Source organism: Dipteris shenzhenensis, chromosome 22 (assembly GCF_047967505.1).
Source record: "Dipteris shenzhenensis isolate YYH24624 ecotype China chromosome 22, Dip_SZ_1.0, whole genome shotgun sequence".
Classification (NCBI taxonomy): Eukaryota; Viridiplantae; Streptophyta; class Polypodiopsida; order Gleicheniales; family Dipteridaceae; genus Dipteris; species Dipteris shenzhenensis.
The window spans coordinates 28,985,960-29,046,907 of NC_141617.1; the positions used below are offsets into that span (position 1 = coordinate 28,985,960).

The following is a 60,948-nucleotide window of genomic DNA, read 5'->3' on the forward strand; positions in this document are numbered from 1 at the left end:
TTAGCCACATTTGGCTCATCATTTCCAAGAATAGATGATCCATCATCTACCCTTGATTGTGTACTTGTGGGAGGACCTGGTCGCACCATTTACTGCACATTTGGTGCATGGACAGCTTGTTGTCTCTATGCGAGTGGATTCACATCCTGGAAAGTGATTCTCCCCATTTCCACATCCCTCATAGGTGTCTTATGCATCTTATTCTCATTGAAGACCACATCATGGCTTCATATGATCTTCTTTGCTTCTACATCCAGAGAGACGATAGCCCATCTCTCCACTTTCACTCATAACCCACAAAGAAGCATTTCCTAGACTTAGGATCTAGGTTCTTCTGAAACTCTTTTGGCACATGTGCATATGCCTCACACCCAAATATACACAAATGAAAGTAAGAGGGCTTCTTGCCACTCCATGCCTCTTCAAGAATACCAACATCCAAACTCTTACTAGGTGATCTTTTGATCACAAGCCCCACAGTCTTCATTGCCTTAGCCCAAAAACCACCAGAAAGACTTGCATTTGAAAGCATACATTGCAACCTTTCCTGAATGGTGCGGTTCATCTGTTTTGCAACTGGATTTTTCTCTGAAGTACGAGGGGACATGAGCTCCCTCTTGATTCCACGTGTATCACAGAAATGTTGAAAGTCATGCGAGAGATACTCTTCACCATTGTCAGTCCATATGCATTTAAGCGTTTTATTTGATTGATTTTCAGCAAAAGCCAGCCATTTCTGAAATACGTGGAAAACATCACTCTTCCAAGATATAGCATAAGCCCACACTTTCCTAGTTGCATCATCAATGAATGTCACATAGTATTCAGCCCCGCCTAATGACCGTGTAGGCATGGGACCACATATGTCTAAATGCACCAAATCAAGCTTTTTAAGCTCTTTCTTTCCCCTTCTTTTATGGGTTGATTTAGTCTACTTCCAATAGAGACAATGCTCAAAAAATTGAAAGTCAAAAAAACTCAAATGCGGTACATAACCCAAATAGCATAGGAGTTTCATTCCATTGTGGCTCATGTGCCCCAACCAGCAATGCCACAAAGAAGTCCTTGGCTGCTCGTTTATTGCAACCACATGATCAGACACCCCTGATACATGTAAGAGATACAATGTCCCACACTTGGAACCTCTTGCCAAAACCATAGAGCCCTTCTGAATTTTCCAACTCTGAAATCCAAAGTCTGAAAACCAGCATCATCTAGCTAACCCGCTGAAATGAGAATCTTGGTCAACTTAGGCACACGTCTCACATTTTTCAAAACAAATGCAGACCCATTTGCAAAAGAAAACTTTATCACGTGCTCCCACTATGCACATACATAGTTATTTCCAAGATACACACAACCTGTCTTTCCACTGTCATAAGTGGAGAACCATTCCCTATGGGGAGTAACATGGAATGAAGCACCAAAATCCAAAATCCAATCCTAGGAATATGCATCATCTGAAGTTGTTAATTCACTTTTCCTTTGTCCTCCCTTGGACTCTCTTCCTTCTTATTTGCACCCCAATTTGCATTCTTTTTCTTGTCCTTTTGCTCTCTTTTCAACTCTTAGCAATCCCTTCTCATGTGTCCCTTCTTGCCACAATGGTAACACTTAATGTTTTGTGCCCTGAATTTGCTACGAGACTTCCCTCTTTCTTGGGACTTTCCCCTGAACTATGATCTTCCCCATTGCACATTTAAGGATGCATCCTTCTTGTTGCCATCCATAGACTTCTGTCTAATCTCCTCGGCCAACAAGCTACCCACAACATCATCAAACTTTAGTACTCCACCAGTGAAGAGTTACTACTAGTTGTACGAAAGGTATCCCATGAGGATAGCAATGAACACAAGAGGAATATTGCCTTAGTCTCCGCATCAAAATTCATCCTCTAAGCCTGAACTTGGCTGAAATGATATTGAATTCATTCCAGTGAGAAGCAATGGAGACCCCTTCCTTCATTTGCAGCTCAAACAACCTCTTCATGAGGTAAACTTTATTAGAGGCAGTTTCCTTCTCATAAGTGGCACATAATTTCTTCCACAAATCTTTTGTAGTCTGCTCATTTACTACTGTGAAAAAAACTGACTCTGCAAGATGAACGTCCATCAATAAAGCATCCCACAAGGCAATCTGGGCCTATCAGCGCATCCAACAAGGATCGCAATGCCTCCAAAAGCATCCATTCTAACCCAATGCAAACCGCGAATGAGCGCACATAGCTTAAACTGCAACTAGAGTGATCTGCATAAGGTATATCCAAAAAATCTCAGCCTCACGGCAATGACCGCTAGTGAAAATAGAACCTGAGATGCCTCAAAACATGAGTGTCACTGCACAATCGAACTCAGCAAGAAAATCTACAAATATCTCTCTTCTGCTGGAACTCCGAAATCCCAACCAATGGATGCAAAACAGGGAGTCAACCCTTGCAGTTTACCAGCAATTTAAAAATGTTAGGTAACTTAGACCTTAGCCAAAATGCCACGTGGCACCTATGTAGAAATCTGAAGAAATCTGCAATAGAGAAGAAAAACGTTGACACAGAGATCTATAATGCTGAGAATCCTTCGCCGAATCGCGCAAGACTTTGCAGATAGCAGTTTTGGCCCATCCCTGATCCATCGAAACAGATAGATCTGGCAATGGTGGTCTGTGCAAGCGATCCAAACCACGAGCATCCGAAATGTAAGAACGGATCCAAATTTCAAAATGCTTGATCTGATTGGTTTTTCCTACTTCTTCTCCTTCTCCCAAGGTTGGAATTGCTTTGGAAGCGGAGGACAGAGTAATGAGCTCACAAAGTGATTTCATAGCAGGGGATGCCAGATTCACGGGATGAGCCTCAAATCGCCCTTTTGCTTCAAATAACTTTCACAATGCTCAATAGAGTCCACATCCAGCTAATGGTCACACCCACGAGGTTTTGCAATGAGAAATTGGCTCACCTAGAATAAAAAATTGTCATAGGCTCCAAAACCACCCAAATTTTCTTTTTTTTGCTTCAAAAACCACTCAAAGCTTAGAAAAACCACCCCAGAGACTTCCTAAAACCACCAACAGGATTCCACAAGGTTCAAATACCACCTAAAAGCTCAAACAAGCACCCATAGGCTTGCTCCGTCCTCCCGAGAAGCTGCAGCAACAAACTTCGGTCTCTAGGCACACACACGGGCTCAGCTAGACCACCCGTGCTCTGATACCAATTGAGAGATCTCAAAAACTAAAGAATGGTGAGAGGGAGGGAGAGACAGATGAGAGAGCCACACAAGTTTTGGTGGGTGCAGAACACCCTAATCTTCTTTGTCAATCATTTATATATGTATTTGAGCATTGTACATAACTGGGGTTAAGGTACAGTGACCTTTAACCCCCACAATATGTTGGCATCTATTGCCAAACACCACAATTCTGGTGGAATCCATATACAGCAACACGATAACTGCAAGAGAGAGCATCTTCTACATGAGAGGGAACCTTCTGCAAGCCATAAGCTCACCCACCCAAACTCAGGCACAAGGGTAGTTAGTCAACTCAAGAGACAGGGGAAAAGATTGTCGATATTTGGCAATCCTACTAGGGATAGATGTGTTGAAAAAGTGTCAAGTGGTAACCGATCGGATTGAGAATGGCATTTATACGAATGAGTGCATAGATTTTCATAGTAGCAACTTATGTTGACTCAAGAAAAGGCTTCAATAGCTACTTGGTTTAGTCGGATGTTACAATTGATTTCTCTCAGGACAGTCTAAGGACTTCAACATCTGTAGACCTCTCTAACAACTAGTATTTGGATTGAGAATTGTTCTCAAGAAATCCTTCATATCATTCAGGTGAAATGAAATGTATGATACATGCTCGGTGAGGAGAGAAAGGTATGTGGCAAGAAGGGAAAACTTTCTTTGCAGAGATTAACAAGGTTAATAGAATTTGGAAGACCAGGAAGCTACCATGTATTTTGAGCTAGTAGGGGACGAGTAATGGAATTATGAGGAGTCGTCAGAAGGCCACCTACATAGACAAGCTTGAGATAGACAATGACCTGGCTATGTGTAGAGAGTACCGAACCGACACTAGAAGTGAACCAGTTCCCAATTAGCATCTGAGGTGACTTGCACCTTTAATAGAGAAGTGACTTCCAGGTTCTGGAAAGAGGATTTCGAGCAATCATCTATAAAAAGTCTCAATTCTAGGAAGTCTAATAGATTCAGACATAGACCAAATATGAGCACGATCCTTCAAGTTCACAACACAATACTGGTTTAGAAGCTAGGCATACTTCAAGCCTAGAGTGACAATGGAGATCTACACATGTGTCAGAGGTAGAAGTGCAAGAGACTAAACACAGTCACAACCAAGCTTTTGACCAAGAATCAAGGTGCACTCACAAGAGCAAGATCTCACGACATAAGTTATCATCGGGATAGAGAACACCCTATCCTATCCCACCATCCAAAGTTCAAGCAACAAGTCTTGTATTAGTATTGGGGTGTGGCCATACACATCATCAATGATCTAGGCTAGCACTTCCAAATATTTTCATAGCTAGAAGGCTCAAGTGTCAAAGCTGCCACCTATTGGGGGACACCACCATGAGCACATCCATACAAGCAAATGTTTCCATAGGACTAATGACAATAACGACAAGGTACCTAAAGGACCCAAGTTGGATGCTATTGAAGTAAAGCAAACCACACTAATTAAGGTCAAGTTCCAAGATTTTTAAGGAACTAAGTATGAAGGTCCTTATAGTCATTTGTAGAGTTTCATGTAAGTTTGAATATTAATGGTGCTATGACAAAGAGGAATACATGAACTATTTCCCATGTATACTCACCAAGATGGCCCAATGTTGGTTCAACCAATTTCCAATTGATTACTTCAAAGATTGGAAACAAATGTTCGAGGCTTTTCTAAAAATGTTCAAACAAGAAATTAATGAATAATATGTACACCAAAGCTTAGTGACTTGAGTCAGAAGCAGCATGAGTTCATACATAACTTTTTACTCGGAGTGCCACCTTTGAGTAACCATCTTAGCACACTTCTAGAGGATAAGTCATTGCGATCATGGTTAATCATGAGCTGCACTCAGATCAACCTCAGATCTCTACAAAGAGTCGATTTGATAAAAACATATGAAGCATTACTGAACTAAGTTGTTGCATTGGAGAAAATTCCTCCAGCGAAGAAAAAGACCAAAAAGAAGGCTGACGTGAGTCATGATGAGGATGCTTTGACTAAGCCTGACAAAATTAAGTCAACACTGAAGAAGGCTTTGAAAAAAATGGGATTTAGAGAAAAGCTAAGTCAAGAAGAGAAATGGTGCAACAAATGTTCCAACAAGGGACATACAAAGGACGATTGCAAAACCAAATATTGTGGGACTTGTTCCAAATATGGACGAGATGAGTCTGGTTGCTAGTATGCCTAAAAGAATTTGCCTAAGGTTAATTAGGTTGAACCTGATTCAAAGACCAAGGAGGCGTGATCACCGAAACTTGGGCAAGGTAAAGGTAAGGGCAAGAATAGTAAGAACAAAAATCAAGGTCCTTCACAAATTGGATGTTATTTCTGTAATGGTAATCATACCAAGGAAAAATCATACCAAGGCAAGGGTAAATCAAGGTCCTTCATTGGTAATCATACCAAGGTAGAATGTCCACATTGGCAAGAACATTAGAAAACCACAATCATCGAAATCAAATTTAAAGATGGTCAAGTAACTTTGCCAATAAACAAAACCAACATCAACCCTAAGACAACAAAGTTCAACAACAAGTTCTTATTTCTCAATACTCAAATGCAATTTTCAACAATAATGAGGGCATTTGGTAGTTTGACTCGAGTGCAAGCAATCATATGTCTCATGAGCAAGAATGGTTTTGATAAATGCATCCAAATAAGAATGCAAAAGGAAATATAATCATGGTGATGATACCCCACATAAGATTGAAGGAATTGATAATTTTTCTCTTCATAGTGATGAAGAAGTTTCAAAAAGCATAGAAGATGCTTTCTTTGTTTCGTCAAAAATCTCTTACTAGCTAGTTAAATAGATAAATGAGACATGGACTAGTAAATTAACATGTTCTCTTGTACAATCTAAGAATTATAGAATCCAAACAAAATTTGAAAATTTTAGAATAATGTTGAAATTCTCTTTACTATTCCTACTCAAAGAGCTGTGATAGCTTCTATCCAAATCGATTCTTATTTGAACATACTATAGCACAAAAGGTTTCAATTTCAAAATCTTTGTTTCACTCAAGCAAAGAAACATGATTAAAGGCCTTCTATAGGTAGTTTCAAAAACATGTATGTAAATCATGCTATACATGGGAAAGAAACACCATCAATGTTTTTTCATTTCATGCATTCTGACATTTGGGATTATGTCTCAAATTTATCCTTCAGTGATGCTTTACAATTCCTCACTTTCATTGATGAATACTCTAGAAAGACATGGATCTACTCTCTCACGCAAAAATCAAGTGCACTCAACGCATTCACAAGGTGGAAAGTTTTAAGAGAAAAGTAAACTAGAAATTACATAAAGGTCCTTTGATGTGTGAATGGAGGAGAGTATAAGTCAAATGAGCTCAACAAGTTATGCAAATATCATGGAATAAAAGATAGTTCACTTTTAGATATACTCCTCAACAAAATGGAGTTACTAAAAGAATGAATAAAGTCATAGAATTATCAAATAAATGCATGATGGATGATAAAGAAAGTCTCCATCCATATTGAGCAAAAGCATGTGGAACTACAATTTATTTAATGAATTGAAGTCGAATTACAACCTTGAGGAATGTCAATCATAAAGAAGCTTTTACATGTGTAAAGCCTCCAGTTGACCATCTGAGAGTGTTTGGATCGCTTGCATATGTACACAATCCAGATGAACTTTGTAACAAAATAACTAGATATCTATTAATGTTCCCTCATAGGATATCTATTAAATGTTCCCTCATAGGTATAGTGATGAGTTCAAAGCATATAGATTATGAGATCTAGCTAAAAGAAAGCTCATTCTTTCTACATGATCAGTGATGATACTTTGATCAACCCATAATTGTTTCAGTACCATCTTTATCAATATCGGTTGTTCAAAATATTACTTTACCAACATTTTCAAAAAGTTTCTAATCCACTATGATGACACATAGAAACGGTAAGTAGGAAATGTATGAAATTGTGGATATTACAACAACTATCATCACAAACATTATAGAATTTTCCAATGCACATTGAGAAGATCATCAAGAGAAAAGAAATAGTGAAAGAGATGGGCATTCATGGCCAAAGTTATGGAAATAGAAGGACCAACATCATTCAAGAAGCAATCCGACTTCTATAATGGAAATGTGACATGGATGAGTAGTGCAATCCCCTCATCAAAAACAAAATAATGTCATACATATCTATTAATTGAAAAGAAACCCAATGGCTACGAACGGTGCCTCACAAAAGTCAAGCTCAACTCAAATGAAGCAATTTTAAAAAATACAGGTCCATATTAGTTGCCACAATTATGAAGAAAAATTTGCAATAGTTATAAAGATGACCAGAATTAAAGTAGTATTTCCCTTGCTTCACACTATGATTGGCCCACCCATCAAATGGATGTTAAGAATGCTTTCATAATGTATAATTGGATGAAGAAGTATACATGACACAACCAAAAGCTTACGTTGTCAAAGGCCCATATGGAAAAGAAATTTGGCAAATTGCAAAAATCTCTTTAAGGATGAAATACACACCACTTACTTTAAATGCAAGAATTTAATATCATTTTCTGGCAAGGTAATTTTGACCATCAAACTTAGATTCATCACTTTAGATCAAAATGATAGCATATGACATTGTTCTTGTTGTGTTTTATGTTGATGACTTGATCATCATTGGCTCCAATAGGCATCTTATTTCATAAGTCAAAGGTTACCTCACATCAAGTTTCAACATAAAAGACATGGAAAAACTCCATTACTTTTTGAAAATGGTTGGATTTGTTGAGTTAGATGAAATTGATGGGTACAACTTAGCCATACTTGATCGATCCTTTCTCCAATCAACTACTTACACTCACCAATCTACTCCATGAAGAATGGCATTGAATGTATCCCCACTTGCCTACTGGATGTTGTATGGAATTCCTTGCGTTGCATCCATGTTTCGACTATGAGGGTTTGCCTTTTGATCATCCCTTGAAATAGAAGCTCACATCTCTAGATCCTAACTTTACTTTAATTTGATTTGCTTAAGTGGCCATATGCTAAGAAGTTAGATCCTTTGTGCCAATCATTATTAAATGGGATAGACTCTATGGCTTAATATTTTGCTCCTATGGTGATTTGGTCCCTACTCACTACTGAGACATGCCCAACTATCAAAGCACCCATAATTGATGGGAAACATGATTTCTTTGAAGATGGGAGTAGTTCCTCTTATAATGGCCAAATAGCATCTACATTTCTTATGGTGCTATCAATGCTCCAATGGAATTAGATAGTTAACAAGTTGCCTTGCAACCATATCTTTGAATCTCCCTTAAGATCTAGTTTGATGCTCATTTTATAAGGGTTTCTAGGCTTCTCATTTTGGAAAACATGGTCAAATCTCTTGGAGACTTGAACCATTGGGTTTCTCTCTCCCCCACTCTCTCTCAACATCATCTAAAGTTTCGAGATCGGGCAAATGCAAAGTAGATGGCGATTGTCATTTGTAACATCATCAAAAAATGGGCACACCCACATGTTTCTATTATCAAGGTGCAGGGACACTCGAGTTTGATTATTTAAATGTCTGCCCGTCATTTCAAAGTTCTGACGTAGCACAAGGGAAGTATGGGTGGTGAATGCCATTAGTATTGTCATCAAAAAAATTAGTTCGCACATACACGCGCACGCACACTTGTCGGATGTGATGATGGGGGAGGCACCTATGTATGAGTTTTGAGGTAGCTCAAAGCTAGCATAGGTAGTGAATATCATTCTTAGTTGACAAGAAATGAGCCAACTTTCCATTCTTTGGCTTTGTTAAAAAGTAGCAACTTCTTTAATCAATCATAGTTAATCTAATATCATTAGCAAACAAGAGGAAACAATGTTCATGAGCCATTGCGTGTAGAAGCAACTTTTAAATAGATGAATGGCAGCTAGAAAGTTTGCATGCATTGAAAGGAGAGCCGAGTGTACCCTTCTATGAAGGTGTGAATCCATTCGAAATTGTAAAGCTGTTGGATAAATTCAACCCTTGTTACAAAATGCATGCCCAAATTATATCAGAAATTTGTTAGCACTGCCGCACTAGGGGCAAGCTATAGCAACGAGGACCTTCCGGGTCTAAACCGGACTTTGCTAAGATTGACTTTTACTCGATCACGCTAAGACATTTACCCAAAACAATCTAGGGCAATGGGAGGGGCACCTCGTGCCTCTTGTTGATAGAAGCATTCTTAATTTCTCTTGTTTAGAGAAGCATTCTTAATTCCATCCAGCCCGGAAAGGATGATGTGGTGGTGATCATCAGCCCTCCAAGTAGACTCGGGTGATCCCCAAGAGCACCTTAGTTATGGTAGCTTTGCTTCACTAAAATACGTCCACATGAGAGAGTATCACATATCTGAAATGTCAAACGTCATGTTTATAAGGTTACAAAGTAGACTGCAACAAACTTAACGTAGAACGTAAAAAAACTCACCGTGCTGCATAAAAGGCTATGGCATTGCCTTCTGTGGAACTTTGATGGCACAACATTCAAGCTGTTTGATGAGATTCGTGTGTCTTAATATCAAAGAGGACATGCGAGCCTCACCTGACTTCTGAGGGATCTATTAACTTCAAACACCACACAACATATTGCTTAGAGAAAGCTTGCTTCATCTGCAATAAGCACTAAACTTTTTCACAGAGCCAAAAATCAGATATTTAGCAATCCTTTCCCTTAAATTAAAGATATACTAGAGCAATAACACGCACAAATTAATCTTGGCACCTGTATGAGGGCATAGCTTATTATCAAGGTCATTCAAATTCTCTGGCAAACCCAGCAGGTCTGCAGACAAGTTGTCACTCAAAACTGCTTTGTCTGAATGCAGCCAGTAAATTCTCATGAGGTTGACAAATAGAGTATCCTCTCTTAATTCTTGAAAGACAGAATACATAAAACTCTAAACACCTGAAGGTTTGCAAGAAATTGTCAAATTGAAAGCCAGAGTTGCTTGCTTTAATAATTGGTTCGATTAAAAGTTTCCCATTGCAAACACTCACATATTTATATCCAATGCTTTCTTTTTGGTCATTCAAAGCTTGAGGACAAAATCATCGTCCGTCAACTTCATATAGTGTGCAAAATAGCTTGAATCATCCAAAAGCTGTAGCACTTGGCTAAAGTCTGGAATGGACAAAGCTAAGACCTTCAATGCGAAAAAGAGACTGCAAATCCGTACACGTACGGATTTTCGTACATTTTGCAAGCCCTTGTACTTTTGGTTAGCATCCGCACTTTTGTGCAGGTTATATTCTTGCAGGTACTTGAGCAGTTGTTTTCTGGCAGGCATTACTGCAGATAGCCATTGTTTGACTTAGATCTTGCAGAGAATTTGGGGCATTCTACATTTGTGGGTAGACATTGCAGGTTGTCCAAAATTTGGGGCTTTTGCAATCACACTGCAATTTTGCACTGAAATTTACGGCTTTTGCAGGCTGAGTGCAATTTGTGCAACATTTGGGGCTTTTAGACCATTTGCCCTCTTTTGTATGCAATTTCCCACAAGAAATTGGGGCTTTTGCATTTGCGTTGCAATTTTGCAGGTAAAAGGGCATTTTGGAAGTCTGCAAACAGTTTTGGACTCAGTACGAGTCAAATTGCAGACTTCTGCCACCTTTTGCAGATTCTATTTGCAGATTTTTGGGCATTGAGCAGAGCATTGTGGTGCATTTTGAGCCTTTGATAGGCTGTGACAATATTTGTCACTGAGGGCATATTTTCTTTGGCAGATTTTATTTGTGCATCTTACATCCCAGGAAGGGATTTTACTTGTTCAGTTAGCTGTATTTCTGAGTTTATCTGGCAAAAATGGCACAGAACAACTCAAATGAGGTGTTCGGGGTTCTCCCACAGGAGGATAAGTTGGATGGCACCAACTACTCCTTGTGGAGTTTCATGGTTCGCAATATCTTAGTTGGCAGAAATCTTTGGGATTATGTCAATGGAGATGAAGAAAGACCAGATACAATGCCTATACCTGTCACTCCTACAGCTGGAGGCAGGGGTAGAGGTACAAATACAGCACAGGTGATTGGAGCAGCCGCTCCAGGAGCTCCCACAGTAGAGCAGAAAAGATGGGACTCTAGAGATGCACAAGCTCTTTCAGTAATTTCTCTTTCTGTCAAGAGGTTCATTATACCTCATATTCGGTCATGCCAGACATCTATGGCAGCTTGGGTAATACTTGAGAGTATGTTTGCAGCAAGGAACGATGCCAGGGTTTCCTTTCTGAAGAGAGAACTTTCCCATACACATATGGAGGAGGGAGATTCCATGAATTCTCACCTCACAAAGCTTTAGGATCTCAGGGAACAATTGCTTAACATTGAGGAAGTCATTCCGGATTCAGAGATGATCTCCTGAACTCTCTTCCTGAGTCCTATCTCGGTTTCCACACCTCGCTGAATTTGTCATTGAGGGGGGGCAGCAATCCTCTCTCCTTTCACGAGTTGGTAGGACTTCTGTTGCAGGAGGAACAAACACGCAAAAATATGGCAACCCGGGCTGGCGAGCATGCTATGCTCTCCAAGTTAAAGCCCAAGGTTAAAGGGCAGCATAAGCCACATGCCAATCAGCCCACACATCAGCATAAAGCTGATTCTGGACAGCCTGCTTATAAGGCACAGGGTGATACAAACAAGCAGAAAAAGAAGGGCATCTGTCATTATTGCAAGAAGACAGGTCATTATATTGGAGAGTGCAAGAAGCGCATAGCCAAAGAAAAGAAAAGGGATTCCGGTATGGCTGTATCAGATGCATCAGGTCCACGTTGCCATGATGGAGGAGATGTTGCAGCCAACTTGGTTGAAGAGCACTATGCCTTTTTGACTTGCACTTCAGATTTTTTAGTGGGTAATTGAGATACTACAGCTACTAATGATGATGACCCATATGCTTTTTTGACTTGCAGTTACGATCCCTCAAAGGATGAATGCTCTTTCAGTGTTGATGAGACACTACATACTTGGTATTTTGATAGTGGTGCTTCAAAGCACGTCACTTCCAAGAAAAATCTGTTTGTAACTCTGCATTCTTCACCCACCAAGAGGAAAGTCACTTGTGCAAATAATTATTCTTATTCAGTGTGTGGAATGGGAGATATTATTCTCACATCCACTGATGGCACGGATTTCAGAATTTCAGATGTACTCTATGTGCCAGGTATAAAGAAGAATTTGCTTTCAGTGTCCTCACTCAATAGAGGAGGATTTCAGGTTGTTTTTTATGATGACAAGTGTGCAGTCAGAGACAAAGAAAATGAATATGCTTTGAGGTTGTCTGGCACTTTGTACGGGGTCTTTTTCAGCTTGATTTATATGAAAAAAGATCCCATCTTGCATTATCAGTTAGCACTCCCACTGCTGCGATGCACAATGCGGAGTTATGGCATGCCAGGTATGGGCACATGAGCTATGGCAGCTTAATGACACTTCAGAGGCATGATATGGTTGATGCATTACCTCCTTTGGAGTCGCCTCCTCCTCATGCATGTGAAGGTTGCATTCTTGGCAAAATGCATAGGCTTCCCTTCAAGAAGCATGGTGCACTGGAAGCTACAACAAAATTGCAGCTTATTCACAGTGATGTCTGCGGTCCCATGAGGACACCTGCTTTTGGGGGTTATCTCTATTTTGTTACATTCATAGATGACTTTACCAACTATACTTGGGTCTATGCCATATGGTCTCAAGGCAAAATCAGAAGTGTTTATGCATTTCAAACACTTTGTGGCTATGGTTGAAAATGAGACAAGACTCAAGGTGCAGACACTTCGCACAGATCGAGGGGGGGAGTACATGTCTCATGAATTTGAGACATTTTTGAAAGAAAAATGCATTATGCATCAGCTTACAGTGAGGCTTGTTGAAAATGAGGAGAGGGTGAGAGACACTCAATCACAGGTTAGAGACAAGAGCTGAGGCACAAACTGATGTTGATAGATTGTGTTATCATAGCAAGTACATAGCCTCATTTATAGGCTGGGCAAGCCTTATCTTCCCACACTGACACCTCATAGATGAGGTCACACACAAGAGAATCTAGATCCTATAATCTAGAGGAGGAATCACACCTACCACATGAGGTGGCACAAGTGGCCTCAAGACTCTTCACACTCACACAACTGTAGGACACTCCTAGGACTCTAGGACCACACACACTAGGACTCCGATTCCAACAAACCCCCCTTCAGAGCTAGGGTGAGAACCTATGACATCATCCAGACTGTGCATCCCAGGCAATTTCAGAGGCTAACAACTGAGCATAATTCAGAGGTTGAACCAAGCACTCTCATGGCTTAGGTGTCAACGTGATCAGAGACTCAAATCTGAACATGGATGCATGACCAACTCATAGAACTAGGGAGTACACCAACATCCTAGAACTCGGCCAGGCTTGATAAAGGAAAGACATAACAACCCCCCTGTCTCCTAACTGGGTACATGGAAATAAGTGGAGCCTTTTTTAGGACAAGGCACACAAAATGACAAATTATTACATCATTTTAGGGGGACTACCCAAGGCAGAGTACCTTACACACACATGACTCTAAAAAGCCCACTCTTCATCTATCACCTCATGGAGGGATAGATCAGAAACAGCAACAGTGCAGGCTTGTTCCTCAGGTCCAGAAGGTGTAGCTTCATCGTCTTCGTCCTCACTCTCGTCCTCACTCTGCTCCGCAACCAGATTGGCATGTTCTTTGGCTTGTACCTTTGCCATCTTCTTGAAGCAACGATCCTCTAGATGGCCAAGCTTCTGACAGTAATTACATTTAAGAGGTTTTCCTTTCTTCTTGGGCTTATTCTTGAGAAAGAATGCTTTGCCAGATTCAAAGGAAGATTCTGCTTTCTCTGTAAGCCTACGGTCCTCATCAATGAGATGAGCTACCATATCCTTAAAGCTCATATTGCGGCTGACTCTTAGGACAGCAAGGATCTCATTGTACTTGGAAATGTCTTCAATACTTGAGAGAAGTACAGCAACTTGATCATCATCTTCAACAATGGCTCGGATGGCAGATAATTGTTGGAGAATTGATCCAAGATTGCTCAAGTGTTCATTGAGGGTTTCACTTTCCTTCATCTTGAGCTTGAAGAGTTTTTGTTTGAGAAAGACTCTGGAATTATTGATCTTATTTCCAAACAAATTCTCTAATTTTTCCCAAACGTCATTTGCAGTCTTATCAAAATCCACATGGTGGATAAGGTTGTCAGCTAAAGCTAGGCCAATGATAGCCATTGCTTTATCATTTTGGTTCTCCCACCAACTGATTCTAGCATCATCACTTTGGGGTTTTGGCTCCTTGCCATTGGTGATATTCCATATCCCTTCTCGCATAAGAAGAAGCCGGAGTTTCGTCTGCCAAGTTGGGAAATTGCTCCCTGAGAATTTCTCGATGAACGAGGAGTTTTTTATGCTATCCATTGGTGGGAAGGTCTTAGCTGTTATTACAGCCAGTGTCTAAATCCCTTACAATGTTTACTCAAATTTTGCAAAAAAGCCCCAAATTTTACATGCCTGAGGCTTCAATTCTGGGTAAGGAAGTAAAATCAATGTATGTTTGCGAACAATAGATAGTACACCCAATTTGTTGCAGAATAGTACCGGTTGTAGCAAGATCTAGACCGCAAGAGTGAACCCACGAACTGAAAGAGCAAATCTGCAATTTCTGCCTTCGTGCTGTTGCCTGAGAGAGATTTCAGATTGTGGACATTGATCCCAAAACAATAAGCGAAATGTTGTTGGAGAACTCCCACGACATTGTTGAAATGAACTCCGTGGTTGAACAGAAACGTATCATACACACGATCTGACGATGACGAAGACCCAGCTGATGATGTAGCGTAATCAGGTCTTATATTTCAATACTCAGAACGATGATAGAATAGATAGAGAGTTTTTAGTCGGATTTTCCAAGCAGGCAAAGAACTTTGCTACGAATCATAGCGATGGCAAGGCAGCTAATTATATCTGATTGACGCATGAATCTCTGCCGCATATTTAAGCCATCAGTATCGGTTCAAACCACTGCCAAACCTCCACAAAAACCCTCGTGTTGCAGTCTTCACCGACTGTAGCTTCTGCGTTGACGGAAGAACTTGAGAAGGTAATTTTTCCTGGAATAGCGTGAATTAGTCCGATAATCAGGCAGGCTCCGTCGTGAGGACAAGCTTTCATCAACTAAGACAAGCGAGGCAAACGATCGCAAACGTATTTCAACAGAAAGAGAGGAGAGCTGAGAGGCGGCAGTAGCAATGGGCATAACTGGAACGGCCTGCTGGTCAGCATCGTGGAGATGGCAACGTGCGAGTCGATGGCCACAGCCAGCTTCATGCTCGCCGCGTGACTTTTTGTCGCTTATCCAAGACACGTCTCCGGATCTATGCACCTTTCTCTTACATCTTGACGAGCGGTGGAGACATACGGTAATGTTATCACAGAGACAAGGCTCAGTCAAGGAAGACCTGCTCTGATACCAACTGTTGAAAATGAGGAGAGGGTGAGAGACACTCAATCACAGGTTAGAGACAAGAGCTGAGGCACGAACTGATGTTGATAGATTGTGTTATCATAGCAAGTACATAGCCTCATTTATAGGCTGGGCAAGCCTTATCTTCCCACACTAACACCTCATAGATGAGGTCACACACAAGAGAATCTAGATCCTATAATCTAGAGGAGGAATCACACCTACCACATGAGGTGGCACAAGTGGCCTCAAGACTCTTCACACTCACACAACTGTAGGACACTCCTAAAACTCTAGGACCACACACACTAGGACTCCGATTCCAACAAGGCTTACACCTCAACAGAATGGCAAAGCTGAGCGAAAGAATCACACCGCCATGGAAATGGATAGATGCATGCTCACAAGTAAGAAGTTGCCTCACAGGTTTTGGCTGGAAGGCCTCATGTGTGCAAACTATATTTTAAATCGGGCTCCTACAAAGGCTTTGAAGACAATCACTCCCTATGAGACATGGCATGAGAGAAAGCCTTCAGTGGACCACTTCAGAGTTTTTGGTTGTGTTGCATATGCCCACGTGCATATGGAGTTCAGACACAAGTTGTCAGATAAGGCACTAAAATGCATTTTTGTGGGATATAGTTCACAAAGCAAAGGCTATCATCTCTACAATCCTGCTACACGCAAGATTTTTGTGAGTAGAGACGTCATATTCTCTGAAAATTCTGCACATACAAATGCTGAATTTCAGATTCCGGCCTCTTCACATGATGTGTTTGAGGGGATGCTTCCTATAACATTTGGTTCCCCCGCTGAAAATCAGAATTTACAGCAACCTCTGCCAGCTCCACAAGTACAGATTCAGCCCCTAGCTGAATTGGTACCTCAGGGTGTGGATGAAGTTGTCAGGCAAGAAATTCAAGAGATACACGCAGCCAAAACAGTCCCGCATTGGTTGCTTCAAACTCTCAGGGAGAGTAGGCTTGAAGCTCCATTGCCTGGCAGAACTCGTAGTGCAGTAAGGCACATGGAGGGAGCTCATTCTGTTGAATCAGCTTATGCAGGTACTCTTCTTGATGAGGAGGAGCCTGAGACATTTGAAGAAGCAAAAGATAATGTGCATTGGATGAATGCCATGCACGATGAGTTGCAGTCCATTCATAAAAATCAGACTTGGGATGTTGTGGATTTGCCACCAGGTAAAAATGCCATGGGTACACGGTGGGTTTTCAAAGTCAAAAGAAAGCCAGATGGGTCCATTGATCGGTACAAGGCAAGGTTGGTTGCAAAAGGATATGCTCACAAAAAAGGCATAGATTATGAGGAGACTTTTGCTCCTACATCCAGGATGACCACCATCAGGTCAGTTATAGCCATGGCTGCAAATTTTGAATGGAATGTTCATCAGTTGGACATTAAAACAGCTTTCCTTAATGGAGACTTGTTGGAAGAGGTTTATGTCAAACAACCTCCGGGCGTTGAAATTTCAAGAAATGCACTTCAGGTATGCAAGCTGAATAAAGCTTTGTATGGGCTGAAACAAGCCCCACGTGCATGGTATGCCAAAATTGACGCCTTTTTGACCAGCAAGGGGCTGCACAATAGTCCAATTGAGAGCACCCTCTACATCAAGAAGGATGGGGGGGATATTCTGGTCATCATTCTTTATGTAGATGACATGCTGCTCACCGGATCAAATGAGGAAGTAATTGCAGATTTCAAGGCCCAATTGAAAGCTACATTTGATATGTCAGACTTGGGCTTGTTACATTTCTTTTTGGGGATCCAATTTATTCAAGAGAAACGTGGCATTGTTATGTCTCAGTCCAAGTATGTTCAAAAGCTCTTGGACAGATTCAACATGCATGATTGCAAGCCTATGTCCACTCCCATGGAGCTGGGGCTGAAGCTTACAATGGATGATGCGGGTGAATCAGTTGATGTCACACTCTATAGTCAGGCTGTAGCTGCACCTCAGAGAGGAAAGAACAAGAGGAAAGAACAAGAAGATTTCAGATAAAGGCAAGGAGGCAGAGGTTACCCAGCCTGTAGCTGCACCTCAGAGACCCGACAGGTAGCCGCCCCAGGGACATGGGAGAGCATCTTCTTCGACGATAGCCCATCCTCCACAGCCTCAGGTCCCCCTCTCTTCCTCTCCCCAGCCTCTTCCCTTTCAGCCCCAGCCCATCCCCCAACTGCACCCCATGTCTCCCGACCCGCAGCTTCAGCCCCCTCGTCCTCCTCAGTCTTCTCCCCCTCCTTCTCAGCCCCAGCTCCAGATGCAGCCCCATTCCTCCCCCCCCCCCCGCCTCTTTCAGCTCTCCCACAGAGCTAGCTGCTCCGACGGTTCCTCAGCCGAGGACAGCCCCCGCTCCCCCTCCTTCTTCTCCTCCGCTAGCCGCCCCTGAGGAGTCTGAGCTGCCTATTCCCCAACCTCCTCCCCCTCCCCCTCCGCTGGCAGGACACCCTGAGTCTACACCACCACCGGAGCAGGCTTCTCCGTCCGCTAGCCCCTCAGTGGCAGACTCTGACGGGCCTCAGCTGCAGGAGAGAGAGCTCCCCCGCGACTTTTACAGATCTGGCCCCTGGGACTACTTGGATGTGGCCGACCTCGGGACCTTCCCTGCTTGCCTTGACATCAGTATATTCCTGCTCCGCAAAGGGGCAGATGGGAAGATAGCCGCCTTGGCACCTAGGGATGGCCCTAGCTTTGCTTTCACGTTCCTTAGCGACGGCACCGAGACCTGGACAGACGACTCGGTCTGGGAGGCTCTCAGGGAGCAGACGCATGCTCAGATTTGCTCCTGGATAGGCCCGTCCGGTGGGCAGCTTCTCGAGACTCAGTGGTCCGAGGGTGACGTGCGCCTGCGGTGGCGCTGCGCCGCCAAACGATTCAGACTGATTGTGATCCTCAGGCCCCCCCTGTCTTGGCCCCTCCCCCAAGATGTCAGAGCCTGGACTCCTCAGAAACTCCGTGCCTTCTACGGGATGTCCACCTCAGAGATCTCGAGCTGGCTCGAGAAAGCTTTCGTTCATGGTACCAAAGGCCTCTCGCCTTTGCTGAAGGTGTTGAAGGACGGGCAGGACGACCCCGCCTCCCCCTCCAAACCTTCCCATAAGCGCCAACGCATCCACTCCGAGATGTCAGCTTCTTCTTCGACCTCGACCGCGAGCAGACAGTTGTTCGCTGCCTCCCACTCCTCACCATGAGCCTACACCTCGTATCCTCGAATGTGAACGGGTTTCACTCTTCTGGCACCCGTGGTCCTAGGAAGCTCATTTTGAGACAGGAACTTCAGCCAGCAGTGATTGGTCGTTTGGATGTACTTCTGCTCCAGGAGCACAAGCTTTCGGCGGCTCACTCCCGTAGATGCGGGAAGATTCTCCCTGGTCGCTCTCACACTTATTGGGAGCCCTCGATTGGCGCACTGGGGAGGAGTGGTGGTGTCTGTACTTCCGTGGGAGAGCAGCTAGCCCAGGGAGTTTTCGGTCATGGCACGTTGATTCCAGGTCGTGCCCTTTGGGTAGGCCTGGAATTGGAGGGCTCCAGAGTTGGAATCCTCAACATTTATGCTCCCACAGATCTCCGTTGTAGAGCCACCTTCTGGAGGACACTTACAGGGATTCTCCCAGACATGGATTCCTGGATTGTTGGAGGTGACTTCAACAATTTGGAGACCTTGGAGGACCAGCAGGGCAGAGGACCGGAGTTTACAGGTATGTCTCAGGCAGAGCAGTCCGCTTGGGACTCTTTTATCTTTGCGACAGGTGGAAGGGACTGTTGGCAAGACCCGTCCTTCCGGCGTTGGCACGGGAGCTTGGACTTCTCGTGGGGCTTCCGCAGGGAAGGAGTCAGACTCCTGGAGAGGCTGGATAGATTTTTTGTTAGTGATTGGACCATCAGCAGAGGCGGTCAGGCCGGTATAGTTCCAGGGACGACACTCTCCGACCATGCGCCTGTGCTCTTATCATTAGATTCGGCAGCTCAGGCCCTTCCCCCCCGCTCATGCCGGATTCCCGACTCCATTTTCTCGAGGGTGGACGTGCGCAGCAGTATTTGCAGTCTTTGGGATAGAGACTGGGGCGAGTGCGCGGATCTGGTTGATTCGGTGGCGCAAGCTTTGCAGGAGTCCAGCCAGATCTGCCAGCTCGCAACCCTACAGGTTCGACAGGAGTGGTGGGGTAGAGAGAGAGCTCTTCGGAGGGACCTCGCCTCCATTCAGCGGCTTCAGCAGGCATCCCCGGGCTCGGAGGAGCTTCGGATCCAGGCCCTTCGAGCCAGAGCCCTTCTTGAGGAGACACTCCAGCGTCGCTCAGAGTTTTCCTATCACGCCTCTCTCTCCTTCTGGGCTCGGAAGGGTGACCGGATGTGCAGGGAGTTCTTCAGGACACATGGCCCGAGAGCTGCAGGTGATCAGCTTCGGAGTCTCAGGTCAGCGGAGGGACACATCGTTACGGATCCGGGAGAGGTCTTGGGATTGGCCACCGACTTCTACAGGACCCTTTTCCAGCAGGAGCCGCTTGCTCCCCTCGTACTCGTCGTGCCCGTGAGGAGGTGTGGAGACACACTCCTTCCTTGGTCCAGCCTAGCATGCAGGCGACGTTGTTGGCACCGTTTACCACGGAAGAGATGTTGGAGGCCTTGATGGCCATCGATGGACAGAAGTGCCCAGGTGAGGATGGGCTATCCCGGGCATTCTTCACCTCCTTCTGAGACCAGATCCATCAGCCCCTCCTAGCACCTCTTCAGAGGATTTTCAGCAACGGTTATATGCCAGAGAGCCTCTCCTCGGGACTGATTTGCCTCATCCCGAAGGGAGGAGATAGACAGGAGATCCGTCAGTGGCGCCCGATCACTCTCCTTACCACTGCCTACAAAATCCTCGCCAAGATGATCAGCGCCAGAGTTCGGCCTCTACTTCCAGATCTCATTCATGACACTCAGACAGGCTTTGTCCAGGATCGCAGTATCCTGGATAATGTCTTCACCTTTTCAGAGGCGGCGGAGTGGGCTCAGCACAGCGGATCACACCTTGCCATCCTACTTCTCGACTTTGAGAAGGCCTACGATCGGGTGGACTGGTCCTTTCTGGAGGGGACTCTGGAGCGGCTAGGTTTCCCAGCAGGTTGGATTCAGGGTATTTCAGCTTTGTGCAGGACAGCTTCTAGCAGAGTCATCATTGGAGGCCGGATGGGTGAGCGTTTTAGCTTGGAGAGATCAGTGCGTCAGGGCTGCCCCCTTGCTCCTTACCTGTTTCTCTTCTTCGCCGAGGCTATGACTTACTACCTTCGGGCGCGGTCTACAGGGATCAGGGGTGTTCGCCTTCCCCTCCGGGAGGACACGGAGCTCTTGGACTCGGAGTATGCGGATGACACAGCCCTGTTTGTCCAGGACGATGAGTTGATGCTGGAGAGGGTGAGGATGGCCCTGGAGGTCTTCTGTTCGGCTGCTGGTGCGAAAATCAACTGGAACAAATCAGTTGGTTTTCTCACAGACCCCGGGGCGCGTTCTCAGTGGGGGAGGTTTTTGGGTTTCAGGTGGATCCCGCGGGGACAGACAGCTAGATACCTGGGTTTCCAGGTCGGCCTGGACATCACGCCAGCTCAGCAGTTTCTCCCGGTGCTAGATTCCATCCGACGGAAGCTGGCTTTCTGGAGCACTGCTAAGCTTTCCCTTGCAGGTCGGGCCTTGGTAGTCAACCAAGTCCTCCTTGCCACGGCTTGGTATGTGGCTTCCTGTTGGTGTTTCTCGAGATCCAGTGTGGCACAGCTTAGGAGGCTGGTTCGGAACTTCCTTTGGTCCGGGGAGGATGGCCTCAGAGATACCAGAGCCAGGGTTGCTTGGCAGACAGTTATTCTTCCGCAGGCTGAGGGAGGCCTGGGAGTCATCGATCCAGAACTGCAGAGTCAGGCCTTGTTAGGCAAGTTAGTCATCCGCGGTTTGACCCCGGGGGGGCAGACGTGGAAGATGCTACTTCAGCAGGGGGTCGGTTCTTGTGTCCCGCGCCGAGGTGGAGAGTGGCTCCCGTCCCTCAGGTGGATCTTCACTTCCGCCCCGCTCACTCAGCCCCGTTCCCCACTCGTTCGTAGCCTCCTCATGGTTTGGAGGCGGCTCCGCCTCAGTCTCATTCAGTCCCCTCCCCGCTGTCAGGAGGAGATCGATCGTCAGCCGCTTATCTGGAATGATCAGGTCAGAGATGCCGAGGGCCTTCAGTTGGGGGAGAGATCACATATCAGGTGGGATGGTTGGATGAGGGGGCCAGCCCGGTCCCTTCGAGTTTGGAGGGACACGTACAGACATTTGGAGACGGCTGATCTCGCAGACGCAGTTGGAGGTGCACGTGGAGCCCAGGCGAGACGCACGGAGATCGACGGCGCGATCCCAGCTGATTGGTTGGTTCCACCTGAGCCTCAGATCCTCATGCCTGGTGACGACCGTTGGCTGGGACAGTTCACCCCCCGTGGCATCCCACTGGTGGTCGCAGGACGTTTGGACGACTCCTCTATTTCCTTCTTCGCGGTTATGGGGGATGGACGACTCAGGAGAGAGGATGCACTCATCGACCCCCTACTCCCATGGCAGAGGGTTCGGATCGTAGGCCTTTTGGGGAAGGTCTGGCGTACCGATCCTAGCATTGAGCAGGATCAGATGCAGCTTTGGCGACTCTGGCTCTGGGAGGGGCGGGCCTTGTCAGAGCTTGATTGGGACCCACGAGAGTGGAGTTGGCCAGAGATTGTGACAGGACAGGGGCCGACCTCCTTCTTTGCCTACAGCACGACTTTGGGCAGGCGAGTTCTTGGGAGGATGCAGAGCCGCCCCCCCACCCAGCGGCCCAGCTGGTATGCACAGGGTATTTCCAGATTCTTTTTGCAGGCCTTCTAGAAGGCCTTGTGGGAGAGCTGGCGGCCGCGGAAGATCTCCTACTTCCTGTGGCTTCTCGCCCACAAAGGTCTTCCGGTGGGGAGCTGGTTGAGACAGATAGGCCAGGACGGACACTGTCAGATCTGCCATGAGGTTGAGGAGTCACCAAAACACTGCCTGTGGAGCTGCACTCGCGCCCAGGAAGTGTGGAGGTGGACTTTCGGGATTCTCACTCGCGCAGCACCAGAGCTAGGCTTGATCACGTGGGGCGCGTTCTGTTGGTGCAGCACCGCACCTGGTCTACATCACTTATTCGAGGCATGCCAGCAGGACCCCACTTTCCTTATCACATAGGGTACATAGGGGCCGCTCGAGGGTATCCCGCAGCACCTAGCAGAGGCGGATACAGGAGTTCAGGAGAGGCAGCCAGTCTGGGAGATTATTAGCAGCATAGCAGGGTGGCACATTTGGACCTCGCGTTGCGCGCAGATCCTCGGTGGCACCTCCTTATCGACTGCCCAGATCATGACTGATATTTGGTGCGAGATTATTCATACCCTCAGAGGCCAGTGGGACCAGATTCAGGGAGATTCCCGGTCCGGTCAAGAGAAGCGGAGACGCTTCCTCCGGGCTTGGAACACTCAGGGCCTCTTCTTCGAGCAGACTTCGCAGGGCCTTCGGTGGCGCTACTCACCACCCCGATGGCTGTTCATTCACACTCGCCTTAGCCCGCCGTGAGAGAGTGATTTATTTTGTTATCTTTTAGGGCTGTGTCCGATTTGTGAACGCAGCCCGTCAGCTACAAGCTGACCTTTTTTGTATCTTGTTCTCGAAGTAATATAATTAGCACTGTTTTTTCGAAAAAAAAAAAAAATAGTCAGGCTGTTGGATGCCTCATTTATCTCTGCAATACACGACCTGATATTCAGTTTTCAATTTCTCAGGTGAGCAGGTATATGCACAGCCCAAAGATTATGCATTGGCAGGCTGTAAAACGCATCTTCCGTTACTTGCAAGGTACAAAGTCTTTTGGCTTAATGTTTCCCAGGGGGGATGACTTGCAGATGCATGCTTACAGTGACTCAGATTGGGCTGGAGACTATGATACTAGGCAGTCCACTAGTGGGAATTGTTTCTTTCTAGGACATGCTTGCATTTCTTGGTTGAGCAAGAAACAGTCTACAGTGGCTACCTCCTCATGTGAAGCTGAGTACAGGGCAGCTTTCACAGCGACAGTTGAATGTGTTTGGCTGCGTCGTTTGTTTGCTGATCTTCATCTTTCATTGGAGGGTCCTTCTCCGATTCTCACTGATAGTCAGAGTGCTATAGCAATGGCAAAGAATCCTGTGTTTCATGCTCGCACGAAGCACATTGAGGTTCACTATCACTATGTCAGAGAGAAGTTGCATGCAGGAGAGATCAGTATGATCTCTGTGTCAACACATGACAATGTTGTAGACATCTTCACCAAAGCACTTCCACATGAAAAGTTTGAGGCATTTCGCAGTGCCCTGAACTTATCTCCTTTTGGTGATTGATCATTTCCTTGTACATGACATTGGCACTACAGGGAGTGTTAGAATTATTATTATAATTCAGCGGTGACCAATGTAATGTAATAAGTAGGTTAGGGGCACTTTTCCCTTATTTAGAGGTTTTTCCCCCTAACCACAATTAGTTCACTAACTACGGTTAGTGAAGGATAAGGTTGTCACTTAGACAAAACCTATCCCACTTCTTGTATTACTCACTTCTTCTATTGCAAGCACTACGTTCAGCTCTCTTGCTCTCACACTCTCTCTTTTCTAACAGCAGAGACCTTGTCACTGCTGGTTTCCTTAGGTGTTAGAATTTAAAAGAACATAAGAGAGAAAGAAAGGAGAAGCCTAATACTTTCATGGTCATTGGCCTTCATTTACTTCCAAACAATATCAATGGGATAATAACTATGGTATCCCATGAAAACCCCTAAGAATCCAAAAGCCTGCTCAGCCGGCCTCCTTTTCAGACCCTGCAAGAGCAGTGCTGTATTGTTACCACTCATATTCCCTACAATCCCACGTTGAATGATTCCATCAGTGGATACTTACATCCTGACAATGACAATGAGTGCCATTTGGCTATGCGAGCTGCTCAATTTTTGGATGCTCATGGACAAGATCACCAACTGCAGAGAATATTAGAAAATATTCATCTATAAGAAAATTTAAAAAAAGACTAAGATATTCATCCCAAGCAGATGATTCCTGAAAGGGAATGATTGTACTTTGTTATTCTTTCTTGCACATAATGCTTTACAGGTTTGATAGCACAGTTATAGCACAACAGAAACATATTCACCTATCAACTCGATCATGAGATTACAGAAGCATTCGGTGAACAGATCCAACGATGGTACTGTTAGAGACTCACTGTGCCCACCTGTGAGCCCCCGTTTTGTGGGGACAAGGGGCAGTGAGAGTAAGGAGGGATGGGAAAGAGAGACCCAGGCAAACAGAGTTGGCAACCAGCACACGGGCTGGCTGCTGTCTGCAAACAGCAGTGAATTGGGGGGGGCCCTTTGCCTCCCTAGAAGCATACATAGTCCTATGGACTGGCTGCACAGGGCACCCTTTTATAGGGGCCTGTGGCAGGGCCAGTCGGCCCAACCAGGGCCACCGACCAGGGCCGACCCTGGTCGGATTTCCAGACTGTTCTGGTCGGTCACCAGTCAGGGGACCGACCTTGCTGGTCAGCCAGACCAGAAGGCCTGGGCAGTGCCTATAAAAGGCCCACACTTCTCTCCATTCTGGTATCCAGTGCAGGACAGAAAGCCTCAGTCATAGGCTGTGCTGTGCACTCAGATCTGGTATCTTCTGACAGAAAGAGTTCCTTCAGTTCTCCTCAGCACTTGGCTGAGTTTTGTATTGCTCCCCTGGAGCCAGTTTTCTGCCCACCATCCGGTGGATGAATCTGTCTAAGTTTTCTCTGAGTGAGTATTGTATCTGTGATCAGTTATCTGAGTTGAGTGTTGCAAGAGCGGGAGAGATCTTGGCTGGAGGTTTGAGTGATTCTTTCCTTCTGTTTTTTAACATGGTATCAGAGCCATAGGCTCTCGACTCTTCCTCATCAAAACACTCTCTGAAGGAAGGAGTTCCTTGGCAATAAGGCAACTCTGTTTTCAGCTCAGGCAAGTACAGAAGGTCAGTTCATTTATTTCTGTTTCAGTTATTCAGTTTTTGCTATTCACCGAGATGGATCAGCGATCAGAAGCCTCTACATCCATTGCTCGTCCTTCCTCCTTCTCCAGTCATCTTCCTTCTTCATTTATCCCTAATTTCGGTGAAGCTGGAAAGCTCGATGGAACGAACTTTCCAATCTGGAAAGTCAAGATCCGAAGCCATCTGTTGGCACGGAGGTTGTGGAAGATTGTGAATGGGACCGAAGAAAAGCCGGAGGACCTTGTGGACAAAAGAGGTGAAGTTCTAGTTGAAGCAGATGCGGATGAACTCTGTGCATGGGAGGAGAGGGATGCTCAAGCCTTAGCAATGCTTATAGGCACGACAACAGATGCTGTGATTCCTCATATCCAGTTGGCAGAGATGTCTTCAGAGGCGTGGGCCATACTGAAGGAGCTGTATGAAACCGATAATACAGCTCGTATCATTACACTTCAGCATCAGCTTTATAATCTTGATATGAATGAGGGTGATAGTGTGCATGATCATGTGACAAAGGTGAAAGTTGTGCGGGACCAGCTCGCAGCGGTTGGTCAGAAGGTGGACACGAGTCAATTAGCATTACTCACACTCCACAAGTTGCCACGGAGGCTGTGATTCCTCATATCCAGTTGGCAGAGATGTCTTCAGAGGCGTGGGCCATACTGAAGGAGCTGTATGAAACCGATAATACAGCTCGTATCATTACACTTCAGCATCAGCTTTATAATCTTGATATGAATGAGGGTGATAGTGTGCATGATCATGTGACAAAGGTGAAAGTTGTGCGGGACCAGCTCGCAGCGGTTGGTCAGAAGGTGGACACGAGTCAATTAGCATTACTCACACTCCACAAGTTGCCACGGAGTTTCAAAAGTTTTGTGACTACGGTCACTGCGGGTCAACGGACTAAGCCAATCACCTTTGAGGAGCTTGGTCCACTCCTGCTTCAGGAGGAGGCTCGAGAGAAACTCTTTACGCAAACCGACGAAAAGGCATTGGTTGCCAAAGACAAGCCTGGAAAAGGCAAGCCAAAGGATTCCAAGAAATCAGAGGACGCTGAACGTAAGAAGAAAATGAAGTGCTTTTACTGTGAAAAGCTTGGCCACTCTGCCAAAGAATGCCGGAAGAAGAAGGCGGATCAAAAGCGGAAAAGAGAAGCCAAAAACAAAGAAGAGCCTAAGAGTGATTCTGCCAATGTGACAACTGGACAGTTATTCTTACTCAGTGAACATTGTTCAGCTTATGCAGTTAGTGAAGGTAAAGAGGGTTGGTATGTTGACAGCGGTGCTTCTAAGCACATGTCCAACAGAAGGACTTGGTTCAAAACCATGGAAAGTACACACCCGGATTCCAAAGTTTCTGTCGGGGATAGCCGGACATGTCCTGTGAAGGGCATCGGTAGCATTCCTTTCATTACCACTGCGGGTGAGGAGAAGGATATCTCTGGAGTACTTTATGTACCCGACCTTTGCAAGAATTTACTATCTGTAAGTCAGATGGACAAAAACAACATGGCAGTTCTTTTTCAAGATGGCAAGGTCACCGTGACATCCAAAGGAAATGGGCAGATGGTGGCTCAAGGTGTTGAAGAGAATGGACTGTACCGTCTCAGTGCAATGTTGGTTCATGACGATCACGGAAAGTCCAAACTTTGGCATGAGCGCTTCGGTCACGTCAGCTATGGAATCTTGGCTGAAATGTCAAAGTCGAAGATGGTGGATGGACTTCCACCAATTACACGCAAGGATGATGTCTGTAGGGCTTGTCTAGAAGGCAAGCAGCACAGGGATAAGTTCCCACAAGAGGCTTCGTTTCGGGCTAGCAAACCACTTGAGTTGGTTCACGCCGACATTTGTGGTCCAATGTCTACAGCATCGTGGGCAGGATCCAGGTATTCACTTCTCTTTGTGGATGACTTCAGTAGAATGACTTGGGTATATTGTTTGGCTAAAAAGTCTCACGCTTTTGAGAAATTCAAAGACTGGAAGGCTAGAGTTGAAAAGGAGACAGGGGAGGATGTCAAGACATTCCGCACAGACAGGGGGGGAGAATTCACCTCAAGTGAGTTCAATACATTTTGTCGCAAGCATGGGATCAAGCGACAACTCACCACGGCAGATACTTCTCAGCAAAACGGGGTAGCCGAGAGAAAGCATAGAACCACCACCGAGACAGGGCTTGCTATGCTCCGAGGGAGGAATCTTTCTAAAGCCTATTGGAGTGAAGCTATCAATACAGCCGTACACATTCTCAACCGGACCAAGACGAAGGCTGTCAAGGATAAGACTCCATATGAGGCATTTTATGGTAAGAAGCCCTCTATCACTCATCTCCGCATTTTTGGTTCTAACGCATGGGTGCATGTGCACAAGGAAGACAAGACCAAGCTTGATTCCCGGAGCAGACAATGTATCTTTGTTGGGTATAGTGAAGAATCCAAGGCCTACTGCCTCTTCGACCCAGTAAAGAAGCAAATACTCATCAGTCGGGATGTTGTCTTCGTGGAAAAAGAACCTGAACCCCAGGAGGAGCCTCAGATTGAGGAGGAGGAGATTGTTCAACCCCCGATCCCACCCCGTCCCAGGTTGACCATTCAAGAGGTTACCAAATCAAAAGCTGATATTCCACAAGATACTCAGGAAGAGCAGGATGTTCCAGAAGAAGTTCCCGTTCCTCCTCCCACAGAGAAGCAGAAAAGGTTGCCCCAATGGTACCTCCGGACATTGGAAGAGTCTCGGGTCACCTCATTACCTGAGAGTAGCAGTTCCGGATTGCGACGGTCTCAACGTCTTCAAAAGGCCCCATCCGTGAATTTTGCTTTGGTGGCTCAGATTGATGAGCCAAGAACCTTCGAGGAGGCAAAGGACAATCCAGAATGGCAGGCTGCTATGCAGGTAGAGATGGATGCTATCCTGAAGAACCATACATGGGACTTAGTGGCCAGGCCCCTGCGACGGAAAGTCATCAGCACTAAGTGGGCAGAGCTTGGTACCAAAGGATTGATATATTCTTTCAGAAGATAGGGCTCAGTCGGAGTCCTTCTGAGGCAAACCTTTACTTGTTCATTGAGAAGGGATTGCGATTGGTACTCATCCTCTATGTTGATGATCTTATCTTGACAGGTGATCATGTCAAGAAGATTTCACAGGTCAAGGAGCTACTCATGTCTGAGTTTGAGATGACTGACCTTGGGTTATTACATTACTTCCTTGGGATTGAAGTAAAGCAGGCCAAAGACAGGATCTTCATTTCACAGGAGAAATATTGCAGAGAAATTTTGAAGAGATTTCAGATGGAGGATTGCAGAACAGCATTAACTCCCATGGAGGTCGGGCTTAAGCTAAGTGTTCACGACACATCTCAGCCGGTTGATACTCCCTTGTATCGACGATTGGTAGGAAGTTTGCTTTACCTTACCAATACTGGCCCTGATATTTGTTATGCAGTTGGGCTATTATGCCAGTTCTCTGCTTCTCCCAGGAAGAGTCATTGGGATGCAGGTTTACGAGTGCTGAGGTATCTGAAGGGTACTTGCACCTTTGGGATCACCTACACCAAAGGCATCGAACTAGGCGGGTTCTGTGACAGTGATTGGGCAGGTGATGTGGACACCAGATGATCGACGACAGGATATTGTTTCTTACTTGCATCTGGTGCCATCTCTTGGCTAAGTAAGAAGCAACCCACAGTGTCTCTTTCATCTACAGAGGCAGAGTACAGAGCCGCGTGTACAGCAGCTTGTGAGACACTGTGGTTGAGGTGGATTCTGGAGGACATGGACATGTGTCAGGAGGATGCGACAGTGCTGATGTGCGACAATCAGAGTTGCATAGCTATTGCCAAGAATCCAGTGTACCATGCGCGGACCAAACACATCGAAGTTCATTACCATTTTGTTCGAGAGCTCATCATCGACGACGTGATCGAGCTTATCTACTGCCCGACCGCCGACAACTTGTCCGACCTCTTCACGAAGGCACTCCCTCGAGAACAGATGGAGCACCTCATCAAACGCATGGGGATTGGCCCACAGTTGTGACATTGAGGGGGGGTGTTAGAGACTCACTGTGCCCACCTGTGAGCCCCTGTTTTGTGGGGACAAGGGGCAGTGAGAGTAAGGAGGGATGGGAAAGAGAGACCCAGGCAAACAGAGTTGGCAACCAGCACACGGGCTGGCTGCTGTCTGCAAACAGCAGTGAATTGGGGGGGGCCCTTTGCCTCCCTAGAAGCATACATAGTCCTATGGACTGGCTGCACAGGGCACCCTTTTATAGGGGCCTGTGGCAGGGCCAGTCGGCCCAACCAGGGCCACCAACCAGGGCCGACCCTGGTCGGATTTCCAGACTGTTCTGGTCGGTCACCAGACAGGCGACCGACCCTGCTGGTCGGCCAGACCAGAAGGCCTGGGCAGTGCCTATAAAAGGCCCACACTTCTCTCCATTCTGGTATCCAGTGCAGGACAGAAAGCCTCAGTCATAGGCTGTGCTGTGCACTCAGATCTGGTATCTTCTGACAGAGAGAGTTCCTTCAGTTCTCCTCAGCACTTGGCTGAGTTTTGTATTGCTCCCCTGGAGCCAGTTTTCTGCCCACCATCCGGTGGATGAATATATTCTCTCTCTGTCTAAGTTTTCTCTGAGTGAGTATTGTATCTGTGATCAGTTATCTGAGTTGAGTGTTGCAAGAGCGGGAGAGATCTTGGCTGGAGGTTTGAGTGATTCTTTCCTTCTGTTTTTTAACAGGTACATTGTCATCAGCTTCATAATGGTTCTAATACAGTTTTTCAAAATGGCTTGGTGCTACAATGTCAACACAGCTTAGAAGCATTAGAAGAAAATTTTTTTGAAAGAAACTAATGACATCACCAGGGATACTGGTACACAGAGCAAAGGCAAAAGACACCAAGGAGACACAGATAAAAGGGAGAAGATACATGGATAAAGGCAGATAGAGGGACTATAGCCACAGAAATATAAAGCACTATATGGATGATCACCATACATCACTGATTAGATAAATAAAACAAGAATCTAACCCTGTAATGCATAAAACACAGCACCATACATAATAAAAACAATTGACATGAAAGCAGGATCAAGGACCTTTACAAATAGCATAGAAATATAAGGCAATATCTACATCATCACCATCCATCACTGATGAAATAAAACAAGAACCTAACCCTGTAAGTATTTTACGCATCATCTCCTCAGCCTTGTTATCTTCTCGTGTGAATTTCTTTCAATGACTCCAGCCAAGGACCGTTTTTTTAAAACTCTTCTCACTTTGATTCATTGGACAGTCCCCGGGAGTCTTCTAACCCTGTAATTATTTTATGCATCATCTCCTCAGCCTTGTTATCTTCTCGTGTGAATTTCTTTCAATGACTCCAGCCAAGGACCGTCTTTTTAAAACTCTTCTCACTTCAATTCGTTCGACAGTCCCAGGGAGTCTTCTCAAGCGGCCTCTATCAGGTGGACTATCTTCCTCACGGATTGCAGTGGTTTTCCTTTTTTCACACAGTCCATCATAGGTTTGAACTGGCATTTTTAGCCTCAAATTTAGTGTTTTACTAGCTCTTCTTAATGAGTCACGTTATTGACCACTTAGGGTGTTTTGATTTTCATGCTATGCATGAGGTACTTCTGCCAGAGTACTGCTTTTTTCATACTCAGTAGAAGTTCTTCATTGAAAAAAAAAAACAAAGCTTTTTTCATGTACCCTACATGGCAGCTTCAACTAACCTTCTTTTGCAAGGACTTGGGAGTACCTGAGAATATTCGGAAGCACTTGCTTATCTGACGTTACCTTCACTGTAAATTTGAACGCAAAACACTTCAGCTGTTTCATCACATTGATGTGCTTTGATATCAAAGATGTCACAGCAGCCTCTCATTTGAGTTCTGAGAAAGATCTATGAACACCAAGCAACATCACTGATGAAATAAAACAAGAACCTAACCCTGTTAAGTATTTTACGCATCATCTCCCCAGCCTTGTTATCTTCTCATGTGAATTTCTTTCAATGACTCCAGCCAAGGACCGTTTTTTTAGAACTCTTCTCACATTGATTCGTTGGACAATCCCCGGGAGTCTTCTAACCCTGTAATTATTTTATGCATCATCTCCTCAGCCTTGTTATCTTCTCGTGTGAATTTCTTTCAATGACTCCAGCCGAGGACCGTCTTTTTAAAACTCTTCTCACTTCGATTCGTTCGACAGTCCCAAGGAGTCTTTTCAGGCGGCCTCTATCAGGTGGACTATCTTCCTCACGGATTGCAGTGGTTTTCCTTTTTTCACAGTCCATCATAGGTTTGAACTGGTATTTTTAGCCTCATATTTAGTGTTTTACTAGCTCTTCTTAATGAGTCAGGTTATTCACCACTTAGGGTGTTTTAATTTTCATGCTATGAATGAGGTACTTCTGCCAGAGTATTGCTTTTTTCATACTCAATAGAAGTTTTTCATTGAAAAAAAAAAACAAAGCTTTTTTCATGTCCCCTACATGGCAGCTTCAACTAGCCTTCTTTTGCAAGGACTGGGGAGTACCTGAGAATATTTGGAGGCACTTGGGGATACTTGCAGAAGCACGCCTATCTTCTGAAATGTGTTCAAAGGACGAGCAGGGGGTAGAACCCTAGTTGTTGACAGAAATCCCAATAAAATAAGCTCTGCAGATATGAGAGTATCACATGTCTGAAAATACCAAATGTCATGTTTTCAAGTATCTATAAGGTTACACTGCAAGCTTAACAATAGAACGTAAAAAAACTTGCTTATCTGACATTACCTTCACTGTAAATTTGAACGCAAAACACTTCAGCTGTTTCATCACATTGATGTGCTTTGATATCAAAGAAGTCACAGCAGCCTCTCATTTGAGTTCTGAGAAAGATCTATGAACACCAAGTAACATCACTGATGAAATAAAACAAGAACCTAACCCTGTAAGTATTTTACGCATCATCATCTTCTCGTGTGAATTTCTTTCAATGACTACAGCCAAGGACCGTTTTTTTTAACTCTTCTCACTTTGACTCGTTGGACAGTCCCTGGGAGTCTTCTACCCTGTAAGTATTTTACGCATCATCTCCTCAGCCTTGTTATCTTCTCGTGTGAATTTCTTTCAATGACTCCAGCCAAGGACCATCTTTTTAAAACTCTTCTCACTTTGATTCGTTGGACAGTCCCCGGGAGTCTTCTCAGGCGGCCTCTATCAGGTGGACTATCTTCCTCACGGATTGCAGTGGTTTTCCTTTTTTCACACAGTCCATCATAGGTTTGAACTGGCATTTTTTGCCTGTTTTACTAGCTCTTCTTAATGAGTCAGGTTATTGACCACTTAGGGTGTTTCGATTTTCATGCTATGCATGAAAATAAAAAACAAAGCTTTTTTCATGTACCCTACATGGCAGCTTCAACTAGCCTTCTTTTGCAAGGACTTGGGAGTACCTGAGGATATTTGGAAGCACTTGGGGATACTTGCAGAAGCACGCCTATCTTCTGAAATGTGTTCAAAGGACGAGCAGGGGGTAGAACCCTAGTTGTTGACAGATTTCCCAATAAAATAAGCTCTGCAGATATGAGAGTATCACACGTCTGAAAACGCCAAATGTCATGTTTTCAAGTATCTATAAGGTTACACTGCAAGCTTAACAATAGAACATAAAAAAACTTGCTTATCTGACATTACCTGCACTGTAAATTTGAACGCAAAACACTTCAGCTGTTTCATCACATTGATGTGCTTTGATATCAAAGATGTCACAGCAGCCTCTCATTTGAGTTCTGAGAAAGATCTATGAACACCAAGCAACATCCTATTCGGCCTCTGCCAGGAGGAATATCTTCCTCAGGGAGTGGAGTGGCTTTCCTTTTTTCTTGGAATCCACCACAAGTTTGAGGTGGCATTTTCAACCTCAACCTTGGTGTTTTATTGGCTCGTCTTTTGTTGATCCACTCACGGTATCTTATTTTTCATGTTATGTATGATGTACTTTTGGCATGAGAACAGAAGTTTTTTCATGTGTGGGTGGGTGGGTGTGGTGTGTGGGTGTGGGTGTGGGTGGGTGTGGGTGGGTGGGTGGGTGTGTGGGTGTGGGTGTGGGAGAGGAGGGGGGGGGGGGGGGGGGGGGAGGAGTGCATGTCCTTCCCAAATGCAAGGAACCATCATAGCTGTCAGCAAACCTATGTGCTTCCTCGGGGATTCAAAAGTGGTAGTTGTATTTTGAACTGCACAAGTTAATTTTGGCATATGTTCGACGGCATACCTCATTATCAAGATCATCAAAATTCTCCAGCGAACCCAGCAGGTCTTCAAACAAGCTGTCACTCAAAACTTCTTTGTCTGAAGGCAGCTGGTAAAGCCTCCTGTGGTTGACAAATAGAATGCCATCTCGTAATTCCTGAAAGACAAAGAGGGGGCAGGGGGAGGCGCAAAGGTTTTTCCATGTACCCTGCATGGCAGCCTCAATTAGCATTCTTTGCATTGCATCTTTGGCTATGTTTGTCCTACCCAGATGCAAGGAATCATCATAGCTGTAAGCAAACCTATGTGCTTCCTCAAGAATTCAAGAGTGGTGGTTGTATTTTGAACTGCATAAGTTAATTTTGGCACATGTACGAGGGAGGGCATACCTCATTATCAAGATCATCAAAATTCTCCAACAAACCCAGCAAGTCTTCAAACAAGCTGTCACTCAAAACTGCTTAGTCTGAACACAGCTGGTAAAGCCTCCTGTGATTGACAAATTGAATCCCATCTCGTAATTCCTGAAAGACAGAATACGTAGAACTCTAAAACATCCTAAGGTTTGCTACTTGCTTTAATAATTTCTAAAAGTTTCTCATTGCAAACACTCACTTTACCATCTTTTAATGCTAATGTTACCCTTGCTTGCTTTATGGCCATTTGGAGCTTGAGGACAAACTCATCTTCCATCAACTTCATACTCTGCTTTGCAGAATATTTCTGATTGGCGTCAATCTTCCAAAAGCTGTAGCACTTTGCTAGAAGTCTGAAATGGACAATGCTATGACCAAAAAGCTGACTAGCAAATTCCTACAATGCAAAAAAGAGGAGATGAAGCTGAGACACACCTGAGCTTGCCTACAACAAGAGATATATTGAGAACATAGTATTTAGCACGTTTACCAATTTTAATACTCCTCTTCAATGATACACTCAAGCATTAGAGATGCAGAAGTATATCTTAGTTGAGAGCATACCTTATCAGCAAGGTTACTGCAATTCTCCAGCAGACCAACATGTCTGCAAACAAGCTGCCGCTCAAAACTGATTTATTCAACTGCAGCTAGTAAAGTCTCCTCAAATTGACAGCTATAAAATATTCATCTTCTGATTCCTGAAAAGACATTGCGAGGTTTCAAAGCCCAAGGTTCTAAATATGGTGATAAAAACACCAGTTGCCTAAGTAAATTGTTTAGCTCAATAAAAAGCATCTTCATTGCAAAAACTCAAAATTTGCTAGTTGTTTTGATTCCATTAATACCTTTGTATGTTTAATAGCATTTGATGTTTGACCACAAGCCCATTTTCCACAACTTCCTGGTGTGCAGTGTAGAATCTTGGAAATCGGTTTAAACATTTTGAAAGCTGTAGCACTTGGCTAAAAGTCTGGAAAGGACAATGTTGTGGTCAAAAATTGACTTGTGAATTCCTATGGTGTGGAAAAGAGCAGATACATTGGGCTTGTCGTCAAGGTACTTCCTAAGTACCGTGTTGTGTCTTCATCAAAGGGAAAAGTAGCTGTGTCTGATTAGTCTCTATGAATTCCTGCAGGGAAAAACCCCAAGGATCCGAAGTCAGTTTAATCTACTCAAGAAGCTTCTAACTTTCCCGTTCTCACACAATAAGGCTCAGCAAAGGAAAAAGATGGCGAAGAAGCATATAAAACATATAAACCCTCACCAAATTTGTGGCACCTTCGACGGTCAGGTCCAACTTTTGGCGGCAGAATGCAAAATGCGCATTCCAGTTCTGGTTGAGAAACCAAGTGAAGCCTTCAAATGTAAAATGTGAAGCAAAACAAGAATCACTTAGGAGTCAAAAATCACTTTAAAATTGAAGCAAGCAGAGTCCACATCACTGCTGGTTTCCTCAGTTGTTAGACTTTAAAAGACAAAAAGAGAGAAAGAAAGGAGTAGGCTAATACTTTCATGGCCACTGGCCTCCACGTGCTTCCAAACAATATCGACGGGATATGGGATCCTATGAAAACCCCTAGGAATCTCCAAAAGCCTGCTCATCCGCCTTCCTTTTCAGACCCTGCAAGAGCAGTGCTGTCCTGTTACAATTCATATTCTACAATCCCGTGTTGAATGATTCCATTAGTAGATACTTAAATCGTGACAGCGACAATGAGTACCATACGGCTATGTTCGCTGCTCAATTTTTGGATGGTCATAGAGGGCATATATTAGAAGACATTCATTGATCAGGAAATCAAATAACAGACCAAGGTCTTCAAAAATTCTTGAAAAGAAATAATTGTACTTTGTTATTCTTTCTTGCACATAATACTCTACCGGTTCGATAGAACACGTATAGCATTGACCACAACAGAAACAAATTCACCTGTCAACTCAATCATGCGATTAAAGAAGCATTGGATGAACAGATCTAAAGATGGATCAGCTTCATAATGGTTCTGATAGAGTTTTCGAACCGCTTGGTGCTACAATGTCCACATTGCTTAGAAACGTTAGAAGACAACTTCTTTGCAGAAACTAATGACATCACCAGTGACAGTCGTACATATAGAAAAGGCCAAAGGCACCAAGGAGACACATATAAAGGGAGAAGGTACATGGATAAAGGCAGATAGAGGGACCATTCCTCCCACTACCTTATCATTCCATGTCCAACCCATATATCTTAAATGCAATTACAAATCTTGAATCACAAGAGATGGTTAAGCAACAATCTCTGAACTGGTGGTTCGGATGTTCCATATGGATCTCTGTGTCTACATCACAATAGTTATGAATGAAAAGCCTGCCATTGTAGCAAAATACATTCTAGAAACAATCGAGCACTAAAAGCACGATATAAAACAGCATAGAAATATAAAGCAATATCTACATGACCACCATACATCACTACTGAAATAAATAACAAGAGAATCTAACCCTGTAATGCATTAAACACAGCACAATAGATAATAACAACACACATGAAAGGATCAAGACCCTATACAAATAGCATAAGAAATACATATACCTAGATGAATCCAGGAACATTCCCAAACTCATCCTCTAAAAACACAACATAGTGCAGTTTCAATCTCATGATAGTCACTCACAAGGTTGAAAACCATAAACTCCATCATGCATAGCAGGGACTAGCTACTATGACATAAGAAATACAAGACAATATCTCCATCAATGATGAAATTGTTGGAATGTTGGGCCTTTGGGGCCTTGGTATGGTCCAACCACCCTCGTAGTACCTTGGAATAAAAATGTGCATTTGGAGGGCTAAAAAGCCTCCTTGGTGCGCGCAAGTCACACGTGGTATTAGATGTGGCTTATCCCATATACAAATATGTATATCTAAGGTCCTTGAATATTTAAAGATAATGAGCCCCTCTCCCATCATCCCACCGGACTTTGTTGGATGTGAAAGAGGCTCTGCATGGCTATGGGCGGGAAGTGGGACCCCTGCCACCTTTTAGGTTGACTATGTCAATGAAATATTTGATTTCATATCACTAAATCACCTTGAAATAATTTGATGCATTACATGAGAAAATATATATTTTGAAGAGGAATCTAAAATTTTCATTTTCTATGTTTTCTTAGTCATGGAGGTTGGCTGTCCATGTATCTTTTATTTTAATTTTTAGGTTGGCTACTATATCACCTTGTAAAGGATGACAACATGTGGCTCTACTATCCCACGTTTTCCAACATGGTATCAGAGCAGGCAGATGGCCTGCAGACTGTGGCAGTAACACATGGCACCTGCGCTGCTCTGTGGACGTGATGGACTATTTGAACTGCATGTTCGTGCGGCGGCTAGTTGTACCTGACTTGTTCAATAAATGCACCTCTGCGTGTATGCGGGAAGTGACTACCCTCGTGCGCACACTGTCTGTCTGCAAGTGTATGCAGTAGTCAGCTGCGCTATGTGTGTACTAGGCAGGGTACCTGCGCACTCAAGTGCTCTAACTGCAGTCCCTATCCACGTTTGACGGTAGTATCTTCAAAGTGTTGATTCTCTGGCGGCTAGCGCGAGAGTTGATGGCCTGCATCAGCATCTTGTGAATTGTCTGGCATTTGATTAGTCGACCGTGCCCGGTGCGGGTGCTTGACATCTGTTTGTCTAAAAGGTGTGGGTCAGAATTTGTGGCTGGTCTTGCCCTGTGTGGGTGATCAATGATATTTGGCCTACCTATTCTCACTATGGTGTTTGGCCCATTTGGGGGGGGGTGGGATGTTGGGCCTTTGAGGCCTTGGTATGGTTCAACCACCCTCGTGGTACCTTGGAATAAAAATGTGCATTTGGAGGGCTAAAAATCCTCCTTGGTGTGCGCAAGTCACATGTGGTATTAGATGTGGCTTATCCCATATTCAAATATGTGTATATAAGGCCCTTGAATATATAAAGATAATGAGCCCCTCTCCCATCATCAAGCTTGAAATCCCAACCCAAACAACAAAAACTTCTATAGCAGAAAGGAACAAACAAATCAGAAAACAAGAAAAAGAAATGCAAGAGACAGAGAATTAAATTAGGTTAAACATCATCCAACCACACACACAACCCCACCTACCCGATCTCTTCTTTTTTTTTAAATAGTTTTTATTTTAAATTTAAAAAATAAATTAAATAAGAAAATGGGGAAAAGCCAAAACTAAACAGGTACCTAAGAGTGGATGACCTCCAAAAATAGAAAAACCTAAGAACTAAACAGGTACCTAAGAGTGGATTACCTCCAAAATAGAAAAACCTAAGAACTAAAAAGAAAATGGGCTTGAAGCTTCCCACTTTGGGGCTTTGAAACTCCCCACCTGCAAAATTGAGCATATCTTCCAAGACGTGTTCGAAGTGCAAGCAGGGGTAGACAGAGCTCCACACATCTGAGAATATCACACATCTCAAATTGCCGAACATCAGTCTCTCATCTGAGTTCTCAGGAGGATCTATGGAAAACCAGGCAACATGTAAAAACATGCAAAGAGAAAGCTTCTTTCAACTGCAATCAGCATTAACTTGTTTAACACAACAAAAGTTTTGCCAATTTCAGAACTCCTCTTCAAAGATACTCAAGCATAGATGTAGACGGGATGTACTAACTATTATGGACTGGTTACAGAATTGCAAGGTTCTTAAGTCATGACCATTTTCTGGTCATGAACATCTGATTTCGCTCGAGGGCTCATTGAGACACAAGTAAATCTTAGCACTTATAAAGAATCTATGATGGCATGAGGGCATCCCTCATCAGCAAGGTTTCAAAGATACACTTAAAGATGCACAAGTAAATCTTAGCATATCTATTACCTTATCAGTAAGGTTACTGGAATTCTCCAAGCCTGCAAAAAAGCTGTCGCTCAAAATTGCTTTGTTCCACTGCAGCTGGAAAAGTCTCCTCAAGTTGACAGTTAAAGGATATTCATCTTTTGACTTCTGAAGACAGAATACAAACAACTTTAAAAACATCTCTCTTTCGTGCCTTTGGACGTCCAAGATCTCTCTCTTTATCACTTGCAATGCAGTTGTCTCTCTCTCTCAGGATAAAGGTTGTAGATATGGTGATGAAAACATCAGTTGCCAACTTAAATCATTCAGCCCAATAAAAAGCTTGCAAAAACTCAATTTGCTAACTGTTCTGAGTACAATATTACCCATGCTTGTTCAATGGCAGTTCGTGTGCTGTGCAGAATCTTGGAGATCGACTTCAACTTTTCAAAAGCTTTAGCACTTTGCTGAAAGTCTGAAAAGGACAATGCTGTGGTCAAGAAATTGACTAGCGAATTCCTACAGTGCAAAAAAGAGGAGACGGTAGTGCCAAAAATGATCACGATTCACAGCTTTCAGCTTGCCTGGTCTTGGTGTTTCAGGGTGTGTAATTGAAGATCCATGTACATGAAAAGTTCATGATCGCAAATATCTCGGCCTTGTCATCAAGGAGCTTCCTAAGTACCTTGCTGTGTCTTCATAAAAGAAAATGGGGGCGAACCCAGAGAATCAAAAGGCTGTTTAAGCCAACCAAGTAACTTCTGATTTTCCCCTTATTAAATAAGGTTCTGTGAGCATCACTACAAGCAGGACCCCATCCCCTCCGGAAGGGCCTTCAAGTTCTCTAAGCCCCTCAGATCTAAAGTCTCCAGCCCTTGCAAGTTGCCGATCCACGTAGGCACTGAATCCAAGCCCCGACAATTCTCCATCCATAGGTTCTTCAGAGCTGTCAGGGACCCCATCCCCTCCGGAAGGGCCTTCAAGTTCTCTAAGCCGCTCAGATCTAACGTCTCTAGCCCTTGCAAGTTGCCGATCCACGTAGGCACTGAATCCAAGCCCCGACAATTCCCCATTAATAGCTTCTTTAGAGCCGTGAGGGACCCCATCCCCTCCGGAAGGGCCTTCAAGTTCTCTAAGCCCCTCAGATCTAACGTCTCCAGCCCTTGCAAGTTGCCGATCCACGTAGGCACTGAATCCAAGCCCCGACAATTCTCCATCCATAGCTCCTTCAGAGCTGTCAGGGACCCCATCCCCTCCGGAAGGGCCTTCAAGTTCTCTAAGCCCCTCAGATCTAACATCTCCAGCCCTTGCAAGTTGCCGATCCACGTAGGCACTGAATCCAAGCCCTGACAATTCCCCATCAATAGCATCTTCAGAGCTGTCAAGGACCCCATCCCCTCCGGAAGGGCCTTCAAGTTCTCTAAGCCCGCCAAATCTAACTTCTCCAACCCTTGCAAGTTGCTGATCCACGTAGGCACGGAATCCAAGCCCCGGCAATTCTCCATCCGTAATTCCTTCAGAGTTGTCAAGGACCCCATCCCCTCCGGAAGGGTCTTCAAGTTCTCTAAGCTCCTCAGATCTAACTTCTCCAACCCTTTCAAGTTGCCAATCCACGTAGGCACAGAATCCAAGCCCCGACAATTCTCCATCCATAGCTCCTTCAGAGCTGTCAGGGACCCCATCCCCTCCGGAAGGGTCTTCAAGTTCTCTAAGCCGCTCAGATCTAACTTCTCCAACCCTTGCAAGTTGCCGATCGACGTAGGTAGTGAATCCAAACCCTTACAATTCTCTATCCTTAGCTCCTTTAGAGCTGTCAGGGACCCCATCTCCTCTGGAAGGGTCTTCAAGTTCTCACAGTTGGACACATCCAAACTTTCTACTTTTTTCAAGTTAGCGATCCCCATCGGCAATGATTTCAAGCCTCGACAATTCTTCATGCGTAACACTTTTAGAGCTGCCATGGACCCAATCTCCTCTGGAAGAACCTTCAAGTTCTCACAGCCTGAGAGATCCAAATTTTCTATTGCTTTCAAGTTGCCAATCCCCATGGGAAGTGAATCCAAGCCCCGACAATCCTTCAGCATTAGCTTTTTCAGAGCCGTCATGGACGTGATCTCTTCCGGAAGGGTTTTCAAGCTCTCACAACCCAACATATCTAAGTTTTCTAGTCCTTTCAAGTTCATGACGTCCCAAGGAAGCATGGCGAAAGAGGTACACCTCATCAATACAAGACTCTTAAGGGATTCAATATGGCATATTTGTTGGATTGCTTTTTCGGAGATCTCGCATTTGGATAACTTGAGTATCTTTAAGGATTTGAATTTGTTGGTTCCCTGCAGAAATGCATGAAGTTACAGAATAGAAACATGAATTTGCTTGGAATTCAACCACCTACCACAATTTAATTCAGAAGAGAGATTACCAATACGTTTGTGAGGTCCATTAGGGGTGAGTCCAGTTGCAAGAAGACTAGCTGAGCTCTGCTGTCAAGTTGGCACTCTGTCTTAAAACGGTAAGCTGACAGTATCCGCAGGGGTGCTCCTTGTGCTATGTTGCAGTTATAATCCTCGTCGACTAGCATGTCATCTTGGGACTGTCTAGGCAGGAACAGCAACCGCAGACTCTTCATTTGTCCAAATGCTTCGGAGGAAAGCTCTCTACGAATTAACTCGTTGCTTTCTTTCCTGAGATCCAACCCCTCAATCTTGCCGAGCTTCTGAAAGATTATAAAGATCGTTAGAATTCAGCGATGATGGGCAATGCAAGACCTTGCTGAGCTTCAGAAGACAACTAGGGGTGAGAGTGAGGCGAGGATGCTGTGCTGCAAATGCTTTACCTTTTTATCACCGAGAAGGGGTCGGAGTTGTTCCCAGCTTGTGACTCTGGTGTCCTCTGGCATGCGCTGTCGGCCCAAACTTACGAGGAGGTCATGAACGCGAACTCGTTCGGAGGAAGAACTATCTTCACTGCGCTCTACGAGAGAACGCCGCTCAAGCAACAGAGCAGAATGATCATAAATCTCATCGACTTCCGTCCACAGAAAGTCCTCCGACGAGTTGAAAAAAGACACAATATCAAAGAATGCTCGCCGGAGGTGATCGTCCAGCGGGTCAATACTAAAGCCCAAACTTTGGACAAGCTCGTTCTCACTGTCACCGTCCAACGCACGCATCCTCTCCATAGAATCGATGACAGTATTGCAGGCGCCTTTTACGCTAAGCGTCTCATCTTCTATAGCATTACGTATGAATTCGCCTGCAAGCCTCAAAGCCAAGGGGTGCCCCGCACAGGCCTTAGCCACCTTGTCGACCATATCAGCGTCAAGACCATGGGCAATCTTGTCAACAAGTAACTGCTTGGATTTCTCAGGAGAGAGAACTTTCACGTGGTAGCGCTTGATGGATTCGTTATTTACGCCTTTTCTTTTCAAGGCATGACCACTATTTGCATCTCTTGAGGTGATCAAGAGTACACTTCCCTTGGGCAAACACGAATTTAGATTGTCAGGTAGCAAGTCTTCTAGATCCTTGGTGTTCCAGACATTATCGATGGAGAGCAACAGCGGTGGAGCAGCCATCCTGCCAGCATCTTCGGAGTTCAGATCCTCAATATCAATTTTGGACTTCAACGCTTTTGTCGTTTCTCCTTTTTTACCAGGAGCATCAAGTTTGGAGCCCAAATCTCGGAACGCTTTTTTCGTTTTTCCACTTTTACCGGTGGAGAACGCTTCTGCAAGCTTTTGTCGTCCTACACGAAAATCGGGGATTTTGATTGTCTTCCGAGTTAGACACTCGTAAATTTGCGCCTGCAAACTTTGAATCTCCGTGTCCTTTTTTGCCATCCCAACAAAGCAGTGCGCATAGTGGTGTGGTGAACTCAATAGATTTGCATGTACAGCTTCCAGCAGCGTGGTCTTGCCAACTCCTCCGAGTCCATGCAAAATGACATAACGTACGTGAGAATTTGGCATGCCATCAATAATTTGAACTACCTCCTTGGTTCGCTCCTCTAGCCCAACTGCATACATCCTGAGTTTCGTTAGCCCTCCCTCTATCAAAACAAGGTAGCCCCAACTTCACACATCACGGAGCATAGATCAATGCTAAAAAACGCGTTTGGAACCAAGTTATCTCCAAAGGATTGGCCTTTTTGAAATGCTTTATTTCCATAACAACGCATCAATCCAAAGGTTGAGGAGGTAATCATATGTGGTCTTCAACTTTTATATTGTAGATTAAAGGATCATACCTTTGCCTTTTGGTATTTCTGGCACATATGGTGAGAATGGTCTGAGAACAATGTCATAAGTTCTTCTCAAGATCAAACGATCAAGCTTGTCGTATGAGCCCTTCATGTCACTCATAATGCCATCCAATGTGTTGGCATTTAGATTAGCAGAACAAAACCTATATTATAAAGAATTAGTGACACATATAGCTCATTGATTCTCCAAAAGATTCATATCAATGTGATATTTATATGTGGAGATTAATCTTTCTCTCTCTCTCTCTTTCTCTCTCTCTCTATCTACCTCTGTCTCTCTGTCTCTCTCTCTGTCTCTCTCTCTATCTATGTATCTACCTCTATCTCTCTCTCTCTCTCTCTCTCTCTCTCTCTCTCTCTCACACACACACACACACACACACACACGCACGCACGCACGCACGCACACGCCCACACTTAAATATGAATATGTGGAGGTGGAAAGTAGTTGCATAATCAAAGCATAACAAGGTGTAAACTATTTTCATGAGGTTCAAAGAATATATTACATATGGGTAACTTGCTCAATCCACAACTTATTTGTTGCTCAATGAACTTTAACAAGATTGGTATTTAAACTAATCTACACATCCCAAACTTTAAAATGAGTGTAAAACATTCCAGAATTGCCTTCTTGAATGCGATCATTAAACCATGACAAATGCTATTTTGCATGTGAAGTATGTGTTCTCTAATATGGGATATATGAATTTCTTCAAAACTATCAAAAACTTGTTCTACATGTGAATGCAAGCAAGTTCTCAATCAAAAAATCATTGCTAGAATGATTGAGTGTCAAGTAGAAGTGATACAGCTTGATGTGCAAAATCATCGCTATAGTGACACTGTTTTGGAAAATTAGCACAATAACATAAGAGTTTCTCCAAACAAGAATGATGTTTGTAGGTTATGGATGGCACATAAGAAGTGTACAACGAGTGCATCATTCACAAGCTTGATACAATGTATGGTTAGTACATAGTTGCAGACCTCCAATTCTATTCGTTACTATATTTTTTGTCTCCAAAACATTATGTATCTTTTCATTTGTATTGTTGTGATCTGAGAGAGAGAGAGAGAGAGAGAGAGAGAGATTTCTTTTACAAGTGACAAGCCCGGTGGTTGGAATGGCAAGCTAGCTTATTGTCCATCTGACCACTGGGCTACTTTAGGCCAACCATTGGGCTAGTTTAGGATAACCAATAGGTTGGTTACAACCATCATGCTAGTTCTTAGCCATTGGCTTGGTTTAGGCCAAACTTTGGACTAGTTAAGGACACCCACCAGGATGATTATAACCATCATTTTAGCTCTAATCATTGGGAGAGAACATTTGCCAAACCAATCTAATGTTTGAAACATTAAGGTTGTTGGGTTCATGAAGGCATGTAATTTGGGTTATGGATGGGACATAAGAAGTGTACATCGAGTGCATCATTCACAAGCTTGATACAATGTACGGTTAGTACATAGTTGCAGACCTCCAATTCTATTCGTTACTATATTTTTTGTCTCCAAAACATTATGTTTCTTTTCATTTGTATTGTTGTGATCTGAGAGAGAGAGAGAGAGAGAGATTTCTTTTACAAGTGACAAGCCCGATGGTTGGAATGGCAAGCTAGCTTATTGTCCATCTGACCACTGGGCTACTTTAGGCCAACCATTGGGCTAGTTTAGGATAACCAATAGGTTGGTTACAACCATCATGCTAGTTCTTAGCCATTGGCTTGGTTTAGGCCAAACTTTGGACTAGTTAAGGACACCCACCAGGCTGATTATAACCATCATTTTAGCTCTAATCATTGGGAGAGAACATTTGCCAAACCAATCTAATGTTTGAAACATTAAGGTTGTTGGGTTCATGAAGGCATGTAATTTGGGTTAGATGAGCTAGCAAAGTTGTACCTAAGATTTATGGTTGAAATCCTTAATGAAAGAGTTGTATTTGAGAATTATGGCTAAGATCCTTGATGTGGGTGATTGCAAGATAAAGGTGCCCATGGGTGCCCACTTTTGGTTGGCCTTGAGTAAAATCGAACACTTGAAATACAAGGAAGTGGAATAATGGGCAATGGGCAATGGGTAGCCACCTCAATTAGGGTATTTCAATCAATTACTAAAGTGACACATGGCAATGTATGATATCTATTATGGCAGACCATGTGGCAATATAACATGGCTTCATGCATCCAAAAGGGTAATTATTTACCTCAACTGAGGTATTAAGGCATCCTACATGGAAAAACATAAACGGATGGTATGTGAACTAGTGCACTTCACAAGCTAATACCTCGATTGAGGTATTTAAGCATCCATTGGAGGACTTGGTCTAGCTTATTGGAGGACTAGCCACTATGATGGAGGATGTGGACCACCATACTAGTTGTCATGATGAATTACCTGCGAGCATCTTGAAACATGTGAGCATTCCCAAAATATTTTGACAATATGGATTCCCTCTTGAGGGGTGCACTACTAAGAAATCCTATGCATCACATGCATTCAAGGGGTATTTTGAAATTCGTTTATCTAAAATTCCCCCCCCAATAAAATCGCCCCTCGTTACTTATGAGCTGACATATATTTTTCTAAAGTTGAGTTGAAAATTGACCCAGTTATTGTAATCTTGTTAAAATTTTCCCTAAAATTGAGTTTAGAAACCATTCTTTTTTAATGCATGTGTTGCACAAACATTCTATGAGGTAAACCCCCTAAGGATTGCCTCAAGTTAGTGAAATGACAAGCATAGTGAATTACATTACATTCCATCACACCCCTTTAATGGAAATGTCCTTTTTGTGAGTCATCTTTTCTCCAAGTGGTTTGGTAAAGAGATTTGCAACATTCTCTCTATTGTCACAATATTATAGTGTGGTGTCACCAAGTAACACTCTTTCACTCATGAAGTGCTCTTTGAGATCAATTTGTGCTTTTTCTTGAGCTATATACTACATTCTTGGCTAAGGCTTAAAAGTAGAGCTGATTGATTATCATAGTAAACTATTGTTGGCTTTGTCTCATCAGAGTAATTTGTTTCTAACAATAGTCTTCTAGGCCATATAGACTCACATGCACCTATTATGAGTGCTCTATATTCCATTCTTGTTGAGGATAAAGAAATAACTTTGGATATTTGTTTGACAATAATTATATATTAACTATTTTGAAGAACTCTACGTTCGGAAATGATGATTCCTTTAGTACAACTACTTAGACATTTATTAAATTCTTCATACATTGAACATTATGTTCTTTAAAGAAACACTCATATTAACTCACATTTCCTGACGCCTATTTTGTCTGCAAGAAGTTGGGTCGCTTCGCAAGAGAATGTCCCAGTAGGGCGGCTGCACAAGGGGAGAAGATGGGTGATGTAGAAGATGCCCGTGAAGAAAGGATCCTGAGCAATATCATTCACCAAGAATTATAGGTGCCACCTTGCATCAATGAGGGTGATAGGCCCCAAGTCTATACCTTGGAGGAAGTCGATGCTCCCCCTCAAGTTGAGCAATGGAACACAATGGGAAAGAACAAAACGGTCATATCAAAAGTGCATGATGCTAAGTGGATCTCCTAGCATGCCAATGATCCATACTATTCGGCTAGCTAGGAATGAAGGGACATTCTATTCAAGTTTAATAAAAGATTACTTTTGATACGTTTTGTGTGTCTATCAGGAAAGCGGGTAGGAGGTGGGACCCTTATATAGAGTGAGATGCTGCCATCCAAGGTGTCATGTAAAAGGCTTGGGAGTGGGATTTCAGATATAGGACTAGTAGGAAGGATGCAAATGAGTTGGTGGTGGTTGTCAAGCAACCATTGAGAGCGGTGATGCCTTAACACCCCACTCACACCCCAAGACCAGTTCGTAGAGGGTTCTATCTACTCTCCTTATTGAAATTGAGCTTGCCATGTCGATTTAGAATTTCAGGAAGAGCCACTGGTTGGAAGTGGAATGGATGTTTGCATTGATTTGGGCTGAAGGAGGTAAGAGTAAAATGCACTTTATTCCCTGGGAATTCCTCAAGGCACCCAAGATGTAGGGGAGACTTAGCCTTCTAGATATTCAACTTAAAAACATTGCCTTGGTTTGCATCTTATCATTCTAGGAGGTTGGATGACAGTGCATATGCACTCTCTCGTTCTCATGTGATCATTGCTCAATCATCTAAATCTCCTTCCGTCATGCACATCTTTACCCCTCCCTTCTCATATGCCTCAACTTTTGACAGTGACAGAACTAAAGCTTCTCCAGGGCGAAGACCCAAAAGTCATCAAAACCCACTAGCAGCTAGAATCCAACAAGCTGCCTCTTTATTATCACATGACAGATGATAGATGGTTTACTCGACTATCATCAACCACCATTTCAACCTAGGATCTATGGTCTAGCTGTCTGCCCCTGACACCTTTATCTTTATGCCTTTGATGATGGAAACTTCGGAGGTCCTTACCAAAATTTAATCAAAGTTTTTTCCTGGCCCAAGCTAAGACACTTGCTACACCTCTATCGTCAATCATTTGCTACTTGCCAATCATTCAGACACCAACCACCAAGTGCTCTGGTGATATACAACCACCCACCCATTCCACTTAGTGGCCTACAACATTATGGGCCTCTTCCCCATGTCCTCTTCAGGCAACAAATACATAATAGTATTGACCAACTATCTATGGGGAATCTTGCGAGGGCGGTGTGCCAAAACCTTGGGCATGCAGTTCATTTCAAAAGGCGTAGCTATCTTTGGCGCAGACCTTGGTCCAGATAGAGCCACTCTGTGGGAGGTGATAAGATACGCCACACTTTACAAAATCTGGTCTGCCCGTTATGAGGCATCCGTTAGCAATTCGGTTATCTTGTCTCTCAATTGTAAACAAGCAGTAGTTGACATAGGGATCCAGGTGAAATGGCTAGTGGCCAGTTGGCCCGAGGAGAGCGCTAGAGTTCGCCTCCTGAGTATCTTGAGCGAGATGTCTTTTGTATGTTAGAAATTGTCTGAGCTGTATGTAAGATACTGTTTGTGGAATATATGACAATCCCTCTTTCAATTATTTAAAAAAAAAAAAGGACCGCTGACACAAAACCCGCCCGACGCCCGTTTTAATGTTGGAGTCTGGAGATCCGTGGATTGGCTCACATCACAAGCCCTTCTATTCACGTGCCGTTCATTTTAAAGGGCGGGGATTCCCAGTTCCTACGAGTCATGACCACCGTAATAGCAAGGCCAGCTCCGGAGTCCGGATTCTCAGCAAGGCCAGATCGGCCACGTACAACCCCTTATTAACTCATTAAGTTTGAGGCTAACGAGCCGTTTGAGTCCAGGCCCAGAACATTAAAACCTGGTATACATGGAATGCGCACAGCTCCTTTGCCGTGCCGTACTTCTTCGCTTCTGTCTCGGTTCTCGTTGCTCGCTTCTCTTCTCTTGTGATGGTTCTAGGCTTCTAGCGTCCATCTACTTAGTTGTTACGATATTCAACGAATGCAATCAACGACTACCTAACAACCTGAACAACAACTGAAGGGAGATAATTCGAGGCTGTTCCTGGGGATTCAGTCGTGCCAGAGCGGTTCAATAAAATTCAAGCACTTGTTCCTTTTGAAACTTAAGAAACGTCAAGTAATATTCATTAACGGTGGAGGTGTAAAAACCTGGAAGCCCATCGAGAGGAGACCATTTTGAGGCATGCTATTGTACCGCGTACAATCACGAATGTCGCACTCCTTAAGTTCTCACGACGCTCATCGTCATTAATTTCACCGTCATCTTTGTGAAGTCGCAGCACATACTTGGCGAGATCTCGCATCTCTTTTAACAGATCTACGCATTTTTCACGATTTTGACAGTTTAGTTTTTGTTGTCTCAAAATGTATGCCACCATCGATAGTGCAGTAGCGGTCCAATGGAGATTTCCGGCAGCTCCCAGCACATCTGATAATACTTTGGCCACGGCTCCCGTAAAAAAATCGTGTACCTGTGGGAAATTTGTTCGCCACTGATGATTTTCAAAAGAGTTCGAATCCGACGACCGTGTACAACAAATGTGGAGCAGAAAAGGCGATGACGACCAAATATCTACAACCGTATTATCAAACAAAGACTAAGCACGCGCACCTGGCTCTTTGCTTTTTCCGCGTTATCGGCAATCCCGCTCATGATTCTCGGTACAAAATCCAGGGTATGCTGGACAGCCTCTGGTATATCGAGGGGTGTCGATGGTTCACCTTTTTCAAAATTAGAAATGGCCTGCAAAAGGTCTTGAGAGGGTCATTCGAGCAGTCTCCAAATTGTGAAACAAAGCAGAACAAATGAATGTCGAAACCAGTGAGAGTACCTCTTCAAAGTATTGTACGACGCGATCTAAGTCGTCCTCCGTCAGTTTGTCCAGAATGGCCAGAAAATCAGCAAAAGGTAGTTTCGACGGGTTGGCCGGACGACTCCAACAATTGCAGAAGCTTGCTACTTGACCCATGCTGCAAGATCTAGCTTAGAAAGTCGACGCTGAGACTGGAAAGAACAGCGAAGTGTGTTAAAATGCCTGGACCGCTGAGCGTATCCAGAGGAAAAATTCCAGTCCAAAAGATATCTCTAGAGTTGTGACGGGTTGGCAGGACGACTCCAGCAATTTCAGGAGCTTGCCCCTTGACCCATGCTGCAAGATCTAGCTTAGAAAGACGCTCAAACTGTTTTCTGGGAAGTGGAAAGACAAGCGAGGTGTGTTAAAACGCCTGGACCGCTAAGAATTAACGGAGAAATGCCAATGCAAAAGAGACCTCCATATAGCGGAGCTGTTTCCATCGGTCAAGGATCGTGCTTTCAAGGATAGCTTTGAATTTTCAGGACATTTTTGTCATTTTTATATATACACATAGGAATTTTGGGCCAACGATACTGATTTTCTTGAGAAAAGGGAGGGCGGTGCTGAATTTTTGTCCGTGCTTTGAATACAACTCATACAAAATATGCAAGTGGGTTTTATATCATATTACCACTTGCATTATATCATATTACTTTTGGTTCCTTTGGGGAGGAAGGAGAGGCACCTCCATTGGGTCTTTAAAGAGTAAGGAACAATTTACACTATAGGAGGTTGCAAAGTCAAGCATCTTTTGCCTTGTTCACCTTGCAAGTGGGCTTCCTAATGGTGATCTCTTATTGAGAGACAAAGTATGAAAATGTAGGGTTAGCATTTGGGCTTGTGTTAACGTAAGATTTAGTCAGTAATTAGTCTTTAATTAAGGTTGATTCTAAAGCTTTAATGGGTGAGCCTTTTTTCAATGTGTAGCATTGGTATATTAAATCATGACAAAGACTCCACAAAAACCTATCATGTGCTGGCACGCCCACTACCATAATTGATTTGATAAGGAAGCCCCTATCATGTGCTAGCAACAGGTCAATCATTGGACCTCGATCTATCTCCTAAAGGGGATGTGTTCCTCCCAAAGTTTGTGTGTTTCCATGTGAGTATGAACAAGCTAGAGCAACATGGTGTAGTCTCTTTGCCTTGCAAGAGTTTGAATCCAAATGTTGTCTTAAGGTAAACTACTCTCTCTCTCTCTCTCCTCTCTTCTCTCTTCTCTCTTTGAACACCAGTTTTCCTCTCTCTCATCTCGCATGTACTCTCTTTCTTCTTCTCCACTCCCCTCCCTCCCTCCCTCCCTCCCTCCCTCTCTCTCTCTCTCTCTCTCTCTCTCTTTGCCCATGAAGGGCCCTAACTTGTGGCCTAATGTTAAAAAAAGTATTCTTCTTCTTCTTCTCCTTCTTTGTCATCATCATCATCATCTTCTTCTCTCTCTCTCTCTCTCTCTCTCTCTCTCTCTCTCTCTCTCTTGGTGTGTGTGTGTGTCTCCATGAAGGGGCCTGCCTTGTGGTCTAATGTTAAAAAAATTATTCTTCTCCTTTTGCTTCTCCTCCCCCCCCCGCCTCTCTCTCTCTCTCTCTCCATGAGTCTCCTTGTCTTTGCCCATCTCCCTCTACATGTGTCTGAGTTTGATGGATATGATACTTTATACAAGTCTTAATACCCCTATCCTTGCAAAATTTTGTGTTGATCAGATATCATTTGCATGGCTGGGCATGCAGATTTCAAGAATTCTTAATATGCATCATGCACTAGTGTTAAAAATATTCATTGGTATTCTTCTAGCATATCTGTGTGTGTCTGATAGGCATGATACTTTACATATCTTCAACAAGATAAAAACCCTTGTTCTTTCAAAGTCGGATGGGGATCGGGTATCATTTTCATGGTTGGGCATGTGCATTTTCAAATTTCTTACCATGCAGTGTGCATGAGTGCTAAAAATATGCTACAAATCAAGCAATGAGTAAAGAGCAACAATGTCAAGTAATAAAGTAATGAAAACAAATGAGAGAAATGAAAGCAAGCAATGTCAAGTAATGAAAACAAATGAGAGAAATGAAAGCAAGCAAACAAGACAATAAGATACCAAGAAAGCAATGAAATCTAGCAAGCAAGTAAGAAACAAGATGCATTCATATCAAGTAAGCAAGTAATTGGAAAATTTTGGCAGCATCTCCCCTATAAAAATATCATATTTTCCCTTTGTGCAACCACAAAGACATAATAAACACATAAACACCTACTGGCTGTTCCAAAGATTCTTCTAATGGAGATGGGAGGGTTGGAAGCTTCCCTAGAAGAAGGAATTTGAAGACAACCACTCAAAAAGCTAAAAAATGTCCTCCACTTCTTTAGCTCCCAAAGTAGAAATCTTCTTCTTCAAGCTTGGAGTGGAGAGACGGTTGGCCAACGATGGTGTGGGGATGGTAGGGAAGGGTAGGGAGATGGTAGCAAGGTCATGGGAAAGAGGAAAAAAGCCGGCAAGAGTTGAAACAAGAGGCACGGAAAAAATAGAAGCATTTGGGTTTGCTTTTTGAAAGTTTATCAGAGTTGCTATAGGCATATGTATATACTAGTGCCTATATCGACGAAAACAGAGTTTTCCATTTTTTTGGCATTTCGTAAAAATTTTCATACTTCTCTCACTTCCAGTTCTTGATTAGGTTTAAAAATTGGTGACTCGTATTGGATTACAATATCTTGGAGCCTGGGAGGCCTTGTTTTAGGGCTCCTGCTGACTTTTTTTACCGTAGCTCCTTTTTTACCACATTGTTGTACTTCTAGCCATGCATATGGTATTCGATGTGCATGGTACTTTGCATAAGACTCAAACAAGATGAGTTAAATCCCTACGCAAAGAATAATTGCCATTCGATGTTGTTCAAGCATGTCTTGGATAAGATATTTCTTAGTTTCTCACCACACATCATGCACGAGCATTGAAAAACATGCATATGTCAACTTCTAGCCATGCAAATGATATTTGATAAGCATGATACTTTGCACAAGCATTACAATGGGAATGTTCAAGGTCTATGCAAAGTATTATGTCCATTTGATGTCATTTGCATGGCGTGGAATGGATATTTCCTAGTTTTTCACCATGCATCATGCATGAGCATTGAAAAACATGCATCGGTGTTCTTCTAGCCATGAAAATGGTATTTGATGGACAAGATACTTTTCACAAGCCTTAAACTAGGTGATTTTAATGCCCTATGCAAAGTATCATAGCCATCTAATGTCATTTGCATGGATTGGAATGGATATTCCCTAATTTTTCACCATGCATCATGCATGAGCATTGAAAACATGCATTGATGTGCTTCTAGCCATGCAACCACTATTTTATGGGCATGATACTTTGGACAAGCCTTAAAATAGGTGATTTCAAGGCTTGTGCAAAAGTATCATGACCATCTAATGTCATTTGCATGGCTTAGAATGGATATTTCCTAGTTTTTCACCATGCACTTGGGGGGTGCACCCTACAATGCGTTAGTGTACCACATGCATTCAAAAAGAGGGGTTATTTAATTGGTTGGGCTTGTAGATTTGTAAATACAGGAGGGGTTAGAATCTGTAGCCCTATCAAACTAACATAAGGGGTGTGTTTATTCCAAAATTTGATAGTACGCTGTATCCAAGTGCTGTATCCAAGTGATAAGAAGTGCTTCCCATGTCAACTAGGCTATCATGACTTCCCTAAGCAAGACTTTGGTAGTCTCTGCATCCCACGTAGGCTGCCTATAGGCACATAAGGGTTTGATGCCCTCATTTTATTCATACCCCTTTTACTGGCAACTACTTCACAAACGTTTTTCCCTAGTTTGTGCAAATAGAAGAAAAATATGCTTCACATATCTGCTCTACATTGCATTTTAGTGCTCTTCCCACATAGTCTACACCAGTAGGGTCTCACCACAAGCACTTGTCACTAGCTGTTAGTCTCGCATTTCTCAGCAAGCAAAATTGTTTGCAACATGATTAAGCAACATTATTTTCAGCATGATTATGCAACATTGTTTCTAGCATGATTATGATAGTTTCTAACACAATACCTTAGTTTTCATGATATGCAGAAGTTTGTCCTACAAGTTTGCATCAAAAGTGCCTTTAAATTTACTTTGTGTGGAAAAAAATAAGGGTACATGGGAAGTGCCTCTAAGATTACTTTATGTGGAGAAAATAAAGGGTGTGTATTTGCCACTTCCAATTGGCAAATCTCTGTATATCCCAAAGTAATGTTTGATGCAGTTTATTTTGGTGGGCCAAAGGAGTGATGTATTTTTTTAAATAGTCCAAAGTACATGTGAACATTTCCCTCCCCTTTTCTAGTTTAGCTTGATTTTTTGGTGGAGGAAAGAAATGCTTGATTTTTTGGTGGGCCAAAGGAACGCTTGACGTGCTTGACATGGTTTATTTTGAATAGCCCAAAGCCCCTAAGGTAATCAAAATTCAATTATTTAGCTCCGTCCCCCCTTTACAAATTAATACGATTATGCTAAGTTATGCTCCCCATAAAAAACTAATCATTAACCTTTAAGCCCTCCAACAAATGAATTGATTGGTTGAGCACTATGTACTTGCTTTGGCTAGACTATCAGACCTTGGTTGTATTGGCTACATTATGTACCTATTGAATATATATATGCTAGATCCACCTTTTTAAGTGGTTGTATTGGCTACATTATGGACTTATCGAATATATATATGCTAGATCCACCTTTTTAAGTGGTTGTATTGGCTACATTAGATATGCTAGATCTGCTTTTTTAAGTGGTTGTAATCCTAGAGCAAAGCTATAATTAAAAAGTTCAAGTCTCCTTTTAATAAGGGTGTAAGAAATCCTCCATAATATAGGACATCTTGGTTGTCACCTTTACAAGTATGTGCTTGTTTCTTTTTAAAAAAGTATGTTCTTGTTTGTTATGATTGTGGGATGCTATGCTTTTCCAATAATCTAAACTTTGTTTTTAGAGGGCATTCCCATGATGCCAAGATGATGGTTCCGATATTCACGATTACCTAAATATTGTACTTTGGAACATTTGCATCATAGTTTTAGGAACTCCCTATAACATCATAGATTTGAGGAGAAAAAAGCGCACGACCACGCATGGCCCAAAATTCAATAATTGGCTTGAATTGGTTTGCCAAAAGATGGGAATTGGTTTCCATAACACAACAAAGTATTGCCTCTCCTTGAGATGAGGGGCTACTCATCTGAACCTACTTCCCTCATTAATGGAGACCACTTGAGCCAATAAAATGATGCAAAGAAGGCCTTCTACAACTTGTAGGGTTCTAATGCACTCCTATCAATGCTTGCTTAGCGAATGGGAGTTGCTTGCTGCCTTGTCTCCTCCATCCTTGCGTGATTGTACTCCCCTCTATTGTAACAACGAACTATGGGCCATGTGTGATCGTTCCCTAAGCGTGCAAATCACTTTTCCTCTACTTATGGGTTGTTCTAACATTATGTTTCACTACATGCCAATGTTAGATTTTTTTCCTAGGAAGAAAATTTATACTATTCTCATGCAGCTTTCGAATGTACAGCTTAAAAAATATGAGAGCTTGATTTAATGAAATTACAGATAAGTTTTCAAAAAGACCAAACAAAGAATGACACGTGGGCTGCCCATTCTTCTTCCCGCCTCGCTACTCCATGGTCACTGCTCTCCCCTATTCCCTCATTGCCATCCCTTGAGCCTTTCTCCTTTTGCGTGGCTATCTCCAATGGCCTCTTCCAAGCTCATCACCCCATCATATTGACATTGCCACTCGCTACCTTGCTCTCCGCTTTACCCCTCTCCCTGCCTTTCCCTTCATGTTGCCTATCCGTTGATTGTAGCCTATATTCTTCCAATCCCTTGAATATTGAGTCACAAATCTTCACTTCTGGAGTTCTTGTACTTCAGTAATTTATGGCCCAATTATCGTAGAAGGGTAAGGCACAAACTTGGGAATTTTGCAATGAGCGTGAACAAATCTATCACTAATGAGAGTTACTTTTGCAGATCGACTGCCAAATGCATGTTGTCAAGATGTCGAAAAGGCTAATCAGATATTGATTGACACTGCTAGCGCTTCCAATTTTCTATTCCTGCAGTGCCAATTCAAAATAGGTTGGACAGAATTATGGGTTTGCGGCATGGGGATTAGACATAGTAGTGATGAATGCAAAAGTTTGAGTTCAAGATTGTGTGCAATATCTTTTCACATCAACTTTCTTCATCGACACATTGTAGTTCTACCTCATGATCTTGTAGTTGAAGGCATAGGCAAGATGCTTTCATGTGAAAGGAAGCACCCACCTCCCAACTTGGAAAATTTATGTCCTTGTAGTCAACAAACTACAGCATCGAGAGGGTTTTTTTGTTTAATATGTGATTCGACAAAGAATCCCAATAATGCAGTAGTGGTGTGCAATCTTTTGTGTGAGTTTGCCGCCCTTTACATTGATGACCCTGAGGTGTTTAGAGATGCATCAAGACATGTAGGAATGTTACAAGGGACTTCGAGATGTGCATGTAGGAGTTTCTGGGTAAAACTTGCAAGGCATAGGTTCATGTTTCAAAGCCCGGTTGGCATCTAGATTGCACCTTCCATGTAGGTCACTATCTACATTGAAAATTATAATAGTGCCTGTGTGGATAGAAGTGTCAATGAACTTGGAAGGTGCAGGTCAGCTCTCTTGCCAAGTTGTCATGTTAATATTTTTCATACACTAGAAAGTGATATATGGCTACAACTTAATTAGTAGCGTGATGAGGCTTATTATGGAAAAGCACAAGCGTGAAGGAAATGAGGTTGTTAGACATGAAGCAACAGAGGGTATCCCATAGTGGAAACTAATAGATCATCCCAAGACTACCTCCTACTATCAAGGCTTTTTGGATCCTCTCCAATACCTCCATACATTCTAATGTATGTCTTCCTACAGTTGCTAACATCACTTGCCAGCACATCGCTTTGTTCCATGCAGTATTCCCTATGCAATCATACTCCCTCCATTTACAGACACCATGTGGCACCTTAATACCCTTGATGTGCACCTCTTATGCACCATGGAAGCTTTGAACTGCCTACCAAGTATTTCCTTGGATCTGCTTCCCACAGGGTAGCCCATGTGCTTCCCACATAGCAGCCCCATTTCCCTATGTTTTGCTATGAGCATATTGCCCACATGGTAGCTAAGGTGTTGCCCATGTGGTAGCCATATCACTTCATAGTACACTCCCCCGATGCTCTCCTCATATGGGGGCTTACAAATGGGGAGGTGACCACACCATCTTTTTTTTTGGGCAATGACCACACCATTTCATTGACTTCCTCTTGCATGAGAATTGGGCCCAACTCCTTAAAAGTAAGAGGCTTGGATTGCTACAGTATTTAGTGAGCTACAACTACTAGGTGATTCATGATAACCAAATCCTCACTTATTAGATCTCCTTCCTGCATCTTCATTGGAACAATTGGTTCTAGGGCATAAGGATCTAACAAGTGTTGCTAATCCCATACAAGCCATTAATATGGTCTAGCTCCTTTGAAGTATCCACCAATTATGTTAGAAATCGACCAACAAAGGGTACGCACAATGAAAGACTGATAGAATAGCCCAGGAGCTCACACTGTGTGTGTGTGGGAGTGGAATCAAAAACTTCTTAAACTTATGTGCATAGGATAGATTGTGCATACTCGTCAATAGACAATGAACCAGCCAAATATAGAAGACACCAAAATAATATATTTCTGTTTAAAACTATGGACACAATACAAAAGAGATAGATCCAGAGTCCCACCAATGGTGTGGTCCTCTAATCTTACCACAAGGCACTTCTTCTATCTGTCGGCTATCTTTAGACTCGAGCCTGCATGCTCCACCTCGAGCGTAAGTAGACTTTCTTTCCAAATCACAACACCTTGTTGCCTAGAGAGATAGCCAAGGTTTAGCCCTTGAGAGCTCAGTCTGCAGCACACCTTCTACTCTCCTTTACCTCCAGGATGAGGCCCAAGGAAGTGTCTTCTAGCTGCTCCTGTTTGCAGCCTTTTCTGATGAACTGTTGGATGATGAGTGAGGGGTGGAGGCCCTCCTTTTTTAGGCTCTTCAAGGGTTGCAAAAACCGACTAGGCAGGCTGCCTATGGCTGACCCCATCAGGCTGACCAGGCCTTGCCCTGGTCTACTATAAATGCCCCTTTGAGGCTCACTTTTCCAGGGCTTTTGGCCCACACTTCAAGGTAGGGGTACAGCCCCTATGCAGGCTGACTTGTGCCCTGCCTCCCCACTGCCCAGTGGGTTATACAACCAAGGCCATGCCCTTAAACCTTGAGGGGTCCAGGCCCCCATAGTATGCTCTTGTTCCAAGCCTGGTAGGCTATGGCTGTGACCAGCCCTACCAGCCTCCAAACAGGCCAATCTGGCTGCCGGCTCCCCCGCCATCTCGCATCATGTGCCATCCATGATATGCAGGCTGTGTACCTGCCTCCAGCCTCCATAGGGTTGACATGTCTAATCACGTTTGTCGGCTCTTATTCTAGCTATGATACCATGTTGGAAAATCGAATACCTATAGCTCATACCAATGAGAACTTCAATGCACCAAGGAGGTGCCCAAAACTTCTTAGGGAGCCAAAATCTCTGTTACCTTCCTTTCTGCAGCTTTGTAATATACTCACCACCTAATGTCTTCACAAGGGCAAGGATATGTTGCTGCTACTACTCATGCCTCTATTGCACCTTGCTTTTGATGATGTAGTCTCCACTTTCTCTAGTCCCTTGCTGACTCTTTCTATCTTATTGCTACCTCATACCTACATCCACTAGTGCCTATGGAATGCACTTCTATGGGGCTAATTATAGTCTATAAAGGGCTATTTGAAGCACTTCTTGGTTGAGACCTTATCTAATGCTCCAATGTCGCTGACTGTCCCTGCTATTGGCTGACCCAATTAGTCTCACCAACCTGAATCACCTGATTGGCCCACAGGCCAGCTTGTGGTGGCTATCTAGCCTCTCTTGTGGCATATAAAAGCCCACATAGGCCTGCCACATTAGATGTCTTGTACCTAGACCATATTACCATCTAAAGGGCTGTTTCCTCAGCTTCATTCCCCTGGGTAGCCTCAATGAAGGCTTGTCAAGTAGATGGCTCTAGTAATTTTTAATCTGATCACTAGAGCTTTAGTCATAGGCATTTTAGTAAAGGCTATTGTGGGATCTGTGAGAAGTGCAGTGGAAATGAGAGAGAGAGAGAGAGAGAGAGAGAGAGAGAGAGAGAGAGAGAGAGAGAGAGAGAGAGAGAGAGAGAGAGAGAGAGAGCATGCCTCACGCACACACCACTTTGAGGAGGAGAGAAAGGCATAGGAGAACTGCAAGTCATCTTTGGAGAACACCTTGCTCAACTAGGAGGGGAAAACCTCAGAACCAACTGGCTACTCAAGAGCTTAGACAGGTAGCTCAACAGCCACAAGAATGGGAGCCCAAGGGCATGGGTGAACTAGTCCATTACCCTACTCCTTAGATGCTACATTGGGCCAGCTCTACTCCTCTACCAGACATCGAAATGGGATGATGAATGCACATGTGGAGGGGGCCAATATCCCGTGGGGTCCACTAGGGTTTATCGTACGGTACCACGTGAGTGTAAGGGAGGGGGGTTATATAAGGGAAGGAAGGTACATTTTATAAGGTAAGGTCCCATAAATAGGGGGTAGATAAGGGAAATTTTCATATATTTATTGCACACAAGTGATGTCTCCTTATTACTCTACTAGTGAGTCCCCCGTGGCCTATATATAGCACCCCAGCACCCTAGTAAAGGATGTTGTGGCATTTTCATCACGAGCATTTCAGTGGGTTGTTGTGGGATCTTTATGAGACATGTCCCATATATGAATTGTATATGAATGTCAAAAAGCAACATAAAACTTTTCCTTGTAGCCCTTGCAGAGTGCCAAGTATCCTCTGCCCCTCCAACCAGCTTCAGCCTTTGTCGACCAATACTAGGGCCCCTTGTAGCAGGCCTCATAGGCTACTCTTTTGCTCCCTGTGCTATTGCTGCTGCTAGCACCTTTTCCCTCTTCCAGGGCATTTTTTGAGCCTTTGTAGCCCTTGAGTGTAGCCACAACTACGGTACTTGCTGTCCACATGGCAGCGTGCATGCTGTTCATGTGGCAGCCCTTTATTTACTCTTTGATCTACCCTAGTGGCAGCCATCCATAATCATGACATCCCCATGTCGTGCGCGCGCGCACACACATACACACACACACACACACACACACAAATGTTAGAAATTACCCAACAAAGGGTACGCGCAATGAAAGACTAATAGTAATGCCTAGGAGCTCACACAGTGTGCGTGTGGGGTGTGGAATCACAAACTTCTTAAACTTATGTGCATAGATGTGCAAGCTGTCTAGAGTGATCCTCTCCACCTTGCTGTCTGGACTCTGGAAACTGGCCTAGGTGTGCAGCCCTTCTCAACTTAGTCTGCTGCTTCTCTGTACCTCCTTCACCTCCTGGATATAGGCCCAAGGTAGGTCTAATGCTGCTCCTATCTGTTGGCTGAAGTGTTACTCCAGAAGATATGATGATCACAACACCTTGCTACCCTAGAAGATAGCCAATGTCCACCCTCTAGGGAGCTCAGTCTCTAGCACACCTTCCACTCTCCTTCACCCCCAGTGTGAGGCCCAAGGGAGTGGCTTCTGGCTGCTCCTGTCTGCTCCTTTTCTTGCTAGATAGTTGGATGATTGTATGAGGCATAATGGCTTTCTTTTATAGGTCCAAGGGCCCTGTCAAATGGCTGACCTAGCAGGGGGATGAACCTACCCCCTCTAGTCGACTTGGTTGGCTAGCCCAACCCTAACCAGCCGACCTGCTAGTTGGCCTGGTTGGCTGGCTCAACCAACCCTATATAAGGGCCCTAGCCGGCCCTTTTGGGTTGCTGCTAGGCTGCCCTTTGCTGCTGCTACTGGAGACCTTCTTGTAGGCTGTACACTTGTCCATAGATC

General features: G+C 43.9%; 2 protein-coding genes across 2 annotated transcripts; both read right to left on the minus strand.

Moving 5' to 3' along the window:
* Nucleotides 1–31,601: 31,601 nt before the first annotated feature.
* On the minus strand, nucleotides 31,602–33,885 carry LOC147887963 (uncharacterized). The gene is made up of 5 exons (XM_087393262.1): nucleotides 33,501–33,885; nucleotides 33,260–33,381; nucleotides 32,598–32,703; nucleotides 32,357–32,478; nucleotides 31,602–31,721 (listed from the first exon to the last, which is right to left on the minus strand). Exons 1-5 carry the CDS (start codon nucleotides 33,586–33,588, stop codon nucleotides 31,602–31,604), a joined length of 558 nt encoding a protein of 185 aa, XP_087249388.1. The 5' UTR covers nucleotides 33,589–33,885.
* A 2,466-nt stretch (nucleotides 33,886–36,351) lies between these two features.
* LOC147887964 (uncharacterized) lies at nucleotides 36,352–50,303 on the minus strand. Its single transcript, XM_087393263.1, has 10 exons — nucleotides 49,893–50,303; nucleotides 49,673–49,804; nucleotides 49,210–49,532; nucleotides 43,542–43,699; nucleotides 42,130–43,310; nucleotides 41,716–42,009; nucleotides 40,107–41,626; nucleotides 39,680–39,812; nucleotides 39,336–39,461; nucleotides 36,352–36,504 (listed from the first exon to the last, which is right to left on the minus strand). Exons 1-10 carry the CDS (start codon nucleotides 50,028–50,030, stop codon nucleotides 36,352–36,354), a joined length of 4,158 nt encoding a protein of 1,385 aa, XP_087249389.1. The 5' UTR covers nucleotides 50,031–50,303.
* Between the last annotated feature and the right edge of the window lie 10,645 nt (nucleotides 50,304–60,948).

Excerpts from the sequence above, each read along its gene's own strand:
- LOC147887963 (XM_087393262.1), bottom strand. The coding sequence starts at position 33,588 with ATGAGAGGCTGCTGTGACATCTTTGATATCAAAGCACATCAATGTGAT. Across the intron at positions 32,479-32,597 it reads CGTTCAAATTTACAGTGAAG|AGCTTATTTTATTGGGATTT; the intron begins GTAATGTCAGAT and ends TCATATCTGCAG. Across the intron at positions 31,722-32,356 it reads GTGCCTCCAAATATTCTCAG|ATCTTTCTCAGAACTCAAAT; the intron begins GTACTCCCCAGT and ends TGGTGTTCATAG.
- LOC147887964 (XM_087393263.1), bottom strand. The coding sequence starts at position 50,030 with ATGGGTCAAGTAGCAAGCTTCTGCAATTGTTGGAGTCGTCCGGCCAAC. Across the intron at positions 49,805-49,892 it reads TCGTACAATACTTTGAAGAG|GCCATTTCTAATTTTGAAAA; the intron begins GTACTCTCACTG and ends GACCTTTTGCAG. Across the intron at positions 42,010-42,129 it reads CCCTTCTCGGTGATAAAAAG|AAGCTCGGCAAGATTGAGGG; the intron begins GTAAAGCATTTG and ends ATAATCTTTCAG.